The sequence below is a fragment of the Molossus molossus genome, unplaced genomic scaffold (assembly GCF_014108415.1).
Source record: "Molossus molossus isolate mMolMol1 unplaced genomic scaffold, mMolMol1.p scaffold_m16_p_6, whole genome shotgun sequence".
In the NCBI taxonomy this organism is placed as follows: Eukaryota; Metazoa; Chordata; class Mammalia; order Chiroptera; family Molossidae; genus Molossus; species Molossus molossus.
In genome coordinates, this window is record NW_023425399.1 from 91,291,263 (window position 1) to 91,363,351 (window position 72,089).

Genomic DNA, 72,089 nt, shown 5'->3' on the forward strand with positions numbered 1-72,089 from the left:
TAAATGTACCCAGTGAGGGTGAGGAGCTAATTTTATAATTTTACTTAAGTTTTAATTTATATATTAAATAGCCACTGTGTCTAGTGGCTCTGCTACGGAGCTTCAGCGTTGCGTGTACATATGTGCACATGGAGGTATTTTAGGAACTTGAAAATTTATTTTGTCACTGACAATTCTAATTTGTAGAATGGTCAATGCCATGAATGTCACTTCTCTTGAGGATCTAACATGTGATTCTAAGCCCTTCTGTTCATCAGAGGGAGGTTCCCTCTTGTCTTCACAGCCTTGCCATTCCCAGAATGCCCATCTCTGGGAGGCAATGTAATCTCAATGTCAGACACATTCAGGGAAGCCAGCCTCATAGAATTCTGACAAACAATAGCCTGGCAACCTGACGAGCTGCCACAGCGCTCCCAGGAAAGAAACCACCTTTACTGAGAGACGGACTCATTCATTATCCTGAAAGATTAAGTACCAAATTCCTCATTAGAGAAACTGCAAGCTGAGAAACAGATAACAGCTGGAGAAAAGAGGGAAAAAAAGAGCTGTTTGCAGATGAGAACGTGGTGAAGGTAAGAACTAATTGGTTCTGCCCTGAGAGGGTCTGGCTTTCTTTCCCAATCACCCAGGTCATGGCCACACTTTACCCTGAACTTGTGCCCATAAGTTTCCAGATTCTTGCTATAGTAGACAGGTAGTACTCACCATTAGAGTCCTAATAGAATCAGTAGAAATGACAGACTGCTCAATAAATCACATGCTGGTCTCTTCCATTTGAATGAGAATTGACTGGCACAAATGATTGACTAACATTGACAAAGCCATATGGGTTCAAATCATATTCCTTTTGTTCACACTTTCAAACAATTCAAATTGTATCCTTTTTTAAGTTCCAGCATTGAGGTGTTTGTTTGTTTGTTTTTCTCTATAAGAGCATGGCAGGGGTGTGTGAGGTGGTGGTGGAGAGTGAGGAAGATTTGCAGAAAATACAGAACTTTGATTCTCAAGTCACATTGGCTGTGTGATGCTGGGAAAACAGATAACTTTTAAGCCTGTGTTTTCTCATCTCTAAAATTGTGTCTTCCTTGTGTATGTAACATTGAGTAGTATCTGGCTTCCAAGAGTGGAGTCATCACCAATTATACAGTTTCTACACACCCTTCAAGCATTTCCAGTGTCACACGCCTTCAATACCATTTGGACTGTCTGGCACATAAGTGTAAGGTGTGCTATCATTTTGTATTTAATTATGCCTCTCAACTAGACTGTAAGCTCTCCTAAAGGCAAGTATAAATTGTTACGGTGTGAAACCCTTACAATACTATGTTCAACAGAACACAATGCACCATTTGCTTTGGTCAGCAGAGCTATTTTTTCCCACCTGTCACAGTTGTTGGATCAAAGTGTGAAGGGTTCTGAGACTATTGAGGGGATTGGATCCTTGAAAGGGCTTGTCAGGATTCACCTAAGGTTCAGAGTCAGGCACTTAAAGTGGGATGGGGCGGGGTTCAAATAAGGGGTTTAGTACTGGGAGTCTTTAAGAAAAGCAGTTATCATTAGGACTTCCCTCCTTGGGCAATAAACCCTATTTCCTGGGCTCTAGGGCAGAACCTATGCACAGGAGGAGAAAGATCTAAGAACAGCACAAGGGGGCACCTAAATAAAAATTTGATTTCAGTGTATAATTATTGCAGCATAGCACCAGGACACCTGAAAAAAATAATTGTTTGAAATTCCAAGGTAACAGAAGTCTCATTTTAGGCAAATGAGGCAAGAGGGAATATGTAGATTGAGGACAAAGAAGGGCAGGTGGATTCATGGCCAATGTTAATGTTTAGGCACTTGGAGAGGGGAAAAAGGACCTACATTTGGCTGGAGCCTCAGTCCTAGGTCTAGATGAATAACTTCAGTCTAAGTTCACTAGGTTGGAGGACAGAGGATGCAAAGCACACACCTGACACTGGATTGATGCCCTGCATCATTAGGATCCACAGAGGCTGTGGTGTAGCAGAGAGCCCAGACGGGGAAAACTGCTTTGAAGATTGCAGGTGTGAGTTGCAGGATAAAGCAGATTCAGAAGAATTCTGTTTTTATAAAGGGCATGTTATCCTCAGGGGATGAATGTGGGTCTCCTGGTACCTACTGCCTCCCCTTTTGCTGACCTTTCCCAGTTGTAATGATTAGCCCAAGTCTAGTTGGCTGTCCTTATACGGAACACGGAACAATGACCAACCAGTGAGGTCATAAACATGGATGCTCAAGTTGTAACCACAGGGATAAAGTAGTAAATTAGGACCAGGAGACCAGTAATACCCGGAAGCCGGGGAGGTTGACAGATTGATGGCTGTCAGTCATTTCAGGCTTTATGCCCAAAGACCAAGTGTCCCATGTACCACAGAGAACCCCGAGTCTGACTCACAGCATTTCAAACTGATCTCCCTCCTGTTTTCAAACCATGTGGCTTATCATTTGAGTTTCTATCTTGTCTAAGCCCTATCCTGTGCTATGCTTGGATTTTGTCTGGTTTCTTTTTCTGCCTCTGTATTTCCCTCCAGGAAGAGAGGAGTTTTGAAAAGAAGCCTGCCTTTTCCTATCCACTCTCCTTCCCAAGTGTTGAAATCTGTTGAATATCATATTCATTCCTGCTCCTGGCAGTGTGAGAGTATACAGCCAAAACCCACTCTCCCACTCAGCACGCACGCTCACGTCCATTTCCCCCAGATGTGAATTGAACCACATCTGTGAAATCCTTTTTTGACATTGTATTTGAGGCAGAGTTTTACAGTTTCTAAAGTGGTTAAGAACACAAATTCGGAAATCAGAAAACCCTAGGACAAAAATATGACTCCATCACTTATGAGTTTGGGCTCAACTCTAGCAAATTCCGAAAGCGAATTAAGCGTTTGAGTCTTTCCAATAATCATGACAAAAATAATAATAACCTATTTCATTGTGAAGCTTACCACTCCCTAATACTTAGTAACTACTCAGTTAATGTTGCCTCTGTTACTTGGTATTATTAATATTACAGCACTTTTTCAATTATCTCCATTTTTTAGAGGCCAGATAAGATCTCAAACTTTTCCTCATTGCCAGTTAATCTCCACTTATAACAAATAGCTTTGCCTCTATAAAACCAAGTTCCTTTGGGTGAGAATGCCCTCTTATCTCTTAAGTGTCACCAGCATCAAAGTGATTCATAGATGAACACATTTAAAAATGTAAAACTGTTAGATATAACTCTCCCTATACCTTTTCAGTATGACACCACCATCACTAGATCCCATATCAGACATTTCTATTTTGCAAATTTAACACACTGTTCTTTGATCAAAGGTAGAAAACCAAAAATATAAAACAAAACACAAACAAACAAAAAACAAGTTCAATGTTTAATTTCCCCAGTAATTTTGCTGGGTGATTATCACTAGCTTAATCATATTTACTAGTTAGGGTGAGCAATATTTTAGCTGCCCATTTTATAAGCATTTTCTGTAGATGGTTCATGTAACCCACTCATGTGGGTCAGATTCCATTATTTAATTATTTACACACCAGAAAATGGAACCAAGTGAATACATGATTTGCCTATGATAGAAAGCAAAATGAGAATGAGGGCGTGGTGGAAAAGTTGGGTCTTAACCAGGCTTGTCGCACCCTGGACACCAGATTACAAAGAAAGAGCTTGTGTATTATTGTTACAGTCCATAATATGTAACCCATTGCTTTAGGTAGGAGGGTAGAAAACAAAAAAACACTTGCTCAAGAGTCAAATAAGAAACCAAAGAAGCTTAGATGATAATACTGTGGGTTTCCATGAAAATGATGGCATCTCAGTGAAATCATGGCTCTTACTTCTGCGATTCACACAGCACCCTGGAGCCAGATTGCTACATGTTCCCCCAGCAGAATTGCCTCTATTCATTCCTTGTCCTAATAAACTCAGCCAGGCCAGACCAATTTCCTCAAGATTCTCCTCAAGACCCCGAGGAGTCTTCCTTGCTTTAGTTTGTTTGTTTGTTTTTTTAAATCTTAACACCCACTAGTGTCTGGCTGGGAAATTGCTGAGCAACATTTCTTTCAACTTATATCTCTGGGTAGGCTCTGAAGATTTCATAAAGGCCATTTCCATTCCTCTCGCTGACATTCCATGTTTTGTTTCTTGTTTGGCACTGCACCTATCCACACAATCTCATTTCTCCTTTCTTTCCTGAACCAGTCCATCCTTGTTGAAGTCTTCACTCCTTCCTCCATCTCTGAGCTCCCAGGATGTTTGTTATCTGACCTCAGGAACTGAGCTCTTGTTCTTAAAAGGTTGCACTCTTTATGCTATTTCTTGTGTTTGTTTTTGTTGTAGTTGTCGCTTTAATCAATTGCATCTGAGAGCTACTGTAGAGCAGAGATTATGTTGCACAAATCCTCTGTTCTTGGAACCCAATGACACCAGCAAGGAGGGACTTTAAAGTTCATTTTAGTGGTTTCCCAGTATTTTAAAGACACAGCCCTCTGGTTCAAAAATAGAAGTGTATAGTTAGAACAGAACAGAGCTGGGTAAACTGCCCATGGTAACCTATTCTGTTTGTCTTGTTTGTTCATTTCTCTAGAGAATTCCCAAAACTCTAAGGAACAGAGTTTGAAAGTCACTGAAAGGCATTTTCATTTCATAAATGAGGAAGCAAGGGCTCTGAGAGAAATTTAGCTTACCTGCCCAAGGACACAGAGCTTATACCTTACACTGAGCTGGCATATTAGTCAACCAGGGTAGGTCCTCGTTGAATTGAGTGTGTTGGTTGATTGCCAGTTGTCAAGTAGCAATGACCTAAGCTTCACATCAAGAACCAAAAAACGAAAGGGAATATTGATTTATATCCAACAAAAAAATGTGTAGTACAATACGTACGAGACCTTTCATGATATATATTGGTGTGTGCTAATATTTTAGGCTGTTTGGAATATAAGAAAATTCATGCTTAGCTATTGCCACAAACATGTGGGGAAGTTAGGAATCTTTGTGAGCTGAGGCCATCTCAGAATCTTTCTTGCTTGCTGCGTGTTCTCTACTTTATATCTTTCACCCAGAGTCACTTAACTAAATAAGATGAGCAATGACCTTGCAAATGGAAATCACATTTCTCAGGGATCAACAACATTCTTGAAGGGGTCCTCTACTCTAAACCAAGTAGAAATGCATTGTGAATATGTTTCTGCCTTTTTGCAATGACTCTGAAGGAACTGAAGATACATGACCCCACTCTGTTCATTATAATGAACTCAATCCTTAGAAAAACCGAGTAATTTGCAAAATTCTTAGTATCACATAGACTAAGACTATAATTTTTCCTTTGCTCATTTATTCATTTAACAAAGTGTGACTTTATATTTAAACGGGTAGTTTGACAAACCTCAGAGGAGTGTTGGGGGGAGATAAACCAAATAACTTATATGCATATATGCATGACCAATGGACATAAACCACAATACTGCAAAGGAGGGGGCGGGAGTGGGAAAGAGGGTGTCAATGGGGGGAAAAAGAAGAAACATCTGTAACAAAAATAAATAAATAAATGGAAATAAAAAAGAAAAACAATAATAAACTTAAAATTTTTAAAAACATAAAGGTTGTTTGCCTTATTTAGTTAGGTATGTTCTGGCAACCTGTAAGCCTGGTAGGACTGATTTGCATTGTGGATCCCAGGTAGTTGTTGCTTTTCTCCATCTATGAACTAGTAATTGAAATATAAAATTTAGGAGTCTCTTAATTATTATCATAGATCCATTTCTTGGTGGATGAAGAACTCAAGACGTTCTGTTTTGAAGGTGACAAGGGACTCCACACTGCAAGCCATAATCTGGATTTCACTACCTATTTTACGGCCTACCGCCTCCCTTTTTCACGCTGGCAAAGGAAGAAAGTCAACATAATATGTGGGAGGCAATGTACCTGGAAAACAATCATGTATCTTTTGAAAGATGATCCACATCCATGGAGTTCAATAGTAACATATATAATACACCACACTGACTACTCTAATGTGGAATGAAATTTTGCTTTCAAATACAATACTGTATACATTTTAAATAATATTTTTCTCTAACATTTTCTTGTTTATTTTCACTAGTGTTGCTGTTTACTTGTTCTGTGACCTTTACCTTTTCCTCAATATAAACACACCACTCAAGAACATCTGTTTATTGACTTAATTTATTGAAAAAACTATGAAAATATACACAATTTGCACCTTCAAGTATGTGCACCAACCACCACTTGGTCTTTAAATTGATGAACAAGTGAAACTGAGTTTACTTACAAGGCAAATTTGATCTAAAAATGATATGTTTATGGATAATATGGAATAACGATAATGGGCTAAGCCAAATTTTAAGGTGATACAGGTGACTCTGAGACTCTGCTAGGAATACGTGTTTTTTTTTTGTTGTTGTTGTTGTTGTTGGAAAAATAAAGGGAGTAATTTGAGCTACCCAACAAACCATGTATCTCAGCCAGTTTGCGAATCCCTGATCAGCCAGGTGTTTATCCTTGGAAGCAGGTATCCACTGGTGTGAACATCCTCAGCCAGTCAGGGTTCAACACAAGATTATTTCCAAAGGTGTACTGACTTGAGTCATGGTGCTTCCATGCTTTGTTCCATTTTTTCCCCCTGTGCCTATTGGCTTGCTACCCTCATCTTCCATCTCCCTTATTATCTGTGGATTCTAGACCTTCTGATTCTGCTGGATTTCCAAGTGTCCCTTGGTCTTGATGATCAATACTCTTGTCCTGAGAATACTTGAGTTTGTCCTACCTTTGCCTGGAGACTTGAGATGATCTATATTTTCCTGGAACCCACTGAATCTTCTCTATCTCTGGAGATGCCAGTGAAATTCATGGCACCTAAGACGATATTGAGAATCACCGTTAAAAACTTGGAGATTAAAAATAACCAAAATAGTCCTGGCTGGGTTGTTTAGTTGGTTGGAGCAGCATTCTATACACCAAAAGGTTGCAAGTTGTGGGTTTGATCCCTGGTTAGGACATATAGCTAGGCTGCAGGTTTGATCCCCAGTTGGGGCCAATATGGGAGGCAACCAATGTCTCTTTCTCACATTGATGTCTCTCTCTCTCTCTCTCTCTCTTTCTACCTTATTCTGTCTCCAAAATCAGTAAATATATACTTAGGTGAGGATAAAAATAAATAAATAAAATAAAAATAATCAAAACAATTAACTTCTTAGCCAGACACCAGCTAGGCAATTTAATGTGAGCCTTTTATTTCTTATATATTTTTTCTTTATTGTTGAAAGTATATCAGATGTCCCTCCTTTTTTTCCCCATTGACATCCTCCTCCCCGCTCCTCCACCCACTTTCACTGCACTGTTGTCTGTGTCCACTGGTTGTGCATACATGTATACAAGTTTTTTTGTTTATCTCTTCTTCCTCCACCACCCCCCTTCCCTCTGAGGTTTGTCAGTCTGTTCCTACTTCCATGTGTCTGGATCTATTTTGTTTGTTAACTTAATTTTGTTCATTATATCCCACAAATAAGGGAGATCATGTGATACTGGTCTTTCTCTGACTGGCTTATTTCACTGAGCATAATACTCTCCATGTCATTTCAAAGGGTAAGAGATCTTTCTTTCTTACAGCTGCATACTATTTCATTATGTATATGTACCACAGCTTTTTTATCCACTCATTTACTTATGGACACTTGGGCTGTTTCCAAATCTTAGCTATTGTAAACAGTGCTGCTATGAACATAGGGGTGCATATGTTCTTTCTGATTGGTGTTTGAGGCTTCTTAGGATATATTCTTATTAGAGAAATCACTGAATCAAATGGCAGTTCCATTTTAATTTTTGAGGAAATTCCATAGTGTTTTTTATTGGCTGCACCAGTCTGCATTCCTACCAACAGTGTGCTAGAGTATCCTTTTCTCCATATCCTTGCCAGCACTTGTTGTTTGATGATTTGTTGATGGTGGCCATTCTCGCAGGTATGAGGTGATAACTCATAGTCATTTCAATTTGCATCTCTCTGATGATTAGTAACACTGAACATTTCTTCATATGTCTCTTGGCCATTTGTGTGTCCTGTTTGGAGAAGTGTCTATTCAGGTCCTCTGCCCATTTTTTAATTGTTTGTCTTCATTTCATTGAGTTGTATGAGTACTTTATGTATTTTGGAAATTTATCTCTTATCCAATGCATCATTAGCAAATATGTCCTCCCATATAATGGGTACCTTTTCATTTTGATGCTAGTGTATTTTGCCATGCAAAAGTTTTTTAGTTTAATGTAGTTCCATTTATTATTTTTGTCCTTTGTTTCTCTTGCCCTAGGCAATGTATCAGTGAAAATTCTGCTACCTGTGATGTCTAAGATTTTGCTGCCTACACTTTCTTCTAGGATTTTTATAGTTTTACCAGTTACATTTAAATCTCTTATCCATTTTGAGTTTATTCTTGTGTATGGTGTAAATTGGTGGTCTAGTTTCAATTTTTTGTATGTACCTTTTTAATTTTCCGAACACCATTTATTGAAGAGACTGTCTTTACTTCATTGTAAACTCTTGCTGTCTTTGTCAAATATTAATTGAGTATAATGCCTTGAGTCGATTTCTGGGTTCTCTGTTCTGTTCCATTGATCTATATGCTTGTTCTTGTGCCAGCACCATGGTGAGCTTTTCATTTTAATTTTCAATTTCCAATAGAATTTTTTTGTTATTAGTTGGTGAGGTGGTTGCCCTTTAAACATTGTATCCACATTGCATCACTGCAATACATTTCAAAGATTTTGAATGTTAAACCTTTATATGAATTACTTACAATTTCATTTTATTTACTCAGGCTGAATTTAAATAAAACAAACATGAAGAATACTTCAAAAAATGTGCCAAAATTGTAATAGCAGAAGAGCAATAGCCCCAACCACCCATATAATGGCATCAGCTCCCCGAAAACTTGGCTCAACACACGTTTCAGTGTCAACCCAAAGCTGAGATCTAATAAGGACACAGTCAGCCAGTCTGATTATATGTTTTTTGTTTGATGACAAATCTGTTCATTTTGCAACATTTCTGTGAACTTCTAATAATTTGTTTCTGAGATTGATGCAGATTTTAAAATTATATAATTTTATGAGGTGGTGAATAAAATTGTTCTTCAGTAAATGGCCATTAACATACACTTTGCTCATCTGACCCTAAAATCAAATTGCCAAGTCTGTTCAGTGAATCAGCAATTTCAGTCTATTAATATTTTTTTATACTAATTTGGCTTGTTTGTTTACTGCAGATAATGGATTAGTAGAACATCTAGCTGATTTAATTTAAGTGAATAGATCCATTGCGTGTTTAGATTGCATCTGATTTCAAAGACCAAATATATCAGAAAAACAGCTCTGAATAGAAGAAATACACCACATGCTTAATTTGGATTTTGTCAAACATTTGTTGTATCATCCTGGAGAAGTCACTTGATGTTGCTGTTGCTGTTTCCTTATTAATATCATCCTTTAAATTTCATCACTGGAAAATAAGAAGTAAAATAATGACCTTGGCTTTGCTTGGAAATGTTTATAAATCACACCTATAGAATAGAGAGAAAAGTATTTTATTATTTTTTTTTTTAAATATATTTTTATTGATTTATTTTTTAAGAGAGAGAGGAAGGCAGAAAGAGAGAGAGAGAGAGAGAAACATTGATTGATTGCCTCCCATTGACTGGGAACAAAACCTGTAACCTGGGCTTGTGCACTGACCAGGAATAGAACCCGTGACCTTCCAGTGCCCAAGACAGTGCTCAACCAATTGAGCCACACTGACCAAGGCTAAAGAGGAAAGTATTTTAGTTTACTGGGTATCACCAGAATATTTTTAGGAAATAAACTATTATTTTAAATAAAAGATTTTGATAGGACCTTGGGTCCAGAGAAAGACACAAAGACATATGTCCCTGGAATCCTAGGCAATTAAAGCTCTTATGCATGATCAATCAATCAAAGGGGAAATAGGAGGCTAGGAAAAATGACATAGACAGAGGAGGAAGTTCTGATGACAAGATAGACGAATAACTCTCTACAAAGGTGCATATGATTGAAAGTGATTTGCATTGCTGTGATACAAACTCTTCCTCCTCTCTCCCAAGTTCACTCTCCCCAAACACACACACCAGCAGAGATTCCAGTGATGTCAAGTTCTAGTTCAGCAGTGAGGTTAATATTGTGTAGAATGAGACCAGCTAGTATAGAGGGAGTTTCTAGGGCTTATGGTGGTTTTGAAAAAAACGAATGCCAGAAAACGCACTAGAAACTTAGGGAAGGCACTGTGGCCTACAAGCTGTGTGTGACTCAACACTCCATAAACTAATTTAGAAGCCCCAACAATCTATGAGCTAGGTAATTCATAATCACACATTTTCAGATAAGACAGTGAGGCAGATACTTTAAAGAGCTTGCCTTAGGTCACACAGGGACAGAGCCAGGATCTAAACCTGGCCATCAAGTTTATGGTCTATGTGATATTGATTCTCATAAACTTTCCTGTTGGCATGATCTGGAAAACATTTCAAAGGGTTAAGAGAGTAAGGTCAATAATCAGTGGTGGAATTCTAAAATCATAAGGTGGTCAGTCCAATTGGGAGACAACTGTGGAGTCACCAAATTCTAGCCTGGCTCCTCCAGATGTCTTGCCACACCCTGCTGTGTCCCTCAGAGGGAATGAGGTGGGGATTGTCTCTTTATCAGTGGAAAGTATGTAAATCAGACCCTTATAAAGGGAGTTAGGCCAGGAGCCAGGCATTCTAGAGTTCCAGCCTCTGCCCTATCCACTCATGTACAGTCTGTGTGATTCTTATACTCTGTTTCTTATTATATACATATTATTGTCTAGGAATAAGGGCTTCTCCTCACATATAAAATGAGGAATTTGTATTAATGGCTTCCAGGACAAGCAAACCAAAATGTCATGCTTCTCTCCACCGATTACTCCAGATTGTGATCTTAGGCAATGGTATCATATAATTCTCTTCACACTCAAAGAAGGTTTCAGAATAGGGTCCCTTCCCCTCTGGAGATTGTAAAACAAGCACATTCTATGAAAGAGCATCCATGCCCTTTTCCATGTGAGGCAACAATGGTTTTGCTCTATATTAAGGAGAAAGAGTGCTCCTCACCGCACACAAAACACTAGTTCTGAATAGAACCAGAAAGTTTTCTTGCTTTTTTTAGGATGAAGTGTATGTTTGTGGAAAGGTATCACATAAAATCTTACACAGACCTTGGAGGAACTTACTTTTTAAATGACCTCTGCATTGAATTCCTTTGTATACTCACCCTCCAAAACACACACACACACAAAATTAAAATCTTTTGTTTGCAACGTGAACTCATGTGAATGAATGTATTCGGTTTGCACAAATGTATGTTCATTTTAGATTTTTGAGGCTTTATGTACAGTCTGTGTGATTCTTATACTCTGTTTCTTTTTATATACATATTATTGTCCAGGAATAAGGGCTTCTTTTTCAGTGTGATATTTGACATTGAGACTTAACCATCAAAATAAGATTTGTCACCAAAGGGGCTGGACAAAAGAAACTGTTGTAAAGGTTCCAAATAAATCACTGATTACCAAAAGTGGAATTGTAGTCACTTGGGTTATAGTGTTCAGATGCCCGAAAGGAAACAGGACAGTCTGTAAAAGTAATTGTTTGGTGCCACTCGTGAAATTTAATGGGGATTATCTGAATGTGAATATTTTTTGCACAGCCTTTTTTTTTTTAGCAAAGACATGGTTTGTTTTTATTTTCCCCTGATGAATCTGTTTATACATCATCAAGCTAAATTTAACTTGGTTATTTTTTTTTTTTGCTGACAGGCCTAACTTCTTTAATTGGATTTATATTATTTTTTTTGTCCTCACTCGTACCTGCAACACCTTCAATTTAAAGTTGCTTCATGTTTTAATTAGTGTGTTGTTCTCTCTCTCTTCCAGGTTATTATTAAAGGTATTAAATAAAGCTACCTCTTCTGACTGCTGATACTCTCCCCACCAACTCCCCTCTCCACTTGGACATATTTCTATTCATCGTTGCCCTCGGTTTACCACAATCCAAGCAGATAATGTAACTGCATTCTTTTAAAAGTTTATATATACTGCATTCTGTAAATGCATTTTTATTACATGTTTTTCTCCAGCCCACAAGAATCATTACTAAAATCAAACCAAGTGGAAATCAGGAGAAAGTTGGGGAATGAAACCCACCAGCTTAAAAGGTGTTGGTATCATGGGTCTTTTTTGCAATGGTTGGGAAGTCTGAAACCGACAAGATTGATGAAGTTTGCATCTCAGACACAGTAGATAATCTATGGGGCTGGAACAATCATTTCTGATTCCTAAAGGCTGGAAAAATGCATCAATGGATAGACAGACATGTTTATTATTCCCAATAAATGCTCTGGGTCTGACAATTTTTCTTAGTTTAATGTATGAATTTCATTTCATAACAGCAATAAGACACTCCAGGCTGTGCATTTGTTAGGGATTATTGCACTTCTTGGGTGGTTTAAGTCATTCTGCCTTTAGTCTTATGCCATATAACATGACCCAAGGCACCTTATAAATAGCAGAGCAATGCACTGCCTGTCATGTGTTATAGCTTGAATAGCCTTGTAAAGGGACATGGATTATAGAGGTATGATAATAACTATAAAACAGGAGTGGTAATTTAAGTGCCTGTGTTGGATAATCTGTATGATTAGAATTTTTTTTATTTTGGTCTTTTGTGTTTCATTCTATTTAGAATTCTCATTTACTGAAATCGCTGCTCAACAATACAACGTGCTAATGGGGTTGAAGGTAATTCAAGATCTAATTTAATATTTTAAACCTTTTCATTGTTTTGTTTACCAATTAGCTGTCAGAGGGTAGGCTGGAATTAGCTGACTTACATGGCAGCCGGCAGCCTCATTGGCTCAGGGATCACAGGTTACCATCATAAATTACAGCCAATACTCTAAGGGATGAATTCTTTAACTCCATGTAGTTCTTGCACAAAAAGAACACCTAAATATTTCAATACCACAATTGAAAGACAAAATGAGCACTGTATGTGTTTTGAAGCTAAATTTGTAAATGTATGACATATAACATGAGGCTAAATGAGGATTTGGCATTTTGTGAATCAACATTTTATTATGTCAGATACACTCTTTTTTTTTAGTTTGGTTTTTTATTACATCTAGATGTTCAACATAATGGTATCAGATTTTATACAAATATTTTATTTCTGTCGTTTATTATGAAAGAAATAATGACAAATTTAACTGTCAAGAGTTGGGCTAAGGTTAATGAAGGAAAATAGATTGATCAATATTGGGATCAGGTCCCTGAGTTTTGATGCCTCCTCTTTAGCTGACTTGGACAACACATTACCTGCAGCTTAGCATGCACTATTTTTCTCATCACTCCAATGGGAAAACTATTACCTGTGTATACTTAGAAGAAGGGCAATAGATCTGTCTGTCTGTCTGCCTGCCTTTCTATCTGCCAATCTAATCCATCTACCTACTTACTGACATACTGACCAATCAACCTACCTACCTACCTATCTAACCATGATACATGAAGGACGGTGGAAGATAACCTACCACCACACAGCATATAGCCACTGGCCCTCATGACACCCAATTGCACTTCATGTCATGACAGATACTTATTTCTCACATCTTTTCATCTTGCATAAAACAATATGGCTATATTATAGAATTTCTACATTACAACACTGGAAGAAGTCTTAAGAGCTCTCCAAAATAAGTTTTTACCCATGTAGGAATTCTCATCTCAACATGCTGGATAGATGACCATTTTCTCAAGTAAGGGATTTCCACAACTGGAGAAGTGAGGTTAGAAGTTGCTCAAGTTATATTAAAATATTCCTTTTTATGATCTCTCCACATTGGTCAAGGTCTAGCCTTTTATGCCAACATAAAAAAAAAAATGCTTTTCAGCTTCTGAGTCTAAATTCCTATGAAGATTGAGCACTCAACATGTCACTTTCTAAAGTTACTTTTAAATCCAGATAGACAGTTCTATAAGGCACATTGCTAATTGTAGCATGTAGGCTTAATGATGAAATTCTGTGGTGACTGCAGAATGTTCTACAAAGCAGTTTATAGATTAAATTTTTCCATGTTTCATTCAGTAAAGGAAGGAATGTAGATAACATTGACAATAGCCTCTATTTAAATTCATGTAATAGATCTAATATGGTACTCTGCAGCATTTTGCAGAGCTGTTCTTTTTATTTTATCAGGATAGGAGTAGTTACTTTTTAACAAAAGAATAGGATTGAAAGAGTGTAATAAAAAAGAACAAGTACCTTGGAATTAATTTTATAATATTTTACCCTAGTAATATATAAATTATCATGCATATTATCAGATCAAGATTCATAGTTTCCTTTTTTCTTTATTGCTCTCAAGAATTGCAAGCCTCCCAAGGGCTAAAACCAGGGCTAATTATTTATTTCAGCAACTACAATATGTCTGCCAACAATAACAACGACAAAAAGATATATTGATATATTGATGCTAGATAAAACGAGTTATTGATTAATAAAATTTTCTTCCATAATACTCTTAATACCTCGCTTAAATGCAATTTCCACTCTATCTTCTGGCCAAACCTCCTCCCATCAAAGCTTTCTTCAGCTTACTGTAGCCCAAAGTCATTGTTTTTGCTTTATGTTTTGTTTTGTAATGATGGGCTAGCCACTGTTACCAATTATTTATATGTTGCATTGTGCTGTATTTGCATTGTCACACCGAACTATTTTTGTATGTTTTCTATAATTATTTAATGTTGGACTTGTTTGCCTTTATTGACCAGTGAGTGGACCTTTATGCTACCAATTGTAGGAATGTTCTCACAGGCCCTCATATTTTCTCAGTAATTTGCACTGGGCCAGCCACATGGCACAAACACAAGCTATATTTTCATATTTTAATCAGTTACATAGGTGGCTTCTTTAATTATTTCCAGCATCCAAACGATCCGACCTTAATAGGGGAAGGAAGGAGGGTAGTAAGTGTTTTAAAAAAAATTGCAACTCACATACAGTATTGTGTGTGCTTAGAGCTCAGTATGAATGAGGTGAGCTGGAATGTGCTTCATCATTAAAGTCTCCTCTCAGAAACTGCACAATAACAGCTAAAAGTTTTTTCCCCCCACATATATATATATATATATATGAATGCTCAGAAAAGATAAGAAAGCCTGAAGAAGAACAGATGTGTTAGAAGTGTGAAATGGATTAACATCAAAGCCCCCTGGGAAAAATCTGAAACATGAAATGCAGGCTCCTGACTGACAAGAGCTATTCAGAGAGCGTTCAAAGCCCAAAGTGCACTTCAGGCTGTGTCTCTCCCTGAGAAAAGACAGGGCCTGCTTCGCACAGAGGCAGAGAAAGAAGCCACGGATGCGTTTGACATGGAGAGTACTGGGAAGAACCCCTCCCATAAAATCCTACTCACCCATCACAATGACTCAAATGTGCAGTATTTATGACTAGTTTGTCTGGTTTTCAGAGGCTGAAAACAGCGAGTCCCCATCGTCTCTTATAGTTCTACCGTGGCCTTACAGGTTTTAAAGAATCATTCAATAGGACAAGCCAGGGACTCAAAACTATGCTATCATTTTCAACAGTTTCCGACAAGTTATTTGTGAATAACAATATTTTTGGAAAATAGACCATTTGGTTTAAAAAACAGGAACCTAGTCATTTAACAAAATAGATAGCTAAATTCAGTGGAAGCTTAGATGTGGAAATCTTGAGTATAGTCGGAGTCTTAGAAATAAAACAGAAAGTGGGAGAAAGGACTTTGGAATTAGAGAGGATTCTAATTAAGACTGTTCCACCCATGATTATAGATCTTAACATCGAGCTGTCACCTCACTTTATGACGATGCTTTAAATAATAGCCCCAGAAAGCGTTGCCATGTGTCTGCAAAGTAATTATACTTTTGAGTCTTCTTTTTGAAATTTCAGTGAAATACATATAAACAAAAGCATCTCCTGGTACTTGACCCTGCTGCCCAGATAGGAATATATTCAAAGTTGTGACAAGCCTTCTTTTATGAAGGTGAGTTTGATATTTGAGAAGAGTCAAAGATTAGATTTACACTTGTCAAATGAAATGATTCTGTTTTCCAACAAATGAAAGTCATTTCTTGTTTCTCTGGAACATAGGAAGATATTGGACAGTATCTATCTACTTCTAACTAAAAATTGTGGATATCCCAACTCATCTCAGACCTCACATCCACTAAGGAAAAGAAAGCTCTGCTCCAATATTTTATATATATAACATATAATATTAAATAGTGAACTGAGAGAGTCAACAAATACTTATTAAGAGTCTGTGATGTTATAGGATTGTTGTGGGAATACAAGAGAACAAAATATTTAATCATGACTCATGAAGTTCATACCATGTAACTATCCAAATCAGTTATGGTACATTTATTCTAGTTTATATTGTTATTCTTGGCTACCTCTTCCCTTTGTACATAATCTGTCTCCCTACCAAGTTTTAATTCTTTTGAGGTAAATATGGAGTGGGAGTTAGTAGCCAGTCTGCAGCTTTAAGTACATGTGGGTTCAAATCCTAGGATTTCCATTTCATAGCTTTGGCGATCTTTAACAATGTCTCCATTGCTCTGTTCCTAATATCTTGATTTTTCACTTTTCCCAATTTTAAAATGAGGACAAATATAGAATGTTTTATTGATACCAAAATCAAGCACAGTAATGAGCATAAGTAACTTAGCACTGTGCTTGGCAAAAACTGTTCAAGAGTGTAATTGCTGATGAGAGATACTATGGCTTCTTCCCTCAGTTCAGTCCTTTGGAAGGCCTTGTGCAATGTCTACAATGAGGTTGACACCGAATGCAGGTGCATTGATTAATTTTGGTGCATCAGTAACTAAATTGTTTGGAATGCATGGTTAGAGAAAAAACACATAAACACTTACAAAATACATAAAGCTGATCATGCAAGGGGTTTTCAACACGATGCAATCAGAGACGCATGAAGATGTACAGGGTTCTACGTCCATTGCTCTGCACCTGTTTCCTAGAAATCTGGCATTTTCATAACCTTTCAATACCTGCATTTTTTTCCATTGCAATCTACTTTTTAAATGTAGATATCACTGAGATGGGTAGCTTATTAATTTATCAATATTTCTATAACTTAGTTTAATCTTATTAATATTTGTACTTGTTGTACATAGTACATAGAAAAATATACCATTGCCACTTAATATTTATTTCAGTGGATCAATATATAAATCTGTGCTGGGATAAGAAAGACTTCACAAGCAGAGTGTGCCTTAACTTTCAGGGCTGTGTTGGTGGAGGGTGATTGGTGGGTAAGGAAGGGGCTACTGAGTTAATGGGGTCAGAATTCAAGTGGATGAAGCAGAGAAAATTTTAAAAGATTATTCCTACATTACATTTTTTTTAGACCTCTACCTAGTGTTATGACATCAAGCAGCCGTGTGTCCAGACTGTGACTAAGATCTGTCACAGCCAAAAAAAATCTTGGTTTTATTTATGTTGGAGATAGGAGGAAAACTCCTCTCTTGGGCCAGAGGGGTTCTTTTCCCCTACAGACATTATTGTTCCTGGAGCAAGTGCCAAGGGAGTCTCAACTAGGGCATGTTCTGTAGGCCAGGGGAGGAAGAGAGAAAAATAAGAAACCAATAGAGGCGAGTGATTACCTAAGTATAAATATTATCGGAAGGTAAACCTTAAAGCTACAGCAAACATTTGATCTTGCAATAGTACCTCAACATTTTTGAAGGAAAATTAAAAGAAATCTGAACAGCCTTGGTACTTATTTCTCAGTGAAAAATCTGTGAGAGAGAAAGAGAGTTCAAAACATGCTCCTTGTACTGGATTTGGATGTGTGCTTGCAGCTATTGTTGGATGTTTACCTAGTACCTTCTAAATTATTTGTAAATTTTCTACCAACTATTTCTTTCTAATGGAAGTTATCTTTAGAAGAATCTAAAACTTGGATTACAAATTGCTCCTGATACATGGTGAAGGAAGAAGCAGTACTAGAGGTTAGTTGGCCTAGACTTGGACTGAAAATTACTATAAACATCTGCCAGGGTAGAGGACCAGAAAATAAGAAAGATGCTGACAAGAGCCAATGACAGGAAACTGAAGTAATTAGGTTTCAATGTTGGAAATATACAATGTAACCTGTGGGTAAATATTTCAGCATCTAGAAGGAGACAATAACGGGAAAGTTTGGTGAATGGTGGTAAGCATATGTTGAAATGGATGTACATTTGGGAACAGAGAGGTCCATTAGTGGGAAAGAGATTCTAAAACCCAGCCATGACCCCAATTTCAGGGAAATACTGACACTTAGGACATAGGGTTCAAGGTGGGGTTCACATTGTGAGGACCAAATAATAATTGTTAAAATTGGACACACAATGGGAGTTGTTATGGAGCATTAAATAGTAAATCAGCCCGAACGGTGTGACTCAGTGGATTGAGCATGATCCCATAGACTGAGAGGTCCCAGTTCGATTCCGGTCAGAACATATGCCTGGGTTGCTGGCTCAATCCCCAGTTGGGGGTGTGCAGGAGGCAGCCAATCAATGTCTCTCTCTCACATTGATGTTTCTATCTATCTCTCCTCCTCTCTCTCTCTAAAAAAAATCTCTTTCTCTCTTATCTATCTATCTATCTATCTATCTATCTATCTATCTATCATCTATCTATCTATCTATCTATCTATCTATCTATCTATCTATCTATCTATCTCATCTATCTATCTATATTCAATATCGCCATTCAACTTAACGATAAGAGTATAAAACAAATAGAGCATTTGTCTGTGAGAGGAGTGGGTGGGCAGAAGTAAAGAGACTGTTATCAAAAAATGCAATTCCAGCCCTGGCCAGTTTGGCTCAGTGGTTAGAACGTCGGCCTGCGGTCCAGAGAGACCCTGGTTCGGTTCCCGCTAAGGGCATGTACCTTGGTTGCAGTTTGTCCCCGGCTCTGGTTGGGTCATGAGGGTGGCAGCCACTCTATGTGTCCCTTTCACGTCAATGTTTCTCTCTCCCTCCCTCCCTCCCTCCCACTCTATCTGAGCAAAAAATGGAAAAATGTCCTCAGGTGAGGTTAAAAAAAAATGCAATCCCAAACGTGGTAACTGACAGCTGTCACACGCGCTCGACAGGAGACTGTACTGTTGTTGTACAGACCACCTGTGAAAGGTGTTGATTTTGTTCTCTTCTGTCTTCTTTGCTTTAGAAAGCAAAGATGCTAATAAAGCTGTTTAGAAAGTGTCCTAGACAATGTGGTAACATGTTGGGAGATGGGTAAGGGACACCATCGATAGCAGCTTCAATTATCTGACAAAGTCTCTTTGGTGCAACACTGCAGTTCCAGGAGGTTCTGGATGTAGGGGAGGCGAGATAGGGCTGTAGGACTGGATAGCACAATCAGGAGAAGTGCAGTCCTCGGTTACGGGGACAGTGCAGAAGAGGCTTCCCTCGCAGTGTTCCTCAGCATGGCCCCTGAATGAAGAAGTGAACAGTAAAACTGGTCTGACAGTTCCTGATCCTATAGTATTTCTTGAGTTTCCAGATGAATGGCTGTAAAGCCTAGAAGTCTCCTCCTCAGGAGAGGTTGCTGCTCAACAGAAATTCACTGATGTCTTGAATAGTGGGGGGTTTAATCTGTTCATTTGAAGATTGGAATGTTCTACCCATTAGTGGTCCCTACCACTCTTATGCACAATGTGTCTGACACAAGTCAGTTCATAAAGTAGAGCCTATTTTATTTATTTTTTTATTTATTAGCTGGCACTTCATGTATTGTCCAAAATCTGGCCTTTGCTCTGAGGCATTTCCCAGCAGTGACGCCTGCCTGTGAGGGGGTATACGTTAGGTCCACAGAGTCGCTCTGCCATCAAGGCAGGGAACTGTCCATAAGACCCACCTCTCACTATCAGAAAGCCACTTCTCCCTATTTGGAAAAAAAAAAGGACATACTCGCAGGATAATTTTCTTTAATAATTCTGTATCTAACAAATCAGCTTATTTTGTGAGTTTTTGCCCTGTTAGCTTACACACATTACCTGCTTGGGGAAACACACTAGAAAAACTGGTAACACCTCATAGGGAAATGTAAATAATGCTACCCTAACATCTTCAAGGCATTTAAAGTTAATCTCTATATCTAAATTATGGGAAGGAGAGATGATTCCATTTTTGAATGTCAGTAAGTTACTAGTTGTTTCTCTATGTGATAATGCACATGATCTCATTTAATACAGAAACCCTGTGCAGTGCACATGATTTCGAGGTTGACAGTTGAGGAAGCTGAACCGCATGTGTATTATAGTAAATAATTTTCAGGACTTGGAGAGGAAGCCCATTTGTGGGTCTCCAAAGCCCAATGTTTTCAATATATTAATGTTATTTCTATAATAATAACATACACTTGCTTGGAAATGTATACAACAATAGCACAATAACAAAACAGCTAACATTTATCAATATTGAAAATGTCATAATCTGTTTCAAGTATCATCCCATGTAATCCTCAAAACAATTCTTTAAAACAAAAGCACAGGTGTTCTTATTTTGAAGAAAAAGATGAGACAGGGAAGGTACGTAATTTGCGAATCTTTGCACAAATGTTAGTGATGGGCAGGTATTTAACCCATGTCTCATTCCCAAGTTTATGGTCATAATAACAGTGATAAATGCTTAACTATGGTAAGTGCTTCACCATTTATTATTTTATTTGAGCCTATAAAACATTATGAGGGGGTAGAGTGAGCATCCACTCACTGTACAGGTAGTAAAGTGGAGGGTTCGACTGACAGAGCTGGTAAGAGGCAGGCAATGCCTTAAGCTTGGCTCTTGAGACTCCAGTGCACACACTTGTTATGATACTTTGTATAAAGTATAGGAAGCCACATGATGTTTGTGTAATGGAGACAATATGGCGTGGAACTTTTTGTGAAAGAAAACAGAAAATTCCATGCTCTGTTCAACTTGCATATGCAAAGCATGCTGGGATCATAAAAAGAATATAGAAACATTGAAGTAAGTCTTTTCATCTCCTTGAATCTGATTTCTCAGCCAGCCATATCAGCCTAATAATAGCCGCCTCACAAATCCATTGCTAAAGGCAAACGAGCTAATATCTGTGTTCTGCTCCAGCCTTGGTTCAGCCAACTGTGAGAACTTAACTCTGTTTGAGAATAAACAAAACCCAGTTCTTGCCCTCAAGCCACTTGCAGTCTGGTTGTAGGGGTAAACATGTTGCTTGGGCAGTAAAAGCCAAAATTGAAAAGTGTGAAAGTGAATATGAGTGAGGGATGGAATTCTCAGACCAACTGTAGGAAGAGATTCTGAACTGATTCCTTGGAAAAAGGTCTCCGGGCCACAATCTTCTATGACGTCTCAACAGTGTTGAGCATAATCAAAGTGGCTGGTGTCCTATTTAGTGTCCAAAGCTCATCATTCAGTATTACTTTTTTTGAGTCCATAGTTCAGACCTCTGGGAATCTACTATAAAAGTACATTAACTTGTAGAAAAAGAAATACTATAAATTTTTACCTAACATTCACGTCTTTCCATTTATAAGTTTCTCATATTGTTATTCTAAGAACTGAGAGTCATTGACCAAGAAATGAAAATGTTTAAAAGAAATAATGAGGGGGCTGTGCAGAGGGATACTAGTCCTGGATCGCAGTTCTGGTAAAGTGTTCCTGACAGCTGGGAATATTAGGATGGCACTGGGTATTCAGAGGAAAGGGAACCTAATGGTCTGCTGTTGGCAATGCAATAACATCTCATTGTCCAGCCTATCTCAACTGCCTTGACTCCAGAGACACAGAATTTGCTCAGAACACACATAGACTATGAAAAACAGGAAACAACAGAGACAGTCCTAGGCTTCCCTGCCATCCAAAAACATCATTTCCACTATTCTCACACCCCAAGCAATTCTCATTTATAAAGTTTGTCTTTGATTTGACCTAAATAAGGACAAAGTATGATTGCTCAAGTTTGCTGACACCTTTGGAAGCAGAGAGTTCCTGAGAATTTTCCTAAGGTGTCATGAAACAGAGGTTGTTAGTATCAAAGGCTCATCTCACCTCATCACTTACCTGTTCCAAGCAAGATGACGAGAAGTTTGAACTAGAAGTACCAGCAACTATTTGCCTCAGGGTTTTCCTGGCCCACAGGAGTCCACTCAGTCTCGTGAGCAAGGTGCAGTTGAGTCAATGCCTTCTTTCAGGATGCCCTCAATCAAGGGCTGATGTGAATTTGTGGATAAATAGCCTGGTCATCATTGTGGATAGGATATGTCTGATACAAACTCTTAAACTGACTCCCAGTGTTTTCCAGTGGAATGTTGCTCAATCTGCCCAAAGTAGTAACATGCTTAATAGCACACCATGTATTGGTTTCATCCTCTTTCCTTACTTCTCTACTCCCTAAGGGAGTTTCCTGGGATCACTTCCCATAAAAGCTATTTGCACTTGAATCCTCATGTCAGAAAAACATCCTACCTATTATAGAATTTCATATAATATAGGTGAAATGTGCACCACCGGTTTCCTTTCAAGTCCTGGCACACTCTTTGTGAAACGTAGTAACACGACTTCATAGCATTTCATAGTTAAAAAAAACAAAAACCTTTAAAGCTACTTTGAATAATACTGCATTTCTACCCAAATAAGCCAAGTAAGAAACCCATTAATAGTAATGCTTTGCTCTTGTGCATAATTTTGCACTTTTTAAAGCACTTTCCCATATTTAATCATAGTTGATCCTCATGACATCCCTGTAAAAAAATGTAGGGCAAATGTTAGCTTGAGGGACAATGTGGAGTGGTGGAAACGGTTCTCTGAACTGGGAGTCTAGAGGCCTGATTCTGTCAGTAATTAGCAGTACAATCACAGGCAATGCCTTAACCCTCTCTGGGCCTCAGTATTCTCATCTTGGCAAGAGGTGCTGCTCTATGGGATTTCGAAGATTGCTGCAACTATTAACATTTTATTAGTCCCAAGAAACAGAGATAGAGGGTTGAGTACGTGGGTGTGAGATAGCTTCCCCAGAGTTAGACAGTGATCAGTAGCAGGACCTGGACTCAAAACAAGATCTAGTAATATAGGGAAAGGGTTCATTAAGTAGTGAATGCTATGTATCAATGATGTAGAACCAGATAAACAACAAAATTATAACTTTTAAGCTCCTTAGAGTATTGAAGTTTCAAGGCAACCCAATAACATATAACATTAAGAGAAAAAAGCCTCTCCATTGAGAACTGGGACAGGTGATCTGTCTTACCTATGGCAGAGCACAGAAGGATGGACTCCTTGCAGGCCTCAAAAGAAGCAGATAACAGCCCAGTCAGTGTGGCTCAGTGGTTGAGTGTCAACCCATGCACCAAGAGGTCACCATTTCGATTCCTGGTCAGGGCACATGCCCAGGTTGTGGGCCCAGTCCCTAGTGGGGGCCATGCAGGAGGTGGCCATTCGATGCTCTCTCTCATTGATGTTTCTAATTTCTCTCTTCCTCCCCCTTCCTCTCTAAAATCAATAAAGAAAAAAAGAACCTCTCATACTAGCCATTGAAAAAAAAAAATATGTACCACACATTGCCATCAGCCCTGAACAAACCCTGCAAGGTATGTTTTATTCCCAATGTATAGATTAGGAACCTTAGGCTTCAAGTGTTTACGTCATCAGCCTAGGTCATGAAATATCAATGGAGCTCCTGATACTTATGACCAATTTATAAGATTTCAAAAGTATCTTCTATTAAATGTGTTTTTGTCTTTCCCAGCAACAAGAACAAATTAAAAGTTTGATATTTATGGGTTCAATCCATGAGTTCTCTGATTATGCATACTCATTTATAGAATGGACATACTTATTCCCTTAGGGTTTTTTTAGAGAATTAAAAAGTTATGAAGAATTAAATTCTTTAAAATATGATTTCTGCTGAGTCTATGTTACTCTTCTTATCCACTCCCTGCCAATTTTCCCACCAAACCAGTAACCCCAATTTTTACAACAGTTGCATGGGTAGATTTATACAGCTGATATCTACCTTTTTCCTGCAAACACACATGGGGTAGCTAGGAGGTTAGGTGGTACATGGGAAACATGAATACCTTACAAACTTATTTTTTCTTGTCCTATCTCTTTTATGATCTAGACTTTCAGGTTTGTGAAAAGTCTACCTCCATTTATTATTCCAGGATTCTTATTATATTTAACTATTTTGCATTGCCTATTGTTCTCAATCTTTTTTTTTTTTTTTTTATCCTCACCAGAGGACATTTTTCCATTTTTTGTTCAGGTAGAGCGGGAGGGAGAGAGAGGAACAGAGAGAGAGAGAGAAACATCGACGTGAAAGGAACACATTGAGTGGCTGCCACCCGCACAACCGACCAGGGCCGGGGACAAACTGCACCCGAGGCACGCGCCCTTAGCGGGAACCGAACCCGGGTCTCTCAGGACCACAGGCTGACGCTCTAACCGCTGAACCAAACCAGCCAGGGCTGTTCTCAATCTTTTAACCATGAGCCTGAGTATGTTCAAACACACACATGTATCTGTAGAAATTGGGTATGAAGGAGATTATTTCACTCCATTTCAGATCCTGCTATTGAGTGATTTGTAACTAGTGGACTATGACTCTACCATAAGGCTAGTGGGACATGTTGCATATACCAGGGAAATTATATAATAATTGCATTTTAGCTTAAGTAACATCAGAAAAAGTTTAATTAAGACTTTTAATTAATAGTTGAAAGATTAATCAATCAATAATTATAGAAACGATTATAGGGTATAATTGAGCTTAATTGGAGGGGGCTGATTAATGATTGGAATAAAACTTTCAGATTTCCTGTCTTGAAAATATTCAGAAATGATGGATTTTGGCTCATAGAATTAAAAGGAAATGCCAGGATTGTAGATGATAGGTCCTTGGCAACTAGGCCATGAAAGGGAAAACACATGATTGAAGTAAAATAAATTATTCTATTTTTCAGCTTGTACATCATTATACTGCTAATTTTTACAACTTTGAGATTAATAGAGAAAAATATGCATCTGAGGAAGTCTATAGAAAAAAGAAAAAAGAAAAGAAATTGCTTGAGACAGTTTTCTTTGGAAGCTAATTTCTCAGGGGTGTTCTTTCCATCTCCAAGGGCAAAATGATTGTGTGAATTCAAATGGCATTCTTATCAGAGCATAGGAACAGATTTGGTAGAGGATCAGACATCTCAAGGAGACAGTCTCTGTTTATAGGATGATGACCCCTCTCCCTTCTGCCTGATCTGTTATAATCAAATCCAAGTGGCTACTGGGACCAATATCAATTGTACCTGAAGGTGGTTCAATTCTCTTTGGAAAATAGGTAGGTGATCTCATTTCAAGGTCATCTAACCAATGAGGATGAATCCCACATTGCACAGCCCAGATGGAGGCATATATGTTCAGAGGATGGGGAGGGGGGTGGTGGTGGTGCTTGTTTTTCTGAATAGACAGCACCACATTATTGATTCCACACACCATTCCTAGGAAACAGGCCGAATATAGTCCTGACGTCTTTGAATACACGCAAGCTTAGCGGTATAGGAAGACAACCTCAAAAGGATTTCAAGTCTTTCAGCCTACCAGAAAATCTATTTTCCTACAAATTGGGAATTGATTGCTCCCACATTTACCAGTGTCTTTCACCTGTTCCCTCTTTTTCCCCCTTCAAAAACATGAGTCCTCTCAACCTCAATGCAATCCAGTCATGGCAAGGGTTATGTATGCAAAATTATTTAACTAGGAAGTTCATGAACTTAATCAATTATTGGTTATCTATTATATTTGTCCAAACATATAGCGGACACTGTGGTAGATGCAAGGAAAATATTTTGTACCTCTGACTTTAATTTCTGTAAAGCTAACATTCATTAATAACTAAAGGAATGATATAATAATAAGAGCAATGGAATGAAAGATTAGCACCAATTCACCCATATTTGCTGTATGGCTTCAGTTAAGATAGATAGATAGATAGATAGATAGATAGATAGATAGATATATATATATATATATATATATATATATATATATCCAAAACCTTTTTTTTTCTGATTTTTCCTCATAGTTTATGAACCCATTGCAATGTTGCAATGTAATTCTGACACTATCTGGAGTTAGTAAAGACTTCACAAATTAAAGGCACAGACCACCCAATAAGTCTGCCCTCACGTCAGACACTCATCACGATTTCTGAGGTTTCCAGGTCACCCATACTTCTTATTCCCAGGCCACCCATACTTCTGCCCAACTGGCAACAAAATTAGCAGTTACTACCTGACATTCAATAATTCACTACAGCAACTTTATAATAATACTAACAACAGTTCTATTATAAAACATAAAAAAAACTGGACTGGACAAAGGAGAGACCCATATGGTGAGGTGTAGGATGGTCCTAAATATGGAGCCTCCATGTCTTCTCTCCACAGAATCAGGGAACGTCACCCTTCTAGCATGTCAATGTGTTCAAATACTAAGGAGCTCACTTGTGTCTCAGTGTCCAGAGGTTTTCTTATAGAGGCATGATTGATTCAATCACTAGCCGTGTGATCAAACTCAAGCTTCAGCCCTTTTTACCTTTCTAGAGGTTGAGTGATTGGGTTGATATTGCATGGCTTTAAGCTCAACTCTGCAATACTATGGTTGGTTTTTCCAGTATGACTAGCCCCCATTCTGAATAATATAAAGGCTCATCATGAGTTACCTTGTTAGCATTAACTCAGATGTGACCCCCGGGTCTCACTATAAATAACAAAAATACCCCATCCTTTATAAAAATTCCAAAAGAGTTTCTTCTCAGGGACCTAGGACAATGATTAGATTTTTTTTATTATACTATCAATTATTGTGTTAAGTAAACAAGATAACATATGTAATGGTGTGTTGTTACTATAAATTATTAGGCAAAAGTAACGTCATAATTTATTATTAGAAAATGAGAGACCAATGCAAATTCTATTTTATTCACTGTGATACTATATCACAATTTCAGGAGACACATGTCAATGCTGGTTTCAGCACTCTGAAGAATTTTTATAGCTGTGATAGAACTTACGTTTTGTTTTGAAGGATAAATGTAATTTTTTAGAAAGACAAGATTCCATATATTCCATGTACCCTGTTGATGCAAATAATTCAACAAATAATAAAATAGTCTTGTTGACTGACTCTTTTTTTTTTTTTTTAATCCTCACCCAAAGACATTTTTCAATATTTTGTTCAGATAGAGTGGGAGGAAAAGAGAGAGAGACACATCCAGTGGCTGCCACCCACACAACCCAACCAGGACCGAGGACAAACCACAACTGAGGCACATGCCCCTAGTGGGAACCAAACCCAGGTCTCTTTAGAACGCAGGCCAACTCTCCAACCACTGAACCAAACCAGCCAGGGCATGATCTTTTTACCTTTTGATATAGTGTTTTACTTGTTTGTGAAACACAACTCAACAGAAGTTAAGCATTTTCCTTCAAGTGCTCATGAAAATCAACTAATAAAGAAAGTAGAGGAGGAACAAGCTCTATAGAGTGTCTCCATTTTCTTTCTCCGTGTATATTTGGGCCAACCTTTGTAATACTCATATTATGAGGAAGCTTGGTTTTAGTCATGTCTCTTAATTTCTAATTTGATCACTTTATTCATGATACCCTCTTAGAAACCTAGTTTCTGCACCAGCTAAATGAGAATACTATCTGCCACGTTTACCTCATAGGTTTTATTTTATTTTATTTATTTTTTTATTTTAATTTAATTTTTTTTTCTTTATTGATTTAAGAAAGGAAGTGAGAGGGAGAGAGAGATAGAAACATCGATGAAAGAAAACATCAACTGGCCGCCTCCTGCATGCCCCCCACTGGGAATCGGGCCCACAACCTGGGCATGTGTCCTGACCAAGAATCAAACCAGTGACCTCTTGGTGCATGGGTCGATGCTCAACCACTGAGCCACACTGGCTGGAACTTACAAGGTTATTTTATGATTGAGAAGTACTTTATAAATTTAACAAACTATCTAATTGTAGTATTAAGTTCAAAACTAGAAATTAGAAAAAGTAAAAACAGAAAATACATCTTTAGTAGTATTGCTGTCTCTTTCTGCAAATACTCCCCCTGCTCCATGAGGAGAATTTCTAGTCTTTCAACTTATTGTTAGAAAGTTCTAAAACTATATTGGGATATGTTTTGCAGTTTGTTGCATAGCAAATGAGAGATAAGACATACACTCACACACACACACGCACAATCTGGAGAACATAATGGTTAATGGTGTAATCAGATGGAAGGTGTAGAATTTTAAATATTAGAAACTGTGTTACTAAAGTAGATTGTCATTTCATTGAAGATGATAAAACTCTAGAGCATAAATGGTGACTGGAGCATACCTTAAGCATTCACAAAGCAATGCTTGATAAAATGTACTCATGTATAACTAAGAAGATGTTTGTATGGTAGATTGAATCAACTCATTATAGAACACTCCAGGTCTCAGTGGAATGATGAACAGGGTTGTATTTATAAAAAAGAGTTGAAGCTAGACATTGCTTTATAAATTTTAAAGTGTTAAGTATCCCAACATTTTTAAAGCTGTGAGCTCCATACCATAGGTGTAAATTGAAAAGATGCTAAGACTGCACCACAAGTAGAATTATGAATTAAGATGAAGACTTTTCTTCCATGTCCCTAGAATCAAGCAATTTTTCAGAGTTGGGGGATATCCTGGTTTTTGGAGAACACTGCTATATTTTCTGTAAAAAAAAAAAAAAAAAGGAAAGGGAAGCATTTGAAAGGCTAGTCTAAAGAAGTAGGTAGACCAGGAGACCTGTGATTTTTGAAATCCTGAAATAAAGAAGACTATAAGATTGTGAGCCCTGTGAAGGACTCCTGATCATACTTCCTGGTACCTTATCTATCTACCTGGTGGCCTTTGTGGTACTCTGTATAAAATACTGTGTCATTATTGGTATGTTGGCAAATGTCACAGTTGCAATGTTGTATAGGCAGGTCCTGACAGTTCAGGAAAAGAGTAAGGTGTGTTATTCTTGCATTTTAGTTTTCTGGAACTAAAATTTGAAGAGTATTTCTAGATGACATTAAAACATCTTTTAAAAAGTAATTATATGACACATCTCTTGATTTATTATTTTTTTCTTTATGTTTATCTCCTATATGAAGTCTTCCCAACTACACCAATAGAAACATGCCCTCTGTGCTGAATCCTTGTAACAGCCACTGTCTTCATCACAGGGTCCTGGAACCTTTGTGTGAAAGGACACTTAGAAACCATATAATTAAACACCATCTCCCAGATTCAAAAGCTGGAAGCAAGACATTTGAAAGAATGCCTTTAACTCAAATAATCTATCAGTCTGAACATCCACTTGTGTAACTAAGATGAAGAAATTAAAAGAATGAAGAGACATAGCTTGGGCAGGAAACAATGAGTCGCATGAGATGGCTAGGCAAGAGTACATGGGGACAGTGGTAGGACATGGGCAATAACAAGCAGAGTAAGGAAAAACTGGCATAGCATGGGGTTAATAGGTGGTGGAGAGCATAAAATTACTGACTGAGTAAAACTTGATCAGAAAAATATTGTCGGAAAGATCATTCTGGAGACCATGGTAAAGAGGAGATCAGAGGTTTTAGTTATGAGGATCATAAAATATTCTTGGTAAGCAATAATAAGTTCTGAAATAAGAAGTTACTTCAGGCTTTTCACTATCACATGCCTTATATTGTTTCTATTCTAAGTTTGCTTTGTTTCTTGAGTTTGATTCTAAATTTATTAAGGACGACAGTATGGCCTTCCTTCAAGCCCAGATTTAGCATAGAATGGGAGTTAGTACAAATAACTCATCAATCAATAATGATGCAAAGAAACTTTCAAGATATATTAAATTTATGAGTCAATATTTTCTTCCCTCAGTCATGATCATCTTTGAGACAGAATTTTTACAAATAAAGATAAATTCGGTTTTCTTTTTTTTTTTAAATCCTCACCTGAGAATATGTCTTTTTATTTATTTTAGAGAGAGGAGGGGGGAAAGAAAGACAGAGAGAAACATTGATGTGAGAGAGAAACGTCAATCAGTTGCCTCCATATATACCCCAAACAGGGATTGAACCAACAACCTAGGTATGTGCCCAGACTGGAAATCAAACCCACAAACTTTTTGGTGTATAGGATGATGCTCCAACCAACTATGCTGCCCAGCCAGGGCAAATTCAGTTTCCTAAACCAAGCCATATTCATTTCTCTGAGGACTTGCTCTCATTCTAATGCTCCCTCCACATCAGCTGATGCTAATACTCGAAAAAAATATGCCAGGAAAATTAACTATGTGGAGGTAGCAGCCTTGAGATTTTCCAATGAGCTCCTCCCAAAATCTCCTAATTAGACCTGTGTACAAGTTCTGCGTGGCTAGGAGGAAAGGAATTCCTGTCTCCATGTCATAATGATTGTAGATCTGGTGAAGGGCTATGGATCTAGCCAAAATTACAGCTGCCAAAGTAAGACACTATGCCTGAAATTAGAATCAGCTCTTACAAAGTAGCCCTCAAATATTATTTGTACATCCTTATCTATCTTAATGTGAGAATAAAAACAATTCACCCACAAAATTATTATTGTCAATATAAATTGAAATGTCATAAAATGATTTTTTATCATTTACTATAGTATCAAAAGTATAAAATGAATAGAAAAAAAATCAACAAGAAGGCAAAACTTGTACAATGAAAACTATAAAACATTGTTAAAAAATAATAAGCCATAAATAAATAAAATGTATTTATGGATTGGAAATGTTAATGTTATAATAACTACACTATTTAAAATGATCTACAGATTTTGTACAATCTTTATCAAAACCCCAACAGCCTGTTTTTGTAGCTAGAAAAACCAATCCTAAAATTCATATGGAATCTCAAGGGACAACAAATAACCAAAACAATCTTGGAAAAAAAGAATGAACTTGAAGCAATCACACTTTCTGAATTCAAAACTTAGTACAAAGCTAGAGTAATAAAAATAGCATAGCACTGGCATAAAGATAGACACTAACTGGTAGAACAGAGGACCCAGAAATAAACTCTTTGATATAAAGTCAGTGGATTTTTGGCAAGAATGCCAAGACCATTTAATGGGGAAAGAAAAGTCTTTTCAACTAATGATGCTAGAATACAAGAAAAAGAATGAGATTTGACCCTTACCTAACACTAGATAGAAAAATTATCTCAAAATGGATTAGAGATCTAAGTATAAGAAAGACCTAAAACTCTTAGGAGAAAACATTTCATAACATCAGGTTTGGAAATAATTTCTTTGATAGGATACCAAAGTTACAGATAACAAAATAAAAATAAAGAAATAATTGGACTTCAACAAAATTAAGAACTTTTGTGCTTCACAGGACAGTATCCAAAGACTGAAATGCAACCCACTGAATGGGAGAAAATATTTGCAAGTCATATGTCTGAGGAGGTATTAATATCACAATATATAAATAATTTTTACAACTCAACAACAAAGCAAATTGAAAAATGAGCAAATGGCCCTGGCCAGTTTGGCTCAGCGGTTAGAGCGTCGGCCTGCGGTCTGGAGAGACCTGGGTTCGGTTCCCGCTAAGGGCACGTACTTCGGTTGCAGTTTGTCCCCGGCCCTGGTTGGTCGTGCGGGTGGCAGCCACTCGATGTGTCCCTTCACGTCGATGTTTCTCTCTCTCTCTCCCTTCCTCTCTCTCCCTCCCACTCTATCTGTACAAAAAATGGAAAAATACCCTCGGGTGAGGATAAAAAAAAAGAAAAAAAAAAAAAAAAAAAGAAAAATGAGCAAATGACTCAAATAGATATTTATCCAAAGAAGTTATGCAAATGTCCAAAAAGCTCTTGAAAAGATAATCAAACATTTTAGTCATTAGGAAAATATAAATCAAAACGACAATAAGATACTACTTTATAAGCATTTGGATAACTATTGATTTTTTAAAAAAGAAACACCCTTGCCAAGTGTTGATAAGGATATGGAGAAATAGGAACTCTTGTGCATTGCTGGTGAAAATTTGAAATGGTGTAGTTGCTGTGGAAAATAGTTTGGTGGCTCATCAAAAAGATAAAGAGAATTATTATGTGATCCAGCAATTCTACTCCTAAGTACATACCCAAAAGAACTGAAAGAGGAAGTCAGATTGATACTTGTACACCAATTTTTCACAAAGCTTTCAGTCACAAAAGATGGAAACAACTAAATCGTTCATCAACAGGTGAACGGACAAACAAAATGTGGTATATACATGCAATGGAATATAATTCAGCCATACAAAAGAATACAATTCTGATCCATACTACCACAGAAGGGAATGTTGAAGACATTATGCATATAAAGTAAACCAGGCACAAAAGGACAAATATTGTATGATTCCCCTTCTACTAGTTACCTACAATAGGCCAATGCATAGAGATACAAAGTGAAATAGAGGCTATCAGCTATCCATGAGAGGGGGAAATTGGGAGGTACTGTTTAATAAGCATAGCATCTATATTTGTGATGCTGAAAAGCTCTGGAAATTTATAGTGATAATGTTAAGCTTAACACTGTGAATATTCTTAATGTAACTGGGTTACATCCTTAAAAATCGCTAAGTGGTGAATTTTGTTATATATATTTTTCTGTAAAAAACAAAAACAGTTTAAAACTTTTCAATAACTGCCCTGGCTGGTGTGGCTCAGTTGGTTGGAGCATTGTCCCTCACACCAAAAGGTTGTGGGTTCTATTCCTGGTCAGGGCACACACCTAGATTGTGGGTTCAATCTCTAATTGGGGAACGTACAGGAGGCAATTGATGTTTCTCTCTCACATCAATCTCTCTCTCTCTCCCTTCCTCTCTCTAAATATAAAACATATTATATCACAATAATAACAGAAATAGCTAAGATTTACTCTGCATTAATGTATGCCATGTAAATTCTGACAGCTTTACTTGTATCTTGTATTAATTCTCTTGATCTTTACAATATCAGTATATGGGAGATATTATTATTTATTTTAAATGTTGAAACAGAGGTTTAATGACTTCCCTGATGTCACATGATAGGTGTGTGTTTGTGAAGGGAGATGGCGTCTCAGATTTGAATCATAAAACCTGGCTCTAGATTCAATTCTGATGTTGTCTTCAAATCATTCTGACATTTCCCAAATTATTGCCTAATATTAGAAATATTTTCAAATGTGATAAGCTTCATGATTTATTCTATACACAATATGTTCAGAACCAATAGGGTTTTAGCTACATTTATTGGAGATTCATTCTAGGGTTTGGGTCTCAATTCAGTAACTTACCAGGGAAATTGGCTATGGGTATCCGGCACTGGCTTCCTTCCCTGCTGTCAGATAAGTCTACGAAGGACCAGTGCCCTGGGAAAGGTAAGGAAATAGGTGGATTTTTCTTTCCTCTTCACAATATTGGTGCCTGCAGTTGTAGCCCTGGGCTTTTCCAAACCTGTTATCTACAGGGGATGCCTGTGTGAATTTCTCAGATACATTGGAGTCCAAATTTATAAGTCTTTAAAACTAGTCCAATCAGAACTTCTGAGAAAATGGTTTCTGAAGGCAATCGCATATGACTTTGCCTTCTCTAAAACGTTAAACAGATCTTGGCAAAGTTACTTTCTTCCTGGGGAAATCACTTCTTCCTCTTGTACTAAGAAATCTACCTTCTTTAGAAACCAAATGTATCTAATCTCCAAACCTTTGATTCTGCAGCCCACACATGACTTCAGAGAGCGGTGAGCCTTCTTCCGAACAGGCATGTGCCATATCTGTCTTACAGATGGTTCCTGTGTCTTGTGTCATTTGATATTTCTCTCTTTTCTGCAGTTAGGTGGCTCAGATTCTTAATTAAAAGATTCACTTCCATGGCAGCTTTTATAAAGCAAATATCTGCACATGGAGGGAATGAGAGGACAGAAGGAGGAGGGAACACGGTCTGCTTTCTACCAGATACTGAAATGTTCTACTAATCTTTTTCGCACCTTGTGGAGTTTCAATTTTCCCCTAAAATGTGGATTAAACAAAGTTGCCAGAAAACATATGCTTCTGTGTCAAACATTTCACTTATTTGGGAGGCTGAAAGCAGCTTGAGAGAGCTCACTGCCTCTGTCTGAGGAAATGGAGCATGATGGTTTGGGCTTTTCACTGGGACCTTCTCTTTAAGGCTGAGGTGTGGACACTGGAGGTGTGGCCTGAGACAGGGCATTGGTGGGCTGCAAGGACACCCCCGGTCCTTGCTCTTAAAGGGCAGAGAAATCAGGCCCAGGTGCCAACTTGGTACTGGCTATACCTCTTTGTGCTGTGATTTTATCAGGTTTCACAATGTGATGAGTCCGTATATATACAGGAGACCTCCAAGGCAGATCCACCTCCTGTAGGCAAACTGCTAAAATAGTGGGCAGTGCTTCTCTGCATGCCCGCAACCCTGACCCTCTGGTCTAATACTTAATTCAGAACAGAATCAGTCTGTTTTCATAGAAGTATTCTTGTCAATGGCAGAACGTGGGAGGACAAAAGTTGTGGGTTCTGGCACAGACATTTCAGAAACTTGACTGTTATGGTCTATCCCAACTCACTAATAACCCTAAGGGTGACTGTCACATGATTTGAGTTTAAGGACAATATGGCATTTTAACAAAACATGATAAATAATTGTTTTGACTCATGTTGCAGAGATCTAAGGTAGTAATGCTTTGTAAACTACTAACTTTGGGACTTTGAGATATTAATTTAATCTTTCTGAACCTCAATTGCCTCATTTGTTAAGTAATATGCCTACCTTATGTTTTGCTCAGAGATGTGTTGATAATAAAATAAAATATGTATGCCCTGGCCAGTTTGGCTCAGCGGTTAGAGCATCAGCCCACAGATGAGATAGTCCGGGGTTTGGGTCCCAATAAGGGCACGTACCTTGGTTGTAGTTTGTCCCCGGCCCCCAGTGGGGTCGTGTAGGTGGCAACCAATCAATATGTCTCTCTCACGTCGATGTTTCTCTCTCTCTTCCCCCCTCTCTCCCTCCTGCTCTATCTGAAGATAAATGCAAAAATGTCCTTGGGTGATAATAGAAATGAATGAATGAATGAATGAATGAATGAATGAATGAATAAATAAATAAATAAATAAATATGTATGAATATTTAATTATAATATAACAAATCACATTTTGTCTTAGTTCTTGGATTAGATTAATGCGATAGCAGTGATAACAAGTATTTATAGAGCATTTACTATTTCCTAAGCAATGAGAATTTTTATATAAATCACGTCAAATAGTATTGAACCATCCGCTCTGTAAATTGGGCAACAGTACTCCTTTTCAACAGACAAAATCAAGGCTCTCACAGACCTAAAACTATCTGCCCTAGATTATTCTACTACAATTTGGTAGAAGAAGGAGGAGAAATAAAAAGAAGAAGAAAGAGGTGGGAGAGGAAGAGAAGGACGAGGAGGAGGAGAGGAGGAAGAAGAAGAAGAAGTAGTAGTAGTAGTAGTAGTAGTAGTAGTAGAGGAAGAAGAAGAAAAAAAAGAAGTGGAGGAGGAAGAAGAAAAAGAAGAGGGAGAAGACGGAGACATTGAAGCTCAGTTGGTTTATTTCCAAGTCATGCTCTTTCCAGCGGTTCTCAACCTGTGGGCGGCAACCCCTTTGGGGGTTGAACGACCCTTTCACAGGGGTCACCTAAGACCATTGGAAAACACATATTTTCGATGGTCTTAGTAACTGAGACACTGCTCCTCTATCCATCTTCAGGCAGGTCCGCCAACATGCAGATATGCCCACAAGCAGATACGCCCACATACCACATGAGGAACTGTATTAAAGGGTTGAGGCATTAGGAAGGTTGAGAACCACTGTTTGTCTTCCATCACTGACAATGGAGTAATGTTTTACCCAGTCATTATTTCTCACTTGATTTAGCATATTATATTTCCAAGTTATTTGAATATAATGAATATAAAATCCCTTTTTCTGGCCCCCACTAATGCCAAAATGTCTTTGATGAATACATGAACAAAAAGCAAAATTATTAAATGACTTGCAAGTAACATTGTTAGCTTCTTTATTTTTTCTTTGCTATAGAACATTACTTACTTTAATCAATGTTTATGTATTAATTAATTCATTTATTATCAAAAAAATTAGAGCACAGAATTTCGAGTTAGACTTCCCAGGATTGAGATGCAGCTCCTCCACTTGCAGACTTTGTCCAAGTCACTCAACTCTTCCATAACTCAGCGTGTCATCTACACGTTGGAACAATACAGTGCCAAATTGTTATTGTGAGGATTAAATGACTATATACAGTTCTTAGAACAGTTTCTAGTACATGGTGAGTGCTGTAGAAGCATCAGCTATTTCTCTCATGCATCAGTAAATCGCCTTAGCAGTAGAGTTATGATGGGCACATCCCCCTGTCCAAATTTCATCCTTGGCTTTCTGTAAAGAGCAGCTATTATTGCCTCCATTAACCTGCAAGGGAACTAATTTCTTTCATGAAATTATATCATTAGAGCCTTATTCTCATCCTTTCTGGAAGACTTTTCAATCTTTCAGAGTCCCAAGGGGGAGTTAAATTACATATGAAGTTTATAATAACCTTAATTCAGAAGAAAATATATAGAGAAGAGTAAGTGGAAAGGAGAGAGCTGGCTAAGTAAGAGGCCGGGGTCAGGAGGAAGTACACTGCATGTGGTGGGACCACACTGAAAGACACCTGCTTTCTTCAGGGGTTTGCCTCTGGTTTGTCTTAGGAACAGAGCAGTGTCATGGTGATTCAGTGTGTTGTCATCTTTATATGGAAAACACAGCTATCTGTCTTTCCAGCCTCGACATTTTTTCCTGAGTTCCAGATTCTGGTGCTGTCTGACCTCTCCTGAAAACCTCTCATGGGTACACCAAATCCAAAATTTTAAAATGAGTTAATGACATCCTTTCAGGAAATGGCACTACCCTTCACTGTAACACAAACCAGAAGCCTGTGTGTCGACTTGAACTCTTCCCTGAGCTCCTTCTGCTTAATAGAATTTTTGTTTTGATAAATATTTGACGTTTTAGCTCCTCCTCTCCATTTGTATTGCTTCTACATTGATTCAAAAATTTATAATATCTCATTTGGATTACTATAATAAATACCAAATTCTTCTTTTCTTCTGCTGAGCCCCTATCTAGTAGTAAAAAGCGATGAAAATAGAAACCATTGTTTCACTAGATCCCTGACTAAACACTCATAGTCATGTAAGCAAAACTGAAAACTGTCCTGATTTCCCCCATAGTGCTGATCCTGACCTTACATAAAACATAAACTTTCTTAAGGTCAATGTAATTATAGCTTCCTAGCCAATCAGCTACAAACAAGTCTACTTATGCAATAAAAAGGAATATAAGTTTCTAGTAACCAGTTGCAATAAAAAATGTACTCCCTCATTCATGCTTTATAAACTGTTACTGCTGGAAGCTGAGTTTGTAACTACTCTCATTTTGAAGGGTCCCTGTTTGCAAACAGTTTGTATCTTGCTCAATATAATATTCATATCAGTTATTTCCTTTTGACACTATCTTCTTCTGCACAGCCATTAAAATGTTTTAATATGAATATAATTATGCCACTGTTCGTTTACATATCGCATATTTTAAAGTTGAAATGCCATGACATTGACCACAGAGCTTCCCGAGGCCTAGTCCCGCCTCTACTCCATCTTGTCTCTCAGCCAAACCCACGTTTCTCCTTGGGGCTCTCTCTGCTGAACCACAAAGATTCTTGAGGGCAGAGATAGGCCTAACTTCAATGTAGTATCGCACACGCCTAACACAGTGTCTAGTTTAAAGCAAATGTTAATTGATAAATAAGTATCATAGGAGAGTAAGTTGTTTTGGGCTGCATTATTAGCTGAAGAGATACTTCAGGCAAAAGTGTTCTCTGCTTCCTGAGCAGAGGAAATATGTCCTGGGGAGTAAACAGACAGTATTGTATATACTGAACTTAATAGGGCATGTGTAGGATAACCCATAGATAACAAACCCCATGAAGGCAAGCACTAGAATACTGGTGAAGGATCCATGGAGGATCCACAAGGGGCCTGTTTTCTCAACCATAATATGACCTTTGGGTACCTCATTGTACATTATTACCTTTGCTTTTAAAAAGAACTGGGTTTACACTTAGGGCACATGCCCAGGTTGTGGGCCAAATCCCCAGTGGGGGACAGGCAGGAGGTAGCCAATCTATCTTCTCTCTCATCGATGTTTCTATCTTTCCCTCTCCCTTCCTCTCTCTCTAAAATCAATAAAGAAAAAAATTTAAAAAACAAAACAAAACTGGGTTTAGACTAGCTGATATGTCATATCTCTTCCAGCTCTATAATTCTATGAATAGTTGGCAAAAATTATATAATCTTATCATGGTTTGAGTTTTGTTTTGATTTACTGTATCTCTATATCTTGATTCTTTGAGTTTGAAACAGTCTTAAAATACAATTTCCAACCATGCTGTGATGCTGGAGAACACTGCCCTTGGGTATTACAATATAAATCAATTCATTGAGCACTTATTAGGTACTTAGTAGAGGCATCACAGTGTTTTAGATACAATGAACACTGCAAAATACAGGATGAAACTCCAGTCCTAAATGACTCTAAAACCTAACTGAGAAAGTCAAATTAAAAACAAGAGAAGAGAGTCGATGATCTGCGGCCCAGACCTTACTCTGTGGCTACAATAATAGCCTAAACACAGGAGACATCAAGATTGTTGAGTAAGGTCTGATGGTGAAATCATAAATTAGTTGGACCTTTAAAGTTTTTCAAGAGTGGTGACAAGGGAGAATATTATGTAATCAGTCACCAAACCCAAAATGGACACTATCATGTATGTAAGGCAAGGGAGAGATGGTGTTTGGATGACAGTGTGGAGAAAGGCTTTGCTGAAGGGAGAAGTTCCCCCTCAAGAAGAATGAGATGAAAAAAGAGACTAGAATTGTAGACACTTGGGAATTAAGTAGGTGCAGCAAACCCACCATACAGAGACACCACAGAGTGTGAGCAGAGAAGCAAACAAAAAGAAGGGGAATTCTACCACAAGCGAAGTGGATATGATCAAGAGTGGTGCCCACCACATTCTGTGATAAATTCAGGATGGCGGTCTGCCGTCCACCCTGAGTGACCTCCTTTTTTGGAAATCACAGACTTGGGAAAAAATATGCATTTAAACCATATCAATCAGGCTTGCATTTCTGTATCATATTCAATGCTTCATCTCTCTCAATATTGCCCTCATTTTGTTTGTTTAGACCTATGTCTATAAATCAATAAAAAAGAGGTCTACCTCTGTGTCCAGTTGTCCATTTATCCTAGAAGCAATGTCCCTTTAAATACATAGACTGACAACTTCACCCCTCATCTTCATGAGTGGTTTTATACTCCCAAGCCAAGGACCCTCTTTTTCTTCTTTCTTTATTCTAGAAGCTACATCGTTGAGGAGACACTGCTCAGTGAGCAATATTTTCTTCCTCAGAGAGACTATATGGATGCATAAGTCTTGTTTCCTTGCAGCCTAAATATCTGGGTTCTGGCTAAAAACAAAACAAAACAAAAAACCCAAAGCAAATGGAACACTCATTTTATCTGTCGATGGTTATAATGATTTACTCACTCAATAAAATTTAGATTGATCTAAACTAGATTCATCTAAATTCTTTTGCCTGTCATCTCTATTAGAAAACAGAAAGGTTTTCTTTCTCGTTGCTGGAGGAGCTGAGCCTCAGTTTGCAGCCTGTTTACTCTCTCTCTCTCTGTCCTTGCCAGCTGCACACACATCCCGCTCACTCTGACACACTCGCGGAAGTTCTCACAGGGAGATGGCCGGTCCCCAGCTGATGGAGGGCTCCCACAAGGGGTAGGCAGCCTCAGCTTCAGATTAATGAGCTATTTGACTAGAACATGACGTTGGTCTAACAGCAGTTCCTTAAATGTGGTGAGATCAGGAATTTGAAGAAGTTTATTCTTAGCTCTTTCTTTTGGCTGCTGCAACATGTTAACAGCTTGTGCGTTTTGTAATGCCTTTTTTCATTGCCATGGTAACCATTAAAACTTAAGGTGTATGTGACTAGAGATCTGGCCAAACTATTGGTTGCTGGCATGCTGGAAAGCAGTACAAATGAAATCACATCTAGTTGGCCTCTTTTTTTACAGGTGTGCCTCGCCTTAATTAACCTGGCATAGAAAATTCCCTAAAAAAATAACAAACCTCAGTATAACAAAATATCAGGAGGTGATTTTTCATGTCAGAAAGAGAACTGACAATAGATTTCCTGTATAGAGTAAATTCCTTAGTTGGTTACAATATATGATTATGTTGCTTACATGCCAATATGCAAGGAACTCTTATGAGTAAATTTGCAAACCCTAGTTGATAAGTCTTCAAGAAGGGTGAAGAGTTTAATTTCAGAGCCAAGTTAATCTGGTAGGCATATATTCTACCTAGATTTCTCCATAAGTTTGGGTTTTTTTTTTTTAAAGACGGCATGATCTGCTCTATCAAAAATGGTATGGTAATTAATAAAAATATTATCAAATTTCATTCAGGTTTCCCATGCTAAACTAATCCAGGCATGTGTGCGAAGCAAAGCAAAAAGCAAACAAACAAGCTAACCCATCCAACAGAAACATCAAAATAAGAAAGACGACAAAAATTTACTATCCCAATTACAAAAAGGTCAACAGCCACTTAACATAATTTGTTTCTATTTCGATTTTATTTTCCAATTCTACAAGTGTTTATTCTCTTCAGCATGACCCTTGACATTGTAGGAGGTACTGAAAACTTATGAGGCAAAGTTTGTATTTTCAGTGAATTTGGCAATCTATTTGGAAACAAGACTAACATAAGGAAACAAAGATAATACATACTTACATGTTAAATACCCCCAAGAAATGGGCTCTGTAAGAAAGTGGAAGAATCACTGTGAGCTTCATATTCAGGAAATTTTTATGTAAAAGGCAAAATTTGGACTTTCTATTAAAAGATCATGTGAACTTTGGCTAACCAGGCAATAGGTCTAGAAAGATGTTCTTTCTGAAGAAATATGTTTTATATCACTGCCATCAAGATGGGTACCTGAAACTGTAGGGCAGTATGGGTACTGGATGAGAAAATGGTTCATCCTCAGGTTAAGATAACATTTTGTTTGAAATATTGACAGTTTTTAGGAAATATGAGGATATTTCCTCATAGCTCAAATGAAGATGACAGCCTTCCCCTGTCTAATATGAAGATGATGAATTCATGCTGAACACATAACAAAGTTTGATGCACTCTTATCTAAAGGCAATGATACATTTTAGCAGAGGAAAATATGTATTTAAGAATCTACCTTGATGAAATGTGCAGGCGTCGTCACAGTATTGCCCAAGTGAAAAAAGTATGTTTCTTAATAAAGATTTTTAGGTACCGCCTTTCTTCTTCTTCTCACCCAATCTAACTACAACAATTAAAAAGTAAATTGTGGTCTTAGTTGAAATAACAGACATATGACCCAACATCCACCTGTTGAATAAAAATACGTTTTGAATAGGTCCAGCATTGCTTTTCACAGATAGCCTCTGACGTTGTCTGCTTCCATTCCTAGTCACTGCCAGGTGTTTATTTAATACTACTACTAATAAAACTCATTCATTACAGACACCCAAAGAGAGCACTGTGCAAAAGTCCTGATGTTGAAACTGGCAGGGCTGCCCTGGATTATATCATCTCTACTAAAAGTACAAGAGATTTCAGCCTTTTATTTGCAAACTCCAAGATTCTCTGACCAGAGCACTCCCTGCTTTGAGGGTCTCTGCCTTGCCAGTTATTAATAGCTACAGAGGTATAATGAGTCCCCCCTAAATTGGTAGGAATCCGTTAAACAATGAGAAGTTAGTTTAAGGAACAGCTGATTATATAAGATCTTTAGGAAATGGAACACCCCTCTGCATGATTAAATGAGCAAAGAAAAATTCTTTATGTTCTGAGTTTCAGTTATTCTTTTTTTTTTTTTTTTTATTGTTAATCTTCACCCCAGGATATTTTTTTCCCCACTGATTTTTAAAGAGAGTGAAAGGGAGGGAGGGAAGGAGGAAAGAGAGAGAGAAGCAAAAGTCTGTGTGGCAGGCAGGTGGCGCCCCAACTGGGGGGACCATCCCTTACTCCAGACATCATCTGCTTCACTGTTAGAAAGGATAGGACAAATCATTACACTGTTCTCTCTCTCCCCCCCCCCCCCACCCCCTTCTCCTCTGGCTCTCTATACCATGAAATTCTACCTGAACAGTATCAAATTTTCTTTTTAGCTTAACGTATTTATTTCTGTGGAAATGCTACTACCATTATAAGGAGGAAAAACATAACCAGTCACTGGCATCTCAGTGAAAATGAGTGTATTATCATTCACAAGAAGCAGTGTTGTTGGGACGAAATACACAAAGATCTCTGAGCGCTTGGGAATATAAAGGAATCAACGTCAAGGCTCTGAAGTGGGCAAAGACCCTGGTGGTGAGCTCAAGGCAAGTGCGCAAAGTTTTTAGCAGTTTGGAGAACTATATTTTCATTTGGCCTTAAATGACAGAGTCAATTTAATCCCACGAATTTTGTTGTGCTTCAGTTTCTTTATCTGCCACATAAAATAATGGTTGAGCAAGATAACCTCTAATTTCCATCCTAAAATTTCATTTATATAGTCATAATTGCAAATGTGTCAAGGATCTGTCCCCTTAGTAAACAACTACTAATAGATATAACAGAATAGATTAATGATAAGGTCAGCCAAATTAAGTAGCCCTACACTGTTAATATTGATCTTTACTATTTTCACTAGAGCCCTGCCTCGGACAGAATTCTAAGATGGTCCCCAAATTCCCACTCTGCTGCACACACTTTGTATAATTCTTTCCTCTTGAGGTAAACCTGGGAATATGATGAAATACCTCTTCCCTCCATTAGGTTATTTTATAAGACTCTGTGCTGGCCCATTATAGAGAGGGGAGAAGTTTGAGACATTCCTACTGGCTTGGAAGAAGGCAAACATCCATGTTGTGAATTGCTTTTGGCGATCACGTGGCAAAGAATTGCTGGTGACCCCTAGGAGCTAAGAGTGATCTCCAGCCAGCTGACAGCTAGCAAGGAAACAGAGACCTCAATCATACCACCTCAAGGAAATAAATTTTTCCAATAACTAGCTAGCATGGAAGGGGGCCCCAAGTCTTGAACAAGAACCACAGCCCCAGGCAACACCTTGATTTCCACCCGGTGAGACCTGGAGCAGAAGATGCCACTAGCCCATAGCAAGACTGACTCACAGAAACTGTGAGTGAAAGAGTAAAATATTATTTTAAGCTGCTACACTTGTAGTAATCATGTTATATAGCAATAGAAAACAAACACCAGCCCCTACCGCTATCATTTTTTTTCTGAAGATTGAGTTTACCTAAGCAAATGCAAAATGTCTGATGGAAGAAGACACTAGAAAAAGGTGCACCAATGGATTTGACAGCGTTAAGACAAAAGGAAACTATGGGCAAAGAAAACTCTGTGAAGGTGGGTTTCTTTTGGCCACTATGATCTCATCTAAGACTTGGGCACACAGACCAGTAGGCGCTGCTATGCCTATCTCATCCCTTGTATGGATATACTTGTGTATCAGTATGATCATGTTACATGTTTGTATTTGTTCAGTAATGAATCACATCAGATGTTTTAGAGGTAGTTGTTAAATCTCTTATAACGGATATAACCATGCAAGTCTGCCATTGGGGAAATTTCCTTTTGACCTCAGCTGGTGATCAGCTTATGCCCCGAAGCATAAGAATTGATAGACCCTATAATTTTTTCCAAGCTAATGTAACAACAGCAGCTGCTGTCCTTGGTGCTTGCTATCTGATTAAATTCCCAAATTAGGGATTGCCTTTTGTAACCTGAATGCTGCCATGGTGGGAAAATCTGCCAATAACTGCTCTCCTCTTTACCTCTTTCTCTGTCGGAGTGTTTTTCAATAGCACACGGACCATCTCGGACCATTGCATATTCCTCTGGCACTTTATTAGAGATTGGGAATTTTGTAATCCGATGCAAAATGAGATTGCACGCTTTCTAATGTAAGAAAGGAGAGAGACAGAGAGGCCAATTGAGCTCTAAAACTGCAATTGTTTGCCTACCTCCAGGGACACATCTCGCAGATTGCCATGAAAATAAATTGGAAAGTTTACAATTCCAAATCATTGCCGACCGTGTATTACTTCACAGACAAAACGCAAACACTACCACCACCATCATCACCATCAGGAAGCGACGAAAACATATCCAAGAACTTTCATCCCTTGGCGAGGGAAAATGCATTACAATTAGATGAGACTATAACCATTCAGAGAGTGTGTTTGTTTTCTGCTGCTTTTAAAATGATTTATTATTTATTACTTTTTTTTTTTTTCTTCCCCCTTTTCCTCCAAGATGATCTTCTTTACTCCTCCGGAGAGGAGCAGTCTGGCTCGCCAGCCGTGTCATTACCAAAGCAGAGCGAAAGCCTTCAAGTGCGGACGGTGGCAATTTCCACCATCACAGTCACCCAGCAATTAGAACCGTTTGTTACCCTGACAGCAGAGGAGCTCGGAGCAGGAGGCGGCGGAGCTGCAGGCGGCGGCTCATTCGAAGGGGACGGACGCCACACAGCAGCTGGTCCTGGAATAGCAGGCGGTTTGGGAGCCGCAGCTACGCGGGCTGGGATGCACACATTCTTGAACTTTGGGGAAAGGTCCCCTTTTGCTTTCTCCGGCCGAGAATAAAATGAGACCATGCACAGTGGCACCTCAGAAGAGACAAAGGGTTTTGATGGAGTCCACTTTCTGATTTGATGTCTTAGTTTTGTATTAAAAAACGAAAACGTAAAGGTGGATGCTTCCATGGCCAGTTCTGGATTAGAGCTAGGATTTCCGTGCTCGGAAAGCATCTCACAATAGGACATTTTTGCCAACAAAGCCATATTTATTTTACACCAAAGGTATTTGAAATGGAACGTCAACATTTTAATCTGCTGCCACTTGGTCATTTTCCCTCATTTTCATGTATCTTAAATTATGTTTAAGGTTTCATTGATAGCTTGGGAGTAAATGCTGTTTGACCTCTTCCCTCCCTCCCTCCCTCCCTCCCTCCCTCCCTCCCTCCCTCCCTCCCTCCCTCCCTCCCTCCCTCCCTCCCTTCCTTCCTTCCTTCCTTCCTTCCTTCCTTCCTTCTTGCTTCTTCTTTTTTCTTATAAACATACTCTCATTTATTACCACTGGCTTTAATTCTCAGCTCCAACAGTGACAAACTGCACTCCACGACCTGTCAGCATCTCTTTGGATTTTTATTTCTCCCTTTCTCTAATGAAGCAGGAATACTGCTTGCTTACCTCAAAGACACCATCTGAGAATTAATGAAGTAGTGTGAAATGTCTGATCCTCTCAGAACCAGGTACTTTGTTCGTCCTTTGTTCAGGAGCTATTATTATATGAAGATTCAATAAATAGCCACCCACAGATAATTCTTAGACATTGAACAGGCATCTTGCTAGATATTTTTTTGTGGCAAATACTGGGACATCACTTCTTTATACTACAAGAACAAGAGGTATTTTAAAGCAAAAATAGCCTGCGAATTCCCATCCGTTCTAAGAGGAGAAATATAATAGAACGGGTGGTTTGCATAGAGGCTGTTAGGGATGTTTCAGTTTCTGTTTTCCAGAAGCAGGTATTGCTAATGCAGAAAAAAACTGTGGGTAGTTTTTCTCATCTGCTTTGTTTCAGGAAGGATGAGGCATGGTTTTTTCCCTTTTATTTGTTTTACAACTGCGTAACTCCTGCCCTGTGCACTAGGCAGCTTCTGCCAGAGTCAGAGGTGAGGTCACGCTTGACTGAAGAAATCTAAGATCAATTTGTTGTCTCATACTTCAACATTAAATGCAGCTTGAAATATAATTGTTAGTCCATGCACTCTCTGCTTTAAGGAAGTGTTCCGGCACCTCGGAACGGGGAGTGTGGTTATTGGTGATCAACCACGACGTGTACCCTAAACCAAGGCTAACCAGAATTTTCAGGCTGAGAGAGAGAAAGCATACAAAGTGCAGGAGAGAGAACAGAGTACAGAGAAGGAAAAAAAAAGGCGGGGAGGAAAGACAAAGATGGTTGTAGTGAAAACACTGAGTGGCATGAAAAGTACTCGGTCAAATTTAGAAATCTGCAAAGAAAATGCAATAATTTATAAGTGGTGTTTCTTTATTCTTTTTGCCACTTGAAAGGTCTTTTCTTGTATAGCTTCATAAATGCTGCTTTGGGGGAAAGATATCTGGCACCACCCAGGGCAAATGACTTATAGTTTTCCCTTTGGGGGTGTTTGTTAAAAGAGAGCTGCCTGGAGGACAGTGTGTGTGTGTGTGTTTGGCTGCAGGGACAGTGTGGGTGTACAGGTGGTTCTGGACTGGGAGGCCAAGGACATTTGAGATGCCCTTTGAATCAAGCCCTGTAAGGCTTGATGTTCTGTCCTTGCATTCGATTGGGTGAAAGAGACAAAGGAGTGATTGCTAAAGACTGGTTTTGCAGATCCACATATTTAGAGTTAACCTTGAGTCAGTAGCCTGTGATGCTGATTCCAGGTCAGATACATCCCAGAGTATCCTCTCCATCATGCTGGGTAGAGTGAAGAGAACGTGTGTGCCCTGTCTGACCATGAGAGGAAGACGCAATGCTTTGACTTACTTGCTAGTAAAAATGTTTCTCTAGCTGAGAGTCAGCACGAGGTCCTGGAAAGGGAAAGGTTCTATTATCAGACAGGTGAGCCTGTGTCGCCACCCCCCATCTACCCCTTGTGTAATTTTAGGCAAGTCATTCAGCCTCGAAGACCCTGTTTTCTTATGAGTACAAGGAACCCAATTATATTTACATGGAAGGAGCTGGGAGAACCTCAAATAAGATGATGACTATAACATCTACCCTTTCATGGCTACCTGTTTGTGTCAAACTGAGCAAAAGTTTACATATCATTGTATTTAATATCCACATTCTTGAATAATAAGTAATATTCTAATTTTAATGATAAAGAACCTCAAAGAGGTAAGGTTCTGAAGGCCACAGGCATTAATTAGAGAACTACATTCAAACTCAGGTTTGTTTGCCTCTGAAGCCTTGGTTTTCCTGTGTATTAAGTAAAACCTCAGTCTCCCTCTACCGTCTCTTTTGCTGAGTCTATACACCTTTGATGATACCCTACCTTGTGTGGGTGCTGTGACAATCCTGGGGTCATAGCAGACAATGGAGTCAATGGAGTCAACAGGAGAGACTGTTCAAACCAGTATCTGAATGGATCTGTGTCCTGGAATCTGAAATAACACTGACATCCTTTCTTTGTTTTGAAATCCTTTCAAGAATTTGAAGATGACTCTCATGTTCCCTCAAGACTTCTCCTTTCCCAAATAAACAACTATAATTCCCACAAGCATTTATCTGAGGATTTGGTTGCGAAACCAAGAGCATTTTGTTCTTTGTTTTAACTATTTTATTCCTCTATCCTCATCAAAGTTAACACATATTATTAATAAGAGAGAGGGCATGATTCAGTCTCTTGGGGAACTTTTTAATCAATTCTGTTTTCATAAAAAAAAACTGTTGTAGGTTTATTTTACTCTTTCATTTTTCTCTTTAAAATTCCTCCAGCAAGGATTGGGTATGGCAGACACTTTCCTAGTCAGACTGCCTTTGCCCTCTCCTTGCGGGACTTGGTGTCACAGCCAGAACTGTGGAATGCGGGCCGTACAGTGGCCAACGCTTCATAGGACAGGTCACGTGCTCCTGCTTGTCGGGTCAACCACTTAGGACCTCATGGATGTAAATCACTCTACCCTGACCACTGAGGGAAGTACAATAATAGTCCTGAGCTTCAGCTATCAGTTTGCCATTGTCAGGCTGCACACTTTCATCAGGCAGAGTGAAATACAAAGCCAGAGAGGTTAAGGGTCTTTTCCAAGGTCACTGATTTCATGTAGGAGAATTGGAATTAATGTCCACGCTTCCCGATTGCCAGTTTAGCATCATGTGCTCCATGAGCTTCGTTAGACCATTTCCATAAGTAGGAGCTAATGGAGAGAGACCATCTTACCAACCCTGCAAGCTGCCAGCTCCTAGTGCAGTCACCCCACTACTGCAACCATCTCCTCCCACATGACCTACACAAACATGCATGTGTACGTACATTCACACACACTTACATATACACACACTCACATACACTCATAAACATACATGAAAGCACATCTCATGCGGGTATATACCAGTCATGCATGTGAACCCACACTCAGATACAGACATATATACACCCACACACAGGCATATACACAGTTGCTATTGATTAGCATTGAACAATTCTGTCCATTCTTAATCTAAAATACTTTTATTTGTCCTTAGAAATCTGATCGTCTGATTCTGGGGTCCCTCTTCTCTGACCATTCTCCCACTGTTAAACTGTGTCCCCTCTGTATTACTCAGAATAGGTCCCAAGTCTCCCCTTTTACATGTTTTATGCTCCACTATTTTTTTTTTTTTTCCACTGTGCAGAATATAACTGCCTTCTGGAAAGAACCATATTTTGCTTTCTTTTGTTTCCTCATAACCTACCAGAGAGCTTGTCATAATAAGTGTTTTCTGAACTGAAATAAACTGCTGGTGCTGTAGTTACAAGCAGCTGAGAGGGAGGTGCCCTGGGGGAGGAGGCAGTGCATAGAACTTTGTGGCTGCAGTGTTGCCCCTCACCTTGCATTCACTCCCAGCTGTTCAGACTAGAATCAGTGTGATTCATTCATGCAGGGAAAGAACGTTTTTGCGCACCGTGTGGTAGCCAAGTGTTGGGTGCCCTGAGAGTAACAAACCTGGGTGGCACTTCCCCGTCCTCATGTCCTCATGGAAGGTACCTTGCAGGTCGGGTTGGGGGATGGTGTGGGGCAGAGGAGTACAGACATTGCCATGATGGGAGAAACAAGTAAGAAAGGCGCACTATGGACATTCCGAGAGGAGTGAAGAGTAGTTCGGGAAAGCTCCATGCCAGCCTCCAGAGTCTCTGTTGCTGGTGTCTGCCAGCTTCTGTCTGGTCTTTCGTCATCTTAGAGGAGGGACAGTTTCCTCCATCTCAAACCCTAGAGAACCTTTAGTCACACGAGACCGGTGTTCTCTGTCCGTTACCCCTGGATCCCGCCACATATAATTCCACTTCAATCCTAGGACAGTTTTTGCATTGCAGATTACTGGTTCTCTTTGAAATAAAATAATAATAATGCAATGCTAGAAGAAATAATAAAAATACCAGAGATATTGAAAACTCCAAGTAGTTCAATTATTATTATTATTTTTTTAAATTTTAGATGAATCCAAGATTAAAACACTAAAATAAACATGCAGTGAAGAAATGAAAATAATGTTTTTAACTGGAAAAAATAAAAAATGTGGATTGGGCCAACTCCTATAAAGGCACAGAAGAAAACAAGAATAAGAAAAAGCTTTAGAGAATTCTCCCACCACATCCCCCCCCACCTTGTCTTCAGGGCCTGCAAGGGCAATAGAGACTGTTATTTATTTAGTTTGGGGTCTTTTATAGGAACACAATGAGGGTTTTTCTCTTCTATTCTTCTCTCTGTAGGACTCTCTACCTTCTTCTTGAAGAAAATATGTCTGCAGGTTAGACAAAGAAAGCCAACTTTATATGTATGTCACAAGAGACACGGGAAAGGCAATCATTAACTCTCCAAATTTTATGACCATTTCCTAGTCTTTCAGAGCACACGCCCAAGCTGACCTCTGCTGCCTGCCCTTCTGGTACCAAGAATGGAAACGTGTCATTCAAGATCAAGGAAGGCTGCCCACGCGAGAAACACGGGAGAAGCAGCGCATTATTCTAACAACAGGCTGACAGCAAATGCCTGCCAGCACACCTGCCCCGGAGTGTGGTGAGGGGACGAGACCAGCATCAGGGAGGACAGGGCACTGTGGGGGCACTGTGATGGAAAATTGGAGCGGTGAGACTGAACTACCGAGATGGGACAGAAAGGGTCCACAAAGACCAATCTTGTGTGGACACTCAAGTCGACCCGTCTTTATTCCTCCAAACCCCTCCATAAAATCCTCATGTCTGCTCACGCTTCTCAGTGACTAGCACACTTCTGTCAGATGTACTCATGCAACTGAAAACAGAATGGTGATTCTTCTTTGTAAATTATTATTCTATTTTCTCCTTGGTGCTTATGCTTACGAGTGCCCAGGCGTGCGTACACACACACACACACACACACACACACACACATTTGCCTTGTGGATTGACAACACGTTTTAAGGAAATATTTATCAATTGTTTTTCTGTTCTCTAAACATTTTCATTAAGAAATGTGTTCTTAATAATCTCACAATAATCCAAAAACCTGGGCATTGCAATTATCATCACTGTTTCACAGACAGGAAACTTCATCATGTAAAAGAGCTGAGTTAATCAATAACACCACACCAGTTAATAAGGGAAAGAGCTTGTATTCAGTCTTTTGATAGCATACTCCATTTTTTCTAAAACATCAGTTTGCTTTCTATATCATTACCATACCTGGATTCTGAGGCCCTTGTTCAAAAAACATTTTTTTTTTCCTTCTAGGATATCTTTTTCTAAAGACAGCAATCTATAGAATTATCTCCTTTGAAGTTTGTTATAGTAATAATATAAATTATATATTTTTATAGCAAAATAAGAAATTATAAGCTTTGAAAGACAGAACACATTCTCTGTGTTTCCTCATTGTTCCTATGTGTCTACCACAACCCTATCCCAGAGAGCTGAGACACATAGTATGTGTGCAATTAAATCCAGCCACATGATTCATAACAAGTAAAACACAAGCCATTAGTTTTATTCGTGCCTTCTGGGGTTTTTGTTGTTGTTGTTGCTTTTTGTGGGTTCTTTTGGAGGGTTTCTACTTCTGAAATGCTTAAAAAAATACCAAAGCTTTCAGACACCCCTCATTCTGACATATCTCATTCATGCCAGCTTTTAAGGGTGACTGAGGAAGTCTATTTTGACATACAATTTTTAGTTCTATTTTTTCAGTTGTTAACATATCAAGTTGAGCCAATACATGAACAATATCCCACCGGCTCTATTGCATTACACTATTAAATCGAGAGCTGCATTAACAAGGTAATCTAATAGGTGTTTCTTAGAAAATGTGTGCACCATCTCTCTCTAAAAGGCAAGGAGGAGATGGCTTCCAATGGGACAGCAGTTGACAGTGAGAAAAGAATTCAGCCCAACTGAGCACGTGGGCTTCTTTCTGTGGTAGACGGCACCCTGGCAGCCGGTCCGCCACACTCCAACAGTCATCTGGAAGACCTGGTTCCAATTCCCACCCTGATCTCTCTATGCAGCATGAAAATGAAGTTACTAATTGCAGGTAAGTATAAAATCTCTCTGGAGAATTTGCTTTTAATATAAGGTGACAGCTTTTGTACATAAGATGAATTACATTTAAGAAAACTTCTCTTTCTTGGTGTGAGGAGTTGTAGATAGTCAGCTACCTCTGACTTCGTGGGGGAAGAAAAGATTGTAGTCCCTGGAGCAATGTACTTTGGGATTTCTTAAGTCTTTAAAACATATGAATGTTCTGAGGAAGCAGGATTAAAAGCAAACCTCCAAATTCCTCAAAACCTTGCCAAGTCACCAAAGAGGTGATAGAGTAGGGAAGATCTGTACCAGCATTGACTGAATCCTGGCATGTGTTACATGAAGGAACAAAGTCAAAGGAAGATGATGGGTCAGACCCAGGAGCCATTCCTGGGAGGGACCTTAGGACTGAAAGTTAGGGACCTAGTGCTGATGGTCTTGGTGCACAGTGAGAGGCATGAGTCTGCCCATTGGAAAATACCCCCTTCATATACTCTTCCATCTTTCCCATGCTCATGTTCATTACTAGCCTCTAGGGAAGGGCTAGCTATAAGAAAACCAGGAAGGACGGTAAGAGGAGACATTTTCAACCCTGGAATTTCAATTGCAACAGAGGTATCTCAGCAAAGATGAGCCTCCACACATAGAAATTGAAAAACAATAGAAATATTTTAAAACTTGACCACTCCATAGCACATTCCAAAAGCAGACTAAAACTCTCCACTCTCCATACACTCCATACACTCTCCTTTTTTTTTTTTTAAAACATAAATCAGAAAATAAACATATTGTGGAGCAGTTAAGTGTCTGGGAAAAACAATTTTGTTAGGAAAGATGAGATATTTATAGATAGCAACTGCTTCTCTCTTTAAACAATGAATCGAAAAATGAAAAGATAAAAGAATAGACTCAGGACAAAGGCAATGGCTAACCTGAGAGAGCTAACAAGCACACAATCACAGTGCTAATTCTGAAAAGGCTTCCCCAGTGGGTGTGGCCAGACTGAAATGGCAGAAACCCAAATAAATTATGTGGAGCACAGACCTAAGGACACTCAAATCACAGAAGAAAAGAGAAGAAAGATGAAAAAAGGAGTGAAAGAAAGAAAAAAGGAAGGAGGGAGGGAGGGAGGGAGGGAGGAAGGAAGGAAGAAGGAAGGAGGAGGGAGGAAGGAGGAAGGAGGAGGGAGGGAGGGAGGGAGGGAGGAGGAGGGAGGGAGGGAGGGAGGGAGGGAGGAAGGAAGGAAGGAAGGAAGGAAGGAAGGAAGGGAGAGGAAGGGGGAGTGAGGGAGTGAGGGATGAAGAAAAGAAGAAGCAAACTAAGAAAGAAAGAATGATGATATAGCTGAGGAATACAGTAGAGAATGTTTTATAAATGGTATTCCTAAAAAAAGAGAAGACGACAAAAGAAATGGGAAAAAAATCATCACAAATACAGTAAAAGTACAAATACATTTGACTGACAGAAGACTTGCTCCTACAGATAGAAAGGATTGATTCAGTGTATGCACAATATCTAAATGTATGCTAGTGAAATAATGGAATCTAAAAGATAAAGATAAAATTTTACATTTATTTTCACAGAACCAAATATGCCCAGTTAGAAGAAAATCAATGATAACTCTGCGTATAAACCAGTCCTACATTTTCTCAATGAAAAGATTAGGAAAGTGAGGCCAACTTGAAAACATAGTACAAATTCTAATAACAAAAATTAATTTGCAATAGACTTGCCCAGGCATATTGAAATTCACATGTAACAAAACTTGTAGTTGAGAATTTTCTTTTTCTTCCATCTTAGATCATGAAATGACTTTGTTCCAATTCTTCTTCTTCTTTTTTTAATCCTCACCCAAGGACATACAGAGAGAGAGAGAGAGAGAGAGAGAGAGAGAGAGAGAGAGAGATCCATGCATCCATGTGGGAGATTAGTTGCCCTCCATACACACACAAGATCAAACCCACAACCCAGTATATGTCCGGACTGTAAGTCGAACTGGCCACCTTTTGATGCACAGGACGATGCTCAACCAACTGAGCCACACTGGTTGGGCACCTTGTTCAGACTCTTCACATATGCCTGGTGGTGTCTACCTCTTAATCATCAGATAAATTTACTTCATCACCAGAGTTACTTTAAGATCATTTAACTTATTAGGTTAAGTCTCAGAAAACTGGCAACTTTCAACTAGTTTTTGACTTACAAAACAGCAATGGTCTATGGTTCAATCAAAAAGTCTTACCCAGCCCAGGACCTTCCTGTAAGTTTGGTGAATTATAGCTCTCTGAATATGTGTTAACATATAACCAATAGAAACTTTATGTGCAGCTACAAGTTTTCATTTAAATAATATTAGGGAAGTTTAAAAATCATAAAAATACATATTGTCAACAATGTAACTACATGGCCTGTAGCTTTAAAAAAATCATTTTCAAATGGCTATTTACAGTGAAGCCCAACTTGTCATCATGAGGTAACACCCACAGGAATAATCAAGAAATCTTGGTTAAAACCCTTTGCCTTGTGGTACCATTGGGTGAGTTTCATGAGGCTCCAAACCAGCCCTGACTGAGGGGGTTTCAAACTCTCTTCTTATTATAAGAGAGATGTTGTAAGGACTTAATAAAATGACTCTCTCTCTCTGCTTAGGCTGCGTTCGCTTTTTTCTCTTTTATATCATAGCCACCAGATCCTAAAGGAAGGAGAGTCCAGGCTCTCAAATTCTACGTCCAGCCAAGAAGTGGTTCGCATGTAAAGACCAAAGATCTCAATCATAAACATTTGGGAAGAGTAACACCTATGAATACTTTCTGAAACAAATACCATGGTCAGCTACTTATGACACTAAACATTTTCTAATCTACCTCATTTGATAGTCATGAAGGTGAGACAAGTCCACGCACATGACGCATGGATAACCGGGTTTGGTGACATAAGCCATCCATAAAAGGTCCCTATGATTACTATTACTGTTGAATGTATTAAGTAATAACAGATGCCATCCCACTCCTCAATGTTATAACAAAAGATATTGACTTGGCAGTGGGATTGGGTGTAATTTTTACTTAAAATATTTCTCATCTCTATTTTGCTTCATTTTTTTCTGAAATCATTATGTATTGTTTGTATACTTCGAACTATATAGTAATTAAAATAAATGACAACTAATATGATTTAATTCATATACTATGTAAATCTCTACAGATTAAAATTTTATAGATTTTATACACTTTTTATTCACCCAGTACTCTTTTATTTTAACTTAATAGTAGTGAGGTGGTTTTACTTGTTATGTGGTGAACCGAGGGAGACAGCATACTTCAACATGGCAGTTACTTTAGGACACCTAGGGACTTAGGACACACCCTGCTGCCTTTCATGGTATTCAGTCAGGTAGGCATTAATGTACCACATGGAGCAAAGCACATACAAACTCTGAACAGAGAGTATACGCAGCGTTTGAAGACATGCATTACATAAATACTAAAATTAGCTGAAATACTTTGGTGTTCATATCAATAATACATTGTGTGATAAACAGCCTGAATGTAACAGAAATAATTAAAGACAGTCTTAAGAAAAGCCTCATAAGTGAAACAGAGGTGACAAAATATGAAGGTCCTCTATTAATATTTCTTCATGTGTATTAGTTGAATTCCATGCCTTCAGCGAACCTGAGTGTTATATACCAAACTCCCTAACTAGATCAAAAATCCCTTATGGCATTCATTTCCCTGTTCTATATCGAAGCAGCATTTGATAAGGTGTCACTTTTATTGATGGTGATGACAATGACAGTGGTAATGTCAACGTAGATGAAGCTACTGTGCCCTAGCTGCACCGTGGTTCTTGGCGCAGGACAAAGAGACTACGAAGAGATAACAGATGACCTTGGAGAAGTCGTACAAGTAACCTTAAAGATCAGTAAAGCTGCATTTTGATAAATTCAGTGGATAGAATAATAATGCTGTATTTCCAAACACACATAGGCGTCAAAATGAATAGATTGAAAGGCAGAGATTTTTTCCCCCCAGCTGTGCAGGGATCATCAGACCATTATTGAGGTGCTTATCCTCTGCAAAATGGTTTGTGTTGAAATTATTTTTTTAAGGGCATCATTTCTCTTAGAAAAACTTCATTACTAATTTACCAATTGAATATCCCATAAGATATTGAAAGGCATTAGTGAATATAGAGTGAGTATTCTGATTTAAAAAACATCTGCATCCCCTGTTGTTCAATAATAATAGGGATGAATAACATCTACTTTAGGTTTTCAAATGTAATTTATGGTGATAAGACTTTTAGACAAGGGATGGATAAGCTGATGGATGATATACATATAGTTGAAACTCAGGTAATGATTGTGACATATTTTGCATTAGGTTATGATAATCTGAAAACAATCTAAGTAATTTTTTTTAAAATTGCCATGAAGGAGAGTGAATTAATAAACTCCATTATAACAGTGCCCCCGATCCTTGCATTGTGCATCTTCAGTTCTAGTTTGGGAGGCTCCCTGTCAAACAAAACTCAGCCTCTGTCCCCCAAGGGCATATATCATCTCCATAAAGAGTAATGATCACAGGAAAATATAAAGAAGGTAGAGAAATTAACTCCTGATATATCTGCTTACCAATTTCTACTATTCCTTTGACTCAAAGGTGCCCCAGCTCAGTTCTTTACTGACATAATCTTCTAATATTCTTACTTTTTCCTTCACAGATTTTTCTTTAAAACAGTCATGATTAATCATTACATACTTATGTGTTTGCTAATGTATATGTGCTTTTTTTTTTGGTCTGCTTTACTACACTTCTGTGGGATAGAACCATGGCCACTCTACCATCTTTCCCACACTGGCAAGAGGACATAGAATAACCCCAGGAAAGATTTTATAAGTCCCTGTAGACAGCAAATATCATAGACATGTAATGCACAGTTTCTGGTGAGCTCAGGGCATGACATGGTAAGTTTCTATTAGCCTGGTTATTAGAGAAAAGGGTCAGGTCAGCACCTTACATGTCCTGCTTTCTGGAATGAAGCCAAAGAGAGAAGAAACTGGCTCAGCTAGATGCTGTTCTAAATAGCAACTAGGTAGCCCAGGGTACAGTATTCAAAAAGTGAACCTGACTAAGGTGTGCTTCAGGCTATACTTGTTCCAGATGATTCAGTATGTTGGGGAACACATAAGAGTTCAAATGGATTATTCCATCATCGTATGAACAGCCTGGGAGGCTTAGCTGGACCACATGCCCCATATTCCAGGGGACCCCAGGGCATGCTCCAGCTCCAGCACTAGTTGAGACAAGCAAATCAAACAGAATGTAAAATCAGGAGTCCTTGGTAGATGAGGCATGGGTTGGACAGAAACTGATATTTATTAAACACTTCTCTATGTGCTTTCCATGTAAGAATGTAGGAGTTCAGTAGACAAAGGAAGCATATGTATTAAACTCCTTTTGTCTCAATAAAGCCTCAGTCTCAGTAGCAAGATCCTCTTTAGCATGGGAGAAATTGTACCCACACCTTGTTAGCACTGAAGTAACTAGGGTCACACAAGAAAATGCTCCGTAGAGCTGTACCCTCCTCCACCAATGCTGCAGTCACTGGCTGAGAAGCGGCATAATCATTGCTCTTCTGCAAAGCATGTCTGTGGAATGTGGAGAGAAAAGGGTGCTCATTTTCATTCCATGCACAGAGTCCCTTTGGTCATGGATCTTTGGTAAAGGATAATATTTTGGAAAAGTTAGATATCAAACTGTTCATTTCCTGGAAACAATCACAACTCCAATAATTTGTAAATTTTAGCCAGTAATAAATAGGACAGTGATTCAGTCTCATTATTGATATCTTAAGTTCATAGGGTAGGTTGAGGAAGATAAGCTCCTTTCTCATGTGGTTTTAATAGAAACGTGAGTTCTGATTTCCAAACAAGAGGGTCTTGCAGAAGTATCTGTTTGTGGGTCAGGGTTACTTTTATTGATGTTAGCTTCTGGTTTTTATTAGGCTTGATCTGGTCGTCATTACAAAAGTTCATTAAACAACTAAAACAGAGAAAAAACTCTGCTGCTTCACACTTATTTTTTCCCCAGGATCTCCACAAGGCTGTTTAGTCCTCTGAATAAAAGTAAAAATCCAGTGGAATATCCTTAGAGAGAATGAAGGCAACCTCACCTCTGTCACCTCTAAACCCACGAGACTCAAAGAAAAGGGAAAGCCAGCCATCAAGTCTGAGGTCTTTCATTCAACCCCCTGACCTACGATAACATAAAGAAATGCATTTTCTGTTTAGTGAGATCTCATTTCCTGAAAGATAAGCCTCCTGTATATTGAAATGTCCTCTATCCCCCTAGGGCATAGGAACCCCAAACTTGAGAGTGTTATTGCTGTCTATCCTTAGTCTATGCTCTTTGGAAAGTCTCTTAACATTTCTGTGCCTGCCTTTGCCCTTCTGCAAATTAATCTTGTAATACCCATTTTGAAAGAGTGATAGGGAGCTTTTGACATGTGTAACAAGGACTTTGAGATCCTCAGATGAAAGAATCCTTGGATGCATAAAAGCATTATCCTTGTTGGATGTGCATTTTCTCCTATGGTCTAACCGAGGGGAGGGATTAGGAGAGATTAATTGTGCATGTGATCTGTCTAATCGGTTAAGAAGAGCGCAGAATGCTCATGACCTTCAAGAACACCAAATAAAACACTATGTGCCAAGGCAGTTTCCTGAGTTCAGTTTATTGTTACAGCAGAGGTTAAGCTAGGGGAGAAATGGAATTGCTTGAGTATTTTGCGACAATAGAATGGATGTAAAGGCAAAAGCCTTGGAAATATGTATGCATAGAATGTGAGTAAATATAGCAAAAAATGTGGGGCCTTAAGACAAGGATTTTAAAATCCCATTTTCCTCCTTGTGTTAGTGTGCTTTGTTATATGAAGAAATACAGTAGTTCTGATTTCACTACCTAAAAACTAGGTTAAGGAGAGAAGCCACCAATCCCCTACACTCCTCAGTAATACACATAATTCAATAATAGGTGCTCAGCTCTTCTAGTCTATTGAGAGTGAAGTATTATACAAATAGAAAGAATGCCCAATGAAGAGAAAGCCATGATTATTGTTACAAAGGACAATAAAGTTAGAAATTGTTAATCACAAAGACTTTAAATTGCATTGTGAGTTCTGCCCTTTAGTTTTACGAAGTCCATCAACCAATCCCATGGAGGAGAGTACTGTGCTTTCTTTGGCTTGGTGAATATTGCAAATGTAATTGCTTTCTTCTCCCATCTAATAACCTCATTGTCCTTGACCTTTTCACCATATACTACCTATTCACTCACACCTGTGGTTTTAGATTAGATTATGTTATGCCAACATCAGGTCAAGAGGACACTAGGTTGGGGGCAATAAATAATTTCTTCTTCTATTTTTTTGGGCTTCATTTTGCATGTCCCAGTACTTACACTGCACACTCTCTCTGTTTCTTGCTCCTTAAGAAAGCCTCATTTGGGCTTCTGAGTCTGAAATGTTTGTCAAGTCTTGTTCTTAATGCTCACAAAGATGTGTCTATTTATTTTTGTTGATTTACTATCATTAGAATACATTTTCCACCTATAAATTGTGTACAATGTAAAATGGTGCTACACAGACCAAGACAGAATACCTTTAGTTAAGGTATTATCTAGATGGGTCATATGTTAAAAGATCTAAGTAAAAAGACATGGAAACATGTGAAGTTATAATTAGATGTTGGCATAATGGGCATTTGTGGTTCACAGCAGGTGAAAGTACTGACATGTTAAAACAGAAGACTCTGTTGCTTTACCTGTACAATTATGGTGGCCATACGAATTCACACTCCACGTGACATAGGTGACTTATCTCATCTGCATTCACAGAAGAATGAAGGAACATTAAGTTTTCATACATGAGCTACATAAGTAATATAATACTCAAAGTATCAAGCAAAAGGAGTTGGCTGTTTCCTGAGACATGCATATTTAGGACTCTGTGTGACAACATCAATACTGCTAAGCAGCCATTGGTTTAAGTATATAATTTACTTTTCTTTATATGCTGTCCATGTACAAATAGCCATAGCATACAGAGCATGTGCGGTCCTAGATGTACATTTACCTTGCAACATATGTATAAATCATATCTCTGTCATATATACTATATGATATATAAAATTTTGCGTAGAGCTTTAGAATTACAAAATGATTTTACATATATGATATTCTTGAGATGTGCAAAAGCAAGAAGCCTTAGTTTATAGATAAATTCTAAATTAAACACATAGCTAATAAGATACAGAAGTTGAACTCTTCCATGTGCTCAGGTGAGAAATATCCTGCAACCATTTCATTCTGTTTCCGGATTTGTGGCACTAAAAATGCAATGTAAATTGCTGTAGAAACGAAAACTGAATCAGGGCAATCATGGAGGGTCTCTGGAGAATCAAAATTGTTCTTAAGTGGAGGAGTTAGTGACTGTCACTGTTCCTGACGCTATACAAACCAAGAGCAAATCCATCTCCTCCTCTTTCTTAAACTATCAGTTTTATAGAGACCTGAACATGTGCTGGAGCTATAAAGAGAATGACAATGGAAGCACGATCATAAGCATTTGCCTATAAATAAAAATATGAGGGTCATTATCATAATCACATTAACGAGATTATAAAATGGATATAACTATACTACTGACTGTACAGAGGTGTCAAGAGGATTAACACAGATAATATGCATCAAACCCTCATCACACTCCCTGACTCGTTGTAAACTCTGGATGATTATTCTGTTTCATCATTATTACCATCAGTAGCAGCCACATCACCAGCATTATCATTGTTTTACTTGAGGACTTCTAAATTTTGAACAGTAAGGACTTAGACCTCAGACATTATTTTTAAAGGCTTACTGTGGAACAGAAGTATACAAGGCAATATGCTCAATTAATATTTGACAAAGGTGGCAAGAGCATACAGTGGAGTAAGGACAGCCTCTTTAATAAATGGTGTTGGGAAAATTGGACAGCTACATGCAGAAAAATGAAACTAGACAATCAACTTACACCCTACACAAGAATAAACTCAAAATGGATAAAAGACTTAAATGTGACTCATGAATCCATAAAAATCCTAGAAGAAACTGTAGGCAACAAAATTTTGAACATCATACGCAGCAGAGTTTTCACTGATACATCACCTAAGGCAACAGAAACAAAGGAGAAAATGAACACATGGGACTACATCAAACTCAAAAGTTTCTGCACAGCAAAAGATACAATCATCAAAACGGAAAGGCTGCCCACTGTATGGGAGAGCATAATTGCCAATGATATATCAGACAAAGGGTTAATTTCCAATATATATAGAGTGCTCATACAACTCAACAAAGGGAAGACAAAGAACCCAATTAAAAAATGGGCAAAGAGACTAAATAGACACCTCTCCAAACAAGACATACAAATGGCTAAGAGACATATGAAGAAATGCTCAACATCACTAATCATCAGAGAGATGCTAATTAAAACAACAATGAGGTATCACTTCACACCTGTCAGAATGGCCACCATCAACAAATCATCAAACAAGTGTTGGCGAGGGTGTGAAGAAAAGGGGACTCTAGTACACTGCTGGTGGGAATGCAGACTGGTGCAGCCACTATGGAAAACAATATGGTGTTACCAAAAAAAATTAAAAATTGAACTTCCATTTGACCCAGTGATCCCACTTCTAGGAATATACCCTAAGAAGCCTGAAACACCAATCAGAAAGAACATATTTACCCCCATGTTTGCAGCAGCACTATTTACAATAGTTAAGATCTGGAAACAGCCCAAGTGTCCATCAGTAGATGAATGGATAAAAAAGCAGTGGTACATATACACAATGGAGTACTATACAGCTGTAAGAAGGAAAGATCTCTTATCCTTTGAGACGACATGGAAGGACCTGGAAAGTATTATCCTAAGTGAAACAAGCCAAACAGAGAAAGACAAGTATCATATGATCTCACTTGTATATGAAATATAATGAACATAACAGTCTGAGGAATGGGGTAGTCCCAGAGACATGGGAGTGGGGTACAGACTGATAATCCCCAGAAGTTGGGGTGGTGGGGGAGAGATAAACTACAGAACTTATATGCATGTATGCATGAACAATGGACATGGACAACAAAGCTGGGGACAGGGCAAAGAGGGAGGGAGGGGGAGTGGGGAATCAGTGGGGGGAAAAGGAGAAACATCTGTAACAAAAATAAATTATTTAATTAAAAAAAAAAGAAGTATGCATTTAGGAATAAGAGAAATAGTGATGCCCTATGATTGAGCAAGCTCAGAAATCAGTGCCTGCGAGAACAAGAACACAGAAAGTCAGAGTGAGGGAATATGGCCCTGAAGTAAGTCCACTAGGTCTAACGTGATCTGATTTATGGATGAACTCCAGCTGGCCCAACCAGCAAATACCTTCTGTGAGTGTTGCTGTATTTACAACATAAAGGCAGAGTGATGACTTTAGGGATGAAGAATTCTGACTGTGCTTTCTCCAGATTGGGCATCGGAACACTTCTCATCTAACTTCATCTCTGTATCTACTGGAGACAGAGGATTTTCTAATGCAGATACTTTGTTACAGCATCTCCCTCACACACCGAGATCCATACCCGAACAGTGGAGAAGGGACTGCCCCTTCTTGGGGTCGGTCTATGCCTAGGTCCTGCTATGCTTTTCTACTCAGACTGAGCTGATGGTTATTGTCATGGGGCCTTGTGGCTTGAAAACACCTTCTCTACTCTATGCCTGCAGTCCCACTATTAATGCTTTATTTATCCATGTTAAGTGTTGCCCTCTCCCTCCTCTCTTTATTTGAATGCAAATTATACTGAAACAAATATCACATTACCTAAGCATAAATACATTTATCAGATCAATTTCATTTCATAAGAGAAAACAGGCAAAGAGAGTACTTGGTGCCCAGGTTAGAAGGAAGACCCTGTCTTGGTGTCAAGGATGTAAAAGGAGAGTTTACTTAACCTTGATGCTGGAGCAAAGGTAATTAAAAAAGTTGGCACCGTCATCCAAACCACTGTGTTTGCCGCTCCATTTTTTTTGTTTTTTACACCTCTGGGCAGTGTGGCCTCATTTCATTCCCTAATGATACAGATCCATTTCAGAGTCCAATGAATAAATGTTACACTCTTTGCTTTCTGGTTATGGAACTGACTTCAGTGCCCTCAGAAGATACAACAATCACTTAGCTCCCAGCATTTATAGAAATGAAGAATGTGTTAATGAATATTAAATAATATGATAAATTGGCAAGTACTGGGTCATTTTGATTCATGCAAGCTATAACATTTATATATATATATATATATATATATATATATATATATATTTAAATTTTAAGAAACATGAATCAAATGCAAAAAAACACTAGTAATTAATCTTTATTATTAATATTTATTAATGTATAATACTAATACATTTTAGTACACACACTTGTGAATTTTTAAATATATATTTAATTGAGGGTGAGGAAAGTGAGTAAAAATTAGAACTAAAAAAGAGCAAAATGATCAATGAAAGTCCTTTTGCACACTAGCTAAAGTTTGATTCCTGAATGCAACAAACTTGCAACGTCAAAGTAGTTTTTAAAACCTTTAGTCTTTCTATTCCTGCTTTTCGGTTGAAGCCCCTGAAGAAATGGTGTTTTTTCTATCAGGGGGCAATGATAGAGGGCTGAATTAATCCAGACCTTGAAATTGTTAGAACAGCTCTCCATAGTGTTGAGCTTGGTTCACGAGAAAAGGAACAAAGAAAAATCATGCAGGGAATCACAGGCCTTGCACTTGACGACTGTGTCTTTTCTACCTTCTCCTAATCCTCCTTCTAACCATTCCCCCACCAAACCCAAGTCTTACAGAGACTCAGGAAGCTATTGCCACTGTGGGAGAGGTGACAGAGAGAAAGACCAAGGGTATTTAAGCCTTTATTCAGAACAAAGAGATCAGAGAACATTGGATAGACCTAATGGAACAGGGCTGTGACTGTGTCTGAAGGAGCAGGTCTCTCTGAAACCGGAGCCCAAATGAATGTTGCAGTTAGAGATGCCATATTTAGGCACTCAGTGTGTATGACGGATAAATGGGATTCCCTGCTCTGGCATCATAAACAGAATTTGGTAAAGCTAGAAGAATTTGGTACATAAGAACAACCAGAGTGACTGATTTAAACAGGGGCTAAGACCTCACTCCCAGAAATGAATTAGATGCTGGTGGTCCCTTGGGTAAAGTCTGGAATGCTGCATTCTGCTGATTGTTCTGTAGTAACTCACCAGAGGCTCTGAAGTGCACCTTCCTGGAAGGCAGAGACTCTGTCTTATTCTCCTTTGTCTCTGTAGTTAATGGCAGGGAAGCCAACACTTGTTGGTATTGAATAAAGGATGTGTTGAATGATGACAACAGATCATTTTTGATCGCTCATTATGAGTCAGGATTTTGCAAAGCCCCTTGATAACATGATGTCATTTCACCCTCCCAGAACATAACATCACTGATGTTTTCTACTATTCTTGTTAAATGTGAGGAAATAGGTGTTTAGAGAAGGTAAGTGATTAAATGAGATATGAACTCAGGTACATTAATTTCCAGATAAGCTTTTTTGCTTGTGGGGTGAGTGCATAGATGAATGAATAGTAAAATAAAGATAAAGAATAATTATATGATAAATAATAAGATTAAACTATATGGGTTCACATATAGTAAAAACTACACATGCATGGAATATATTAATTTATAGTTATAGTATACTTATAATGAAACATTATATTGATAGCTTCATGGTATATAGAGGGGAATATCATACATAACTATATTAATATACATTAACTCATTAAAATACTTAGTACTCATTATATGTTCTCTGTGTGCTGTTTACTAGACAGGGACACAGCAATGAACATTCAAATACAGAACCACCCTTACGTTGGCAACAGTAATAATAAAAACACACACAACAGCATCAACAACAATATGCCCACACCCCATTTTAGATTCTAAAACGCTGCCATATGCATTGTGACTTGCAATCCTCACAGCAACCAGAGAGACCATTCTCATACCCATTCTCCATTTAAGAAAACTGAGACTTGACCAAATCCATGTATGAGTAAGCCATCTAACTCATTAATACTCAAGATTATTAAATGTCTATCTTGATCATTCCACCAGGCCACTACCCTTTTCTGTACCAATAGCTGCAGCATTCTATGTTGATCAAGAGGAAAGTAATGTGAGAGGAAAAATAAAGCACATTTAACTGATCCATTGATCTTTCTATTCCAAATCAGAAAACTTCTTTTTATGGTTTTACTTTGAATGATTAGTTGACATTGGATTCTTTACCATCTAAATAATAAATTATTCTATAAGACTGATGGAAGACAAGCCTTTGATGAATATCTAAGTTGCCCAAACCATGTACAAATTTGTAAATTTTAGCTCTGATCTCTTTGCATAGGAAGAAGCACAATTTGAGAAAGGGCATAATTTTTGTAAGAAAATGTATGATTTCTTTACTAATATATTTTTGGAAGCCAAAGATTATCTCTTGTCTTTATAGATATTGGCTATAACACACACACACACACACACACACACACACACTCACACACATGTGAATGCACGCACATGAACATACATATATATACAAATATACATACACACAACCTTGAAATTCACAGTAGAGCTCATAGTTCTTATAACACTCATCACACTAACTTCTAATGCATTTGCTGACTGAAATCACCTAGAAGGTGACAAAAGAGTTTCTGGGTAGTTATCCTCAACTCGAACATATGGCTTGGCATTGCTTACAGTGACCTTGTTTTAACTCTTCACCAGCTTTGCCTGGACAGCCAGCCTGCCTTTCTTGACTTCACTATGGTCATAAGAGTCTAATGCCTCCTTAATGATAACCTTCTCTCATTTCTCGCATGTTAATGGCCTCACCTCAGGAGACAGTTTCACATATTGGCTGAAACACAAGCTCCCTTAGCTCAAAAGATTAATCAGAAGCCTGTGGCTAATAATAGACTGCCCATTCCACTTCCATTTTAGTGCCTGATGACTAGAACAGGTTGATAAGTATTATTATTGAGTCACAGACATGAAATCATCCTCAAAAGGTCATTTAGTCGATTCCCCCTCTTCCTAGAATAGCTGCATAAAGCCATCCCAGTAACTGACCATTCACTCAAAGTTGATTTTAAAATGCCTCTGTGTCCTGGCTAGTCACCTCTGGTTTCTTTTTGCCAGAAGTCAGTGGAGAAGCAGAAACAAGGTTATAGAAGGGCAAATGAGAGTAGTATCCAGGTTATTCTTTTCTTCTTTTTAGGCATTATAATAACAAAGTGGGTACCTACTGCCCCTGCATGTAGAAGGCATATGGAAATAGAATTAGAGTTTTGAGAGGTGCAAGGGGGAATATTACCAAACGTCTCACCCTTAACTTACAGGTGAATAAAGAAAGGTAGAGAGACACAGACAAGGAATTTTCACCTATAATTCTGAAGTTTCACAAGAAAGAATCTACATATAAGAATAAATAGGTGTTAAAAGTTAAGCCTTCTTACTTTCAAACAAAAAAAATTAAGCAACAAAACATGTTGAGACAATTTTGTCAAAGGTGGTAATATCAGAGTAGGCTTGGCTTAAGTTGATGTCAGCTTCTCTAGTATCTCATATATCTTCTCTAGAAGCAATGATAGATAACCAATCAGTCTCACATATGTAATACATTGTTGATCTTTCATCACCATAGCTTTTCATGTGGGTTTACTATGTCATCATATGACGTATGAAAGTAGTGGTAGTGGTGGGATGGGGGTGAGGATCCCTTCTATTATCTTTAGTATAAAACTGGGAAGGCAACAAGAAAGTATTAATTGATCAAGATTGTAATTAAAATTCTAGTTAAAAATATCCACCTTTATCAAAGATTTCTACGAAGGACAGAGTAAATTGTCTCAGAAAAGACATTTTCAAATTCATTAAAAATATATCATCTTCTTTTGCTTTTGAGTGGCAATGTAGAGTTTTGATCTTAGCTTCTCATCAAACGTCAGGATTTAACACCTGCCCCACCTTTGCTGTCTCTGGGATGTAGTGAATGCCATTGACTCTCCATGAACTCAGTCCTATGAATGGAATTAAAAACAATATAATAAAATGAAACACCCAGGAGAACTTCACTGGTGTTTTAAAATATTAAAATATTGTAGCTAATATCAACATTTATTATGAGTTAAATAATCCCATCAAAATGCACATTTTGAAGTTCTGACTTCCAGTATCTCAGGATATAACCTTATTTGGAATAGGATCTTTACTGAGAAAATCAAGTTAAAATGAGGTCATTAAGGTGGACCCTAATCTAATATATTGTGTTCTCTTATAATAATGAGGACAAGAGGTATGCACAGAGGGAAGACATTGTGATGGAACATGGGGAGAAGCGGCCCTATAGAAGCCAAGGAGAAAGGTCTAGAAGAGATCATTCCTTCACAGCCCTCAGAAGAAACCAACCCTACCGACACCTTGATTTTGGATTTTTAGTGAGACTATAAATTTCTGTTATTTAATATACTAAGTCTGATAATTTGTTATGGTAATTCTAGAAAACTAGTACAATATGCTTTTAATATTTGAAAGTATTTCAGAGCAAGGCAAATATCAGTGTCAAGGATTATTCTTTCTTTCTTTTTTTTCTCATCTATTTCACTAGGTCCTATCTGTCTGAGGGCAATGTGGAGTCAGATGTTCTGAAGACTTTATTATACATCTAGTCATATGCTCCACATTATCCTTTCCAGAAGAGGAATTAATTATAAAGTCATAAGACCCATCCTTCTTTTTGTATGGCAGAGGTAGAGTATTACTCATTCTTTTACTCCACATATTCTTATGGTAGACACTTACTCGAGAAAGGAAAAAATAGAGTCTGAGAGAGAATAGCAGGAGAGACCTGAATGCACAATGTTCTTTGAACAATGGAGACAGTAGGAAGATAGATAATCTCATCTTTATTAGTATTGTCTGATTCTGCTCTGTGTCTTATATCAGATTTAAAATGTTATTATGAGATTGTTGCTTCAAATACTCTAACCATTTAAAAGTATATTCAGCCCATGTAAACCATCATTTAGAACAGAGAAACCACACATTGCCATCGCTCTACATGTTTCCAAGAAAGGATTGATTGTTAAAACCAAAACCACCATATTTTAAACTACAACCCAAGCAATGGTCATCTAAGACAAGAGAAGATATAAATGGTTCCTGGCATGTCAGAAATATCATAGGTGTGTGAGTTTGGGTACAGACTTGGAGAGGATAATTCATGTGCAAGAGATTTCTGAAGAGAGTGAGAGAGTATGGTTAGGGAAGGGGAAGAAGCTCAGTAAAGGTAAAAGCCTTATCCCCAACCTGAACATGTCTGGGAGATCCAGGGATCACATTGTACCTCATGTTGTATCCTGAGTGAAAGCAGAGCTGAGCTTCTATAACCCAGCACCAGTGATCCATTATCTAAGGACCTTAGAGGTGGGTGGCACTTACTGCTTGAAGGCAAAGTGGCTCCTTCACATCAAGAAGCATCCTTGCATATACACACATCAGAGGTGAGGCCAATGGAAACTAAGCAAGGACAGGAGAGGATACAGGGGCTATGAGCTTATAGAAATGGAAAAGGTAACCCAAGGGGAATTGGGTAGCATGACAGGGGCTACCATGGCTACTATACTGGCTTATATTTCCACAACTATCTCTATTTCTTGATGAGATAAATAGTGATTTTTAGGAACCAATACATGGCAGTCTTTGTGACCTCTGTCCAGACACTCCACAGACAATGAATGGACTTAGCTTGTTTCACCTAATAATTCTATTAATCAATTCATTTATTTTCACTTGTTTTCATTATCATGCTTACAGAGGAATACATAGAACATATGTATGCTCTTTTAAAGATGATAATCAGCCCTAGCTGGTTTGGCTTAGTAGTTAGAGTGTTGGCCCATGGATCAGAGAGACCCAGGTTCAGTTCCCGCTAGGGGCACATACCTTAGTTGCAGTTTGTCCCTGGCCCCGGTTGGGGACATGTGGGTGGCAACTAGTTGATGTGTCTCTCTTGCATCAATGTTTCTCTCTCCCTCTTCCTCCCTCTCTCCCTCCTTCTCAATCTGAAGATAAATGCAAAAGTGTCCTTGGGTGAGGATAAAAAAAATGATAATCAAACAATGCTTATGTATTGACAACTCAGATTAATAAATAAAGCACTATCAACACCTCCATTGCGACTTGGGGCCCTTCTTTGACCTCATCCTGCTCCTTCCTCAGGAAATCACCTGCTGAACTTTTGTTGTGGATAAATCTATAATTTTCTTTAGTGTTTTCACCTTTGTTTATATCCTAAAACGATACATTGTTTCTTTTAAACTTTTTTGAACTTGATATCATTTCAATTATACAATATCCATTATCCAAGATCCCTGTTCCTTTGTCTGGATGTACCTTTGCAGGACAAGATCCAGGGAATCCTTCAGGGTCCATGATGGTTCCATCCTTTCACATCTTGAAGTACTTGATATGGTCAGAAGTACTTTTTCTGCCATTCTGGTAGGTTTGCATGTGAATTTTATTATATTAATTAGGTGCAGTATATTTTTATGTTGATGGGTCCTTTAGGTTTTGTCTTCTATGAAGTGTTAGTTTAATTAAGACTTATTGACAATTTATATTATGTTGTTTTCTAGGCATTCTTTATATATTTGAATAGTTACATGTGGTCAGTTTTTGTGTTACAAAGATCTTCTCTAGATTGGAAACTTATTTGTTTAACCTTTTAATGGTATTTTTTTTTGTTTTTAAATGAAACTTTTTTTATGATAATGTAGCCAAATTTAACTTTTTCTTGATAGTCACTCTTTGGGTAATTCTAGAAAATCTTATTTTTTCCTGAGCTTGTAGAGGTAGTAGTCTCTATGTCAACTTTTAAGAATGTTATAATTTTGTCTTTTGTAATTCGCTTTTCAATTGACCTATAAATTATTTTTAAATGACTAGTTCTTTGGGTAGTTAAAGAAGACTTGTAGGCTTGCAAACTTAAGTTATATCATACACCAAGATCTTCATTACACAAAATGAAGCTATGTTTTAAAATACCTTATCTTTCCAGAATGATGAATTATGCCACTGTTATCTCTACTGCCTTCCAGTCTCTCTTCTTACTCTAAAAGAGGAGCAGACCTCCAATGCTTGTCTACACTTTGTGTATTTAGTACATTAGGCAGTCAGTTAATTATTCTCTCCTTTTTCCAGAGAGCATTTATGGAGACTTTTCTCTAGTTGAATTCTAGCTAAAAAAGATTCTTGAGATTTCTATAAGGTAAAGGAGAATTAGAAGTGAGGAAAGTCATCAAGGGTAATGCAAAATCTAGTATATATCTCCATTGAGATAAATAATTTTCAGATGCCATTTTGGCTTTATTTTTAGACATACACCCACCCACACACACACACACACACACACACACACACACACACACAGAGGGAGAGAGGGGGGAGGGAGGGAGGGAGGGAGGGAGGGAGGGAGGGAGGGAGAGAGAGAGAGAGAGCGTGCGCGTGCGCTAATGGAGGACAGTCTAGTTTCATTTCCTATGTTTCCAAGACTCCAAATGATGTGGGCAAAACAATGGGAAGTTTATCTTCCCTCCATTCTAAACTTATATCTAGTCATTGTTATCATGAACATTAACTGACTGTACTATTGCTTATCTCTTAGGAAATTAGCAGAATTGATATAATAAATAGTTCACAAATGATAGTAGTGAATCCCAAAACATTAATCAGTAATGCAAATGAGGAGGAAAGTCATTGGATTCATTTTTAGAGACTTAAACAATGACAAATCATTGTCCCTCAAAAGCATGAAATGAATGATAATGGATAATGAATAAATGGAAGGATGAATACTAAATAGCTTTATACAAGTGGGTTCACAGTTTAAAAAATCTGAAATGGGTCTATGAAAAAGATGATTTACCTACCACTACAAATGTTTTTAAGCAAAAGAACTTGCTTTTTCAGAGCTCTTATTATGGTATTTTTACCAGTAAAAATTTCATTTTTCTTTGTCAAAAAAAAAAAAAGTAATTTATAATGAGCCTTGGTATTTTGAAACTGAGGTTTCATTTGATCCTGGGGAAGAGAAATAAAGTATTCCACAGAACGATGGAAAAGAGCACATTCTAACCCAGTGCCTCTTCATTTCTTTAGATTCCAGAGCATTGAAATGTATATCATTATTATTATTACTTGTTTCATCTACTGTACGCTTATCAAAGTAAGTTTCTCTGTCACAGCTGGAACAATCAAGATTTCTTTTGTTGCTTATAATAAATAAATACTCAATTGTGAGAATGTCCTCAGGGAAAGTTCATTTAAAAAGAAATGAAAATGCTGAGAAATAAATGGTTATTGTGATTGCACTTGTTTTGATATAATATGCAAAAATGTAATTTGGTTCCGTAATGTCTGGAATGCAAGGAAAAAATTTAAGATGGAGAAATGGAAAACACATTGCATTTATTATGTTATTTCAATTATAATTTTTGTGAGGGTGGGAGAATTTAGATTCAAAACACTATTTTGGAATAAAATGTGAATGTATCTAGCGAACAGGGGGAAAGGGCAAAGCACACAAATGGAAATATTAAGTGATAAATAGATACAGTTGGGCACATCTCTAGCATTTTTGAGCGATGGATGCTTTTTTAGACTTGATGCCGATATGTTTGAATTTTCCTCTTTGTTTTGTTTAAAGTCTTTACTGGCAGCCTTATTCTGCCGTTTCCCAGATTATTTCTCCTTCTCCTTGTTTTGGCTCAATGACAAGTAACAATTAACCAGTCAGGAAACATTGTAATAAAGACGTGAATGGCTTCAGGTAAGTGCCTGATATCAGAAAACAATTCTGGAGGTAAAATGATCCCTTTCAGGGATTCAGGATAGGGGAATGAAAATTAACTTTGCTCTTCTTCAGACTTAATTCTCCTTACTTGTCCTTATTCCTCCAGTTATTTTCCTTTTTATGTCCCCAATGTGTATTTCCATGGTAGTTTTGTTTTTTCTCAAATTGTAAAGGAAGATAGAATTAAGCAAAGAAAACAATTAAGGCAAATAGATGGTGTGAGCCAATGTGTTAGAGAGTGGAGGAGTAAGAGAGATGGCAAAGAAGACAAGGTGGACCACTGAATTCAGGAGGTAATAGAGTCCACTGAAGGACAACCAGAAGGGAAGAACTGACTTCAACCATTGCTGCTGTGCCTGTCCTAGGAGCCCTAAGACCCCTTCTC